We start from the raw sequence: 72,089 nt of genomic DNA, 5'->3' as shown, positions 1-72,089 counted from the left end.
AAGTCCCCAACAGTGCACGCCCCTACGCCCGTCACCTAGCATGTGCGTCACTAAAAATAGTAGAATGATACAAAATTCGGGGTTTCGTACCCTCAGGACTAGATTTACAATCGTTACTTACCTCAAACCGGTCAAATATCTAACCTGCAATGATCTTGCCTCTGGACTCGACCTCCAAATACTCCGAATCTATTCACAATCAGTACAATACCATCAATACGCGCTAATGGAATGAATTCCACAAGAAAAACTACAAAATTAGACCAAAACCCAAAATTGGCTCAAACCCGGCCCCCGGGCCCACATCTCGAAATCCGACAAAATTCACAAAACTAGAAAGCTCATTCACTCACGAGTCTAACCATACCAAATTCATCAAAATCCGACATCGTTTGGCCCTTCAAATCCTTAAATTACTCTCCAAATATTCCAAGCCCTAACCCCTCATTTTCACTAATTACCATGATTAAACAATGAAAAATCACTATATATACAAGTATTAGGGCTCAAGTAACTTACCTCAATGAAATACCATTGATTCCCTCTTCAAATCTCTCCCAAAAGCTCCAAAAACCGAATAGAAATGGTGGAAATGAACCAAATTCGCGAAAGGTTCTATTTATGGTTTCTGCCCAGGTTTTTCGCACCTGCGGCCATTTTTTCGCACCCGCGCGACCACACTTGCGGTCAAAGAAGCCGCACCTATGCAACTCACTTAATCACCCAGCTTACGTACCTGCGGACACCTTCCTCGCACCTGCGGACTCGCATCTGCGGTCCGAGGTGTGCATCTGCGAAACCAAACTCCTCATCTCCGCATCTGCGCTCAAGGCCTCGCACCTGCAGGTTCGCAGATGCAGCCAATTCTTCGCACCTACATTCCCAGCCTTGGCCCAGCGTCGCCCGCACCTGCGCACTCCCCAAGCACACCAGCGGCCTCGCACCTGCGACCCTTTCTTCCGCAGGTGTGGAAATAGCAGAAGCAGCAACCCCATCTGCAAAGTCCAACTTCTACAAATCCGTTAACCACCCTGAATCACCCCGAGGCCCTCGGGACCTCAACCAAAAATACCAACAAGTCATATATCAGCATACAAACTTAGTCGAACCTTCGAATCACTCAAAACAACATCCAAACACCAAATTACCCTCAGATTCAAGCCTAAGAACTTCTAAATTTTCAAATTCGGCAACCGATGCCGAAACCAACCAAACCACGTCCGAATGACCTCAAATTTTGCAAACACGTCACAAATGACACTACGAACCTACTCCAACTTTTGGAATTCCATTCCGACCCCTATATTAAATTTTCCACTGCCGACTGAAATTGCCAAATTTCAAATTTTGCCAATTCAAGGCTAATTCAACCACGGACTTCCAAATCACATTCCGGACGCACTCCTAATTCCAAAATCACCTAACGGAGCTAACGAAACCATCAAAATTCCAATCCGAGGTCAAATGCTAAAGAGTCAAATTTTGGTCAACTCTCCCAATTCAAAGCTTCAACAATGAATATCCTTCTTCCAATTCGATTCCGAAATACCTGCGACCCAAAACCAACGATTTACACAAGTCAAAGCATATCATACGAAGCTACTCATGCCCTCAAACAACCGAACGAAGTGCAAATGTTCAAAATGACCGGTCGGGTCGTTACATGAGGTGTCGGAGAAAAATATGATGATTTTATTATTGACACGTGAGTTGTCGGTGTGATGGTGATAGAAATATGGGCATGAGGTGCCGTATAAAATATGAAAGTGGGTTGAGACCCATAATTTTTATGATTATGAAATGAGGTGTCACATGGTGACTTTTACTTAAAAATATATTTATTGAAAAGAATTATATTTAAAAGATAATTATTCAAAAGAAGTATATTCGAAAGATATTTATCTTAAAGAATAATATGTGAAGGATTTATATTTGAAGGACTTGACTTGTTGATTGTACTGACTTGTTGATTGTACTTGTGTTCCTTATTCGCCTTAGTAATAATTATGATGTTCTTATTGCCTTGTTGATATATCACTGGTTGAGTTTGTTGTTATCATTGCTAGTTGTTTTTCAGTACTATTGTATACTGCTATATTGTACAGGTTATTTGACTAGTGAGTGTCTTGACTGTACCTCGTCTCTACTCTACTGAGGTTAGTCTTGATACTTACTGGGTACCGACCGTGGTGTACTCATACTACACTTCTGCACATTTTTGTGCAGAGCCAGGTATTGGAGGTATCGGACCTGGATAGAGTTAGAGTGTGATCGCAAGGATTCAAGGTAGAGTTGCTTGGTCATCGCAGTCCCTTGGAGTCAGTTCATTTCATTGTACTGTTAATTTTTAATCAAACAATATTGAGTATTCGATCATTGAGATCATTTCATGTATTATGTTAGAGTTCATGATTCAGTACTACCATTCTTGGGAGGTTGTTATAATTATTTCCGTTGTTGGTTTCGTTTATAAAAAAAAAATGGCTTCGAAATGTAATGGAAATCGGCTTACCTAGTCTTAGAGACAAGGTGCCATCACGACGCTTGTGGTGGGATTTTTGGTCGTGACAATGGTATTTCAGGATTATTCAATACCAGCAAATATAAATTCTACACACTTATGCCTAATACTTAAGCTAACCAACGCATGCTCCACAGTGCAATATAGGCCAATAAGCTTGTGTAATACTATTTATAAACTAATTACAATTTTTTTTGCAAATCGGATAAAGCCTCTCCTAACTAATCTTATTAGCCCAACTCAATCTAGTTTTCAAAAAGGGAAATTAGCCTCAGATAATGTCATCATTGTCCAAGAAATTTTACACAAATTCTCAAGCCAAAAAGGAAAAAACAATAGCAATATGATACTTAAAATATATCTAGAGAAAGCTATTGACCGACTTGAATGGTCCTTCATAAGACATACTTTGCAGTATTTTTCCTTTCCACATTCTTCAACCTGATCATGTCATGTATCAGAGTTTATCGATATTTGTAGTTGTAACGACCCGACCGGTCGTTTTGAGATCTAGTGCGTCGTTCGGCAGTTTGAGGCTATGAGCAGCTTTACTTCAGGCATTATGACTTGTACGCGTGGTCGAAATTGAAATTTCAGAAGTTCAGAGTTGATTTGGAAAGAAAATTCTCATTTCGAAAGCTTTAAGTTGGAAGAATTATCTAAGATTGGATTTTAGAGTAAACGACCTCGGAATCGGGATCTGAAGGCTTCAGCAGGTTCGTATGATGATTTCGGACTTGGATGTATGTTCGGATCGGGTTTTGGATGCCCCGGGAGCGTTTCGGCACCTATTGTGAAAGTTAGCATTTTGGAAGAATTCCATAAATTTGGGTTTAAGTACATTTCGATGTTATCGATGTACGTTTGTGTGATGACCCAAAATGTCATCTTTAAATTTAATAATTAATTCTGTGTTCTAAGACCTCGAAAAACACTATTTATTATTACTCGATTTGCGTGCGCAGTCCGTAAAATTTTTTGGAAAGTTTTAATGCAAAAAATGAATTAAAATGTGAATTAGAGCTTTAAAACTCAACTAAGTTGACCTTGGTCAACATTTTTAGCAAACGGACTCGGATCAGTGTTTTGATGGTTTCGGTAGGTCCGTATCGTGATTTGGGACTTGGACGCATGCCCGGAATCAAATTCCGAGGTCCCTAGCCTGAGATATGGAATTTTAAAGAAAAATTAAAAGTTTAAATTCAAATAGTGACCGGATGTCGAATTATGTGCAAACGACCTCAGAATAGAATTTTGATGATTCCAACAACTCCGTATGGTGATTTCGGACTTAGGAGCGTGATCGTAATTTTATTTGGAAGTCCGTAGTGAAATTAGGCTTGAAATGGCTAAAATAGGAATGTAAGTTTGGAAGTTTGACCGGGGAGTTGACTTTTTGATATCGGGGTTGGAATCTAGTTTTGAAAATTTTAACAGCTCCATTATGTCATTTATGACTTGTGTACAAAATTTGAGGTCAATCGGAGTTGATTTGATAGGTTTCGCATCGAATGTAGAAGTTGGAAATTCTTAAAATTTATTAAGCTTGAATCTATGTGTGATTCATGTTTTTAGTGTTGTTGGATGTGATTTGAAGACTCGACTAAGTTCGTATGATGATTTAGGACTTGTTGGTATTTTCGGACGGGGTCCCGAGTACCCCGAGTGCGATCCGGATAGAAATCGGATCAAATTTTGGACTTAGGCAAATTCTGAAATTTGCAGCTTCTGGTGTCATCGCACCTGCGGAGGGACTGACTGCAGGTGCGAACTCGCACAAGCGAGCTGTGGCTCGCAGAAGCAGACGAAGGGCTGCCAAGTTGGAGCCGCAGATGCGGCTCATGTTGCGCAAAAGCGCTTGCGCAGAAGCGAGAGGAAGGGCACATTTTCAACACGGTTCTGTGCGATTTTTCAGAGAGAATTCACGGGAGAACTTGAGATAAGTCACATGTGATCATTGTTAGTCAATTATATTGAATTATCATTGAATATTTCGAATAGATTACATGTTTCTGAGGTGGAATTAGAGGATTTGGGCCCAGGGATTTCAAAATGAGAATTTGAGATTTGGAGGTCAAGTTTATGTTGGATTTTTGTAAAAAATGTATGGTTGGACTCGTAGTTGAACGAGCGTTCATATTTTGTAACTTTCACTATATTCTGAGACGTGGGCCCCACGGGCTATTTTTGAGTTAATTTCGGATTTTATTGAAAAATATAGTATTTTCTTATGGAATTGATTCTATAATTTTTGTTGACTGTATTGAATTAATTATGACTAGATACGAGTCGATCGGAATCGGAAAATCGAGGAAAAAGCATGCTACTTGGTTAAATTGGAGCAAGTCGAGGTAAGTGACTTGTCTAACCTTGTGTGGGGGAAATTTCCCCTAGAATTGATATTAATGTGATTATTGAAATGTGTTGAAAGTCATGTACATGAGGTGACGAGTGTATACACGAACTAAACGTGAAAGATTATATTTTTAAATTGTGTAAATCATTGTTGCGCATTTATTAAATTATTTTATCTTGTTATATTCTTTATCATTGATCTGAGATATATACCTTAAATTTGTTTGACCTTTTCCTGCTAATTGTTATACCTGTTTAGTTGAAACTTGGTTTTTTTTATTCTGTGCATTATTTGAAGGGTGATTTTCTTTAAATTAAACATTATGAATATGAAGTATTTGACATTTTAAATTTGATATTGAAACAACGTATTAAAGATTTTGAAATATTAATTCCCTGAATTATTTATTCTTGAATATTTTGTAAGATTTTTATACTCATTGTGATAGAGCCGTGGGATATTTATTGTGGAAAAATATTGTTGTTGAATTATTTTGGCAAGTTACATTATTTGAGCACTTGAGGTGCAAATTGTGATATATTGTGATATTGATATGCATGCGGTGGTATAAGGTCTGGGTATTGAAATGCATGCGGAGAGATAAGGGTGGCTTGATACGCGTGGCTAGTAGGGGGAACTACTAGAAGTCATGCGGTGTGATAAGGATGGCTAAAACACGGGATGCTATTTCGGAAAAAATATTTTCTTTCAAATAAATTCTGAAGGCTCCCGCAGTGAAATAAGGAAATGAGATATTGTGAATTTGTTTATGATTTGGGACTACGAGGCGGTACCTCGAGAGTGCCCTTGTTGATATCGATTTATGGCCGCAGTTGCCTTGATTATTTGTTGTGATTTTCTTAAAGTTGAAAGGAAATTCAGTTTTATTTCCATGAGATATTATTTGAAATTCTGTTTTGTTTCCACGAGATATTATTTGCCATTATTTTGCTTAATTAAATGGTGACACACTACTTGATTCATTTCCAATGTCATTTTATTTTACTATATTGTTAAACATTTTATCATGCCATTATTATATTCTAGTAGGGCCTCACCCGACCTCGTCACTACTCTACCGAGGTTAGGCTTGGCACTTACCGGGTACCGCTGTGGTGTACTCATACTATGCTTCTGCACATCTTTTTGTGCAGATCCAGGTACATCTTACCAGTCTAGACGTCAGTGAGTTACATGCGCACGGAGACTTCGAGGTATATCTGTTAGCATCCGCAGACTCCGGAGTTCCCTTCTATCATTTTTATATTGCTTCCTTATTTTTCTTTAGACCTTGATATATAGAGACATTGAGAATAAATTTTTAGAAGCTTGTAACTTATTTCTACCTGGTTTTGGGAGTTGTAATTATTTGAATTGTAGTTTATTTATTTAAGATATATATGATTATTCCGCATTGATAGGCTTACCTAATCTTAGAAACTAGGTGCCATCACGACCTCCTATGGAGGGAATTTGGGGTCGTGACAAGTTGGTATCAGAGCACTAGGTTCATAGGTGTTATGAGTCACAAGCATGTTTAGTAGAGTCTTGCAGATCGCTACGGAGACGTCTGTACTTATCTTCGAGAGGCTATGGAACTGTTAGGAAATATTCACTTCTTTGATTCCTTATCGTGCGCCTTTGTTGATTTCAAAGTTCTAAACAATTGTCTTTGTATTCTCTCATAGATGGTGAGGACACGCACAACTGGATCTGATGATCAGACACCCGCGCCCCTTGTTGGAGCCGCAAGAGGCCGGGGACGGGGCAGAGGCCGAGGAAGACGACGTGGTGTAGCCAAAGCACCTGCACGAGCTGTTGCACCAGAGCCACCAGTAGCTCCAGTTGGAGAGTAGGCACCTAAGACACCTATTACTACTCCTGCATTTCAGGAGACTCTAGCCCAGGTTTTGAGCATGTTTGGCACTTTAGCTCATGCAGGATTAATTCCACTTGCTCCTGCCACATCTCAGGCTGGGGGAGGAGCGCAGACTCCCACCGCCCGTACTCCAGAGCCACGGGCCCAATTTGATTATGCCCCAGAGGTTATACCAGTGCAGCCAGTTGTCCCAGTTCGGCCTGAGATTAGGACAGTAGTTTCAGAGGGGGAGCACCTCAGGCTCGAGAGGTATAAGAAGTACCACCCTCCCACTTTCAGCGGTTTAGCTTCAGAGGATGCTCATGGTTTTCTGGAAGAATGTCACTGTATCCTTCGTACTATGGGTATTGTGGATTCCAGTGGGGTTTCTTTCACGACATTTTAATTTAGAGAAGCAGCCTACCAGTGGTGCGGGCATTGGATAGTCCGGCTGAGGCAACTTTAGTTACTTGGACTCAATTTTCAGATATGTTCTTAAGGGAGTATGTTCCTCAGAGTCTAAGAGATGCATGGCACGCAGAGTTTAAGCAGCTGCGCCAGGGTTCTATGACCGTGTCAGAATATGCGGTCCGATTCAGTGATTTGGCTAGGCATGTACCAGCCTTAGTTGCCACTGTTCGAGAGCGGGTTTGCAGATTTATTAAGGGTCTTCACCCTAGTATCAGATATAGTATGGCCCGAGAGCTAGAGATGGACATCATATACCAATAGGTGGTGTCAATTGCTAGGACATTGGAAGGTATGCGGACTCGGGAGAGGGAAGAAAGGGAAGCTAAGAGACCCCGAGATTCTGGCACATATAATAATTCTCGTGCCCCAGTTGCAGCCCGTCATGGTAGAGGTTATGTGAGCCATCCTATTCATTCAGCACTTCCAGCTTCCAGTGGTATTCCGACTACTCCCACACCTCAGGCTCCATATTATGCACCACCAGTGTCTTATGTACCTCCTGTACGGGGTGCTTTCAGTGGGCAGTCTAGTCGATCAGGCGCAAGCCAGTCCCAATAGCCACATCCTCCGAGGGCTTGTTTTGAGTGTGGTGACACTCGTCATATTATGAGAGATTGCCCCAGATTTAGGAGGGGTGCACCTCCACAGATTTCTCAGGCCCCACCTATTCCACAGGGTCTTCAAGTTACTCAGGCCATGATTACTGCACCAGTTGCCACTCCACCTGCATAGCCAGCTAGAGGTGGAGGTCGGGCAGGTAGAGGTCGCCCTAGAGGGGGAGACCAGGCCAGATATTCTGCCCTTCCTGCTAGGATAGATGCCATTGTATCCGATTCTGTTATCACAGGTATTATTCTGGTCTGTCATAGAGATGCATCCGTCTTATTTGATCCAAGCTCCACTTACTCTTATGTGTCATCTTATTTTGCCTTGTATTTGGGCATATCACGTGATTCCTTGAGTTCTTCTGTTTATGTATCTACACCCCTGGGTGAATATATTATTGTGGACCGTGTATATCGGTCGTGTTTAATTATTATTAGTGGTTTTGAGACCAGAGCTGATTTATTATTGCTCAGTATGGTGGATTTCGATATTATTTTGGGCATGGACTGGTTGTCGCCATATCACGCTATTCTTGATTGTTACGCTAAGATGGTGACGTTGGCTATGCCAGGTCTACCATGGCTAGAGTTGAGAGGTACCTCGGATCACGTTCCTAGCAGTGTTGTTTCATTTCTTAAAACTCAACGAATGGTTAAGAAGGGGTGTGATGCGTATCTGGCCTATGTAAGAGATGTTAGTATTGATACTCCTACCGTGGATTCAGTTCCTATAGTAAGGGATTTTCCCGATGTATTTCCAGCGGATCTTCCGGGTATGCCACCCGACAGGGATATTGATTTTGGCATTGATTTGTTACCGGGCACTCAGCCCATTTCTATTCCACCATACCGTATGGCCCCAACAGAGTTGAAAGAATTAAAAGAACAGTTACAGGAATTTCTTGATAAGGGTTTCATTCGGCCTAGTGTATCGCCTTGGGGTGCTCCTGTCTTATTTGTGAAGAAGAAGGATGGTTCTATGCGGATGCGTATTGATTACCGCCAGCTGAACAAGGTTACCGTGAAGAACAGGTATTCATTGCCACATATTGATGACCTATTTGATCAGCTTCAGGGTGCTAGAGTATTCTCTAAGATCGACTTACGTTCAAGCTATCATCAATTGAAGATTCGGGATATCCGAAGACTGCTTTCAGGGCTTGGTATGGTCATTATGAGTTCCTTGTGATGTCCTTTGGGCTGACCAACGCCCCAACAATATTTATGCACTTAATGAATAGTATATTTCAGCCCTATCTTGATTCTTTCACCATTGTGTTTATTGACGACATTTTGGTGTATTCTTGGAGTCGGGAAGATCATGAACAACACCTGAGGACTGTGCTTCAGATTTTGAGAGAAAATAAGTTATATGCAAAATTCTCAAAGTGTGAATTCTGGATTGATTCGGTGGGATTTTTGGGTCATATAGTTTCATGCGAGGGGATCAAGGTAGATCCGAAGAAGATTGAAGCAGTGCAGAATTGGTCCAGACCGTCCTCAGTTATGGAAATCCAGAGTTTTCTTGGTTTGGCAGGGTATTATCGCCGATTTGTAAAGGGTTTCTCTTCTATTGCTGCATCTATGACCAAATTAACCCAGAAGGGTGCTCTGTTTAGGTGGACCGAGGAATGTGAGGAGAGCTTTCAAAAGCTCAAGACAGTTTTGACTAAAGCCCCCAGTATTGGTATTACCTACAGGTACAGTGTCTTATACTGTGTATTATGACGCGTCGCGTATTGGTCTCGGCGCAATGTTGATGCAAGATAGTAGGGTGATTGCCTACGTGTCCAGACAGTTAAAAGGTGCATGAGAAGAATTATCCTGTACATGACCTGGAGTTAGCAGCTATTGTTCATGCCTTAAAACATTGGCGGCATTATTTGTACGGTATTCATTGTGAGGTCTACACCGATCACCGGAGTCTACAACATCTGTTTAAATAGAAGGATCTTAATTTGTGGCAGCGGAGATGGTTGGAGTTGCTTAAGGATTATGATATCACCATTCTCTATCATCCTGGGAAGGCCAATGTAGTGGCCGATGCCTTGAGTCGTAAGGCGGAGAGTTTGGGCAGCTTAGCATATTTACCGGTAGCAGAGAGGCCTTTAGCCTTGGATGTTCAGGCCTTGGCCAACCAGTTTGTTAGACTGGATGTTTCCGAGCTGAGTTTTGGTTTGTGTGGTTTCTCAATCTTCTCTTTATGATCGTATCAGGGAGCGTCAGTATAATGACCCTCATTTGCTTGTCCTTAAGGATACAGTTCAGCACGGTGATGCCAAGGAAGTCACTATTGGAGATGATGGTGTACTACGGATGTAGGGCATGCTATGTGTACCCAATGTAGATGGCTTGCGTGAGTTGATTCTCCAGGAGGCTCATAGTTCGCGGTACTCCATTCATCTGGGTGCTGCAAAGATGTATCAGGACTTGAGACAGCACTATTGGTGGAGTCGGATGAAGAAAGACATAGTGGGATATGTATCTCGGTGTCTAAATTGTCAACAGGTGAAATATGAGCATCATCGACCGGGTGGATTACTTCAGAAGTTAGATATTCCAGGATGGAAATGGGAGCGGATCACTATGGATTTCGTTGTTGGACTCCTACGAACTCAGCGGAAGTTTGATGCAGTTTGGGTGATTGTGGATAGGCTGACCAAATCAGCTCATTTCATTCAGGTGATTACTACTTGCTCTTCAGAGCAGCTGGCTCAGGTATATATTCGCAAGATTGTCAGACTTCATGGTGTACCGGTATCTATCATTTATGACCGGGGTACACAGTTTACCTCACGGTTTTGGAGGGCAGTACAGCGTGAGTTGGGTACTCGGGTAGAGTTGAGTACAACATTTCACCCTCAGACGGACGGGCAGTCCGAACGCACTATTCAGATACTGGAGGATATGCTTCGTGCGTGTGTGATAGATTTTGGAGGTGCTTGGGATCAATTCTTACCACTTGCGGAGTTTGATTACAACAACAGTTATCAGTCAAGCATTCAGATGGCTCCGTATGAGGCCTTGTATGGTAGGCAGTGCCGATCTCCAGTGGGTTGGTTCGAACCGGGCGAGGCTAGACTATTGGGTACAGACTTGGTTCAGGATGCCTTGGAAAAGGTTACGTTGATTCAGTATCGACTTCGTACAGCCCAATCTAGACAGAAGAGTTATGCAGATCGGAGGTTCGTGATGTTGCATTCATGGTTGGTGAGCGGGTATTGCTCTGGGTTTCGCCTATGAAGGGTGTAATGAGGTTCGGGAAGAAGGGCAAGTTGAGCCCTAGGTATATTGGTCCTTTTGAGATTCTTGAGAGAGTTGGAGAGGTGACTTACAAACTTGCACTACCACCTACTCTCTCTGCGGTTCATCCGGTATTCCATGTTTCCATGCTTCGGAAATATCTCGACGATCCGTCTCAAGTGTTAGACTTCAGTTCGGTTCAGTTGGACAAGGATCTATCTTATGTTGAGGAACCAGTGGCTATTTTGGATAGGGAGGTTCGAATGCTGAGGTCAAAGAATATTGCTTCCGTGAAGGTTCCGTGGAGGGGGGTCATCCGGACGAAGAGGCGACTTGGGAGACCGAGCATGATATGTGCAGCTGTTATCCACACTTATTCACCAGCTCAGGTATTTCTTCTAACTCCATTCGAGGATGAACTTTTGTTTTAGAGGTGGAGAATGTGATGACCCAAAATGGCATCTTTAAATTTAATAATTAATTCTGTGTTCTAAGACCTCGAAAAGCACTATTTATCATTACTTGACTTGCGTGCGCAGTCCGTAAAATTTTTCAGAAAGTTTTTATGCGAAAAATGAATTAAAATGTGAATTAGAGCTTTAAAATACAACCGAGTTGACCTTGGTCAACATTTTTAGCAAACAGACTCGAATCAGTATTTTGACAGTTTTGGTAGGTCCGTATCGTGATTTGGGACTTGGACGCATGCGCGAAATCAAATTCCGAGGTCCCTAGCCCGAGATATGAAATTTTGAAGAAAAATTAAAAGTTGACCAGATGTCGAATTATGTGCAAACGACCCCGGAATAGAATTTTGATGATTCCAACAGCTCCGTATGGTGATTTCGGACTTAGGAACATGATCGGAATTTTATTTGAAATTCCGTAGTGAAATTAGGCTTGAAATGGCTAAAATAGGAATGTAAGTTTGGAAGTTTGACCGGGGAGTTGACTTTTTGATATCGGGGTCGGAATCTAGTTTTGAAAATTTTATATTTTTAAATTGTGTAGATCATTGTTGCGCATTTATTAAATTATTTTATTTTGTTATATTCTTCATCATTGATCTGAGATATATACCTTAAATTTGTTTGACCTTTTCCTGCTAATTGTTATACCTGTTTAGTTGAAACTTGGTTTCTTTTATTCTGTGAATTATTTGAAGGGTGATTTTCTTTAAATTAAACATTATGAATATGAAGTATTTGACATTTTAAATTTGATATTGAAACAACGTATTAAAGATTTTAAAATATTAATTTTCTGAATTATTTATTCTTGAATATTTTGTAAGATTTTTATACTCATTGTGATGGAGCTGTGGGCTCTTTATTGTGGAAAAATATTGTTGTTGAATTATTTTGGCAAGTTACATTATTTGAGCACTTGAGGTGCAAATTGTGATATATTGTGATATTGATACGCATGCGGTGGTATAAGGTCTGGGTATTGAAACGCATGCAGTGAGATAAGGGTGGCTTGATACGCGTGGCTAGTAGGGAGAACTACTATAAGTCATGTGGTGTGATAAGGATGGCTAAAATGCGGGATGCTATTTCGAAAAAAATATTTTCCTTCAAATAAATTGTGAAGGCTCCCGCGGTGAGATAAAGAAATGAGATATTGTGAATTTGTTTATGATTTGGGACTACGAGGCGGTACCTCGAGAGTGCCCTTGTTGATATTGATTTTTGGCCGCAGTTGCCTTGATTATTTGTTGTGATTTTCTTAAAGTTGAAAGGAAATTCGGTTTTGTTTTCACGAGATATTATTTGAAATTTTGTTTTGTTTCCACGAGATATTATTTGCTATTATTTTGCTTAATTAAATGGTGACACACTACTTGATTCATTTCCAATGTCATTTTATTTTACTATATTGTTAAATATTTTACCATGCCATTATTATATTCCAGTAGGGCCTCACCTGACCTCGTCACTACTCTACCGAGGTTAGGCTTGGCACTTACTGGGTACCGCTGTGGTGTACTCATACTACGCTTCTGCACATCTTTTTGTGCAGATCCAGGTACATTTTACCAGCCTAGACGTCAGTGAGTTACCTGCGCACGGAGACTTCGAGGTATATCTGCCAGCGTCCGCAGACTCTGGAGTCCCCTTCTATCATTTTTATGTTGCTTCCTTATTTTTATTTAGACCTTGATACATAGAGACATTGAGAATAAATTTTTAGAAGCTTGTGACTTATTTCTACCTGATTTTTGGAGTTGTAATTATTTGAATTGCAGTTTATTTATTTCAGATATATATGATTATTCCGCATTGATAGGCTTACCTAATCTTAGAGACTAGGTGCCATCATGACCTCCTACAGAGGGAATTTGGGGTCGTGACAGTTTGGAATTTCGAGTCTGGAAATAGCTTTGTATGGTGATTTCGGTATTGGGAGCGCGTCCGTAAGTGGATTTGGAGGTCCGTAGGTCATTTTGGAGTCATTTAGCTAAAGTTAGAAATTTGAAGGTTTTTGAGAAGTTTGACCGGGAGTGGACTTTTTGATATCGGGGTCGGATTCCGATTTCGGAAGTTGGAGTATGTCCGTAATGTCAATTATGACTTGTGTGCAAAATTTGGGGTCAATCGGACATGATTTGATAGGTTTCGGCATCGAATGTAGAAGTTAAAATTCTAAATTTCATTAAGCTTGGAATGGGGTACGATTCATGAATTCGACGTTTTTTGATGTGATTTGAAGGCCCGACTAAGTTCATAACGTGTTTTGGGACGTGTTGGTATATTTGGTTGAGGTCCCGAGGGCCTCGGGTGGATTCCGGAAGGTTAACAGATCAATTTTTGGACTTAAGAATTTTTGAAGCTTAATGCTTCTGGTGTAATCGCACCTGCGTGACTTTGGCCGCAGGTGCGAGATCGCGGGTGTGGCGAATTGCTCACAGAAGCGAGAAGGGACTGGAGCTGGGGGAGCTGCAGAAGCGGAATGGAGAAGCGCACCTGCGTGTGCGCATGCGCGAGGCAGCCACCGCTGGTGCGTAATATTTGCGCAGATGCGCATAGCAGGTCGCACCTGCGAAGCTCGCAGAAGCGAAGAACTTCCACAGGCGCGAGATTTGGCTGGGCATTGAGGACCGCAAGAGCGTAACTTGGACCGCACCTGCAGAGCCGCAGGAGCGCCTATTGGACCGCATGTGCGAAGGTCGGGCTGGGCAGAATGCTTTTAAGCGGGGTTTTGGCCATTTTTCTCCCATTTTCATTTGGTTTGGGCGATTTTAAAGAGCTTCAAGGGGAGAGTTTTAGCAAGAAACTGAAGGTAAGTGATCCCCCCTTGTTATTAAGTTAAATACTTGGTTTATATATGGAGTTAAACATGGAAATTAATATAAATTGTGGGGTTTTGGTAGAAGACGTAGAATTCGGTATTTTTTGATTTTGACTACGAAATTGGGCATGGAATTGAGAATAAACTATATATTTGAGTTCTTGAGGTTATGGGTAAAGTTATCTTCGAATTTGTTTTGAATCCGGGCACGTGGGCCCGATGGTGATTCTTATCGACTTTTTGATCGGGGTTAGAAATTGCTTTAAATTGGATTATAATGAGTATTCGAGTGTATATTAATGGGTTTGCATAATTATTGGCTAGTTTTGTAGCGTTGTGCATCGATTCAAGTGGTTTGTAGGGCTCGGAAGCCGGTTATGAAACTAAGGAGCGAGGTAAGTCTCCTTTCTAACCTTATAAGAGGGAGTTAACCCCATATGTGAAATAAAATAATATATGCTTCTAATTGTGGGGTGGGGGTGGGGGTGGGGGTGGGGTGGGGGCTACGTACGCACGAGGTGACGAGAGTCCATACGTAGCTACTAGTTATGCTTATGTCCGGGTAGTCTAGGTTTACATCATGCCTTGTTAACGTTGCTGTCGATTTATGTTATTGTTTGCCTTGAGAAGAAACAAGATTGAGGTTGAGTAATGATTGTCTTGAAAGAATGAAAATTTGAAGAAATTAAGATTTAAAAGGTTTCATTTGAACTTCATAATTTCGAAAAGAATTGAGGAATATTATAATAGCTTAAGAAATCTATGTGTAACCGCATCGCATGTATGATTCGCGAGCAGGGTAATTTCTTTAAAAAGCTTCAAAGTTGAATTTCGCTTATTTTGAAAAGAATCAAGAAAGAAATATGATTTAACTGTTAAACTTATATTTGTCCGCGTCGCAGGTATGATTCGCGAGCGGGGTATTAACTTAAATTTATATTTGACCACGTCGCATGTATGATTCGCGAGCGGGGACCGCGTCGTATGTATGATTCGCGAGCGAGGAAATTTATAGATGTATCTATGGTTCACGCTATTCGACCCTCTGGCAGTGCATAGTTAGATATTATGTTGTATCGGGCCGTACGACCTCGGCATGATTTGTGCATGACTTAATTGATTGTTTGGAATTATTGATAATTGATATGGCCTCATTGGCTGGAGATATAAATTGTTAAAAGATGAAGATAAATTTGAAAATCCCCTATTAACAAGAGAATTATTTACCTGTCTCATGTTATTGTGTTTACCGTTGCCTCATAAAAATCAATAATTTATCATATCACTGGTATATTGAATATAGCCCATAGTAAGTGTCTGAGTCGACCCCTCGTCACTACTTCTTCGAGGTTAGGCGGGATACTTACTAGGTACGCGTTGATTTACGTACTCATGCTACACTTGCTGCACACTTTTGTGCAGGTACACATATGTTTAGCGGCTTTATGGGTGTAGAGGCGCGATTATGGTAGGGACTTAGGTGAGCTGCATTATTTACGACGATTCGCAGCCAACAGAGTCTCCCTTAGAGTATTGTATTGTCTTTTCCTGTCCAATTTGTATTCCGGACAGCTGTTGTATTTTTACATTCCTAGTTAATGCTCATGCACTTGTGACACCGGATTTTGGGAGGATTTTGGGTTGTGCTGTATTGGAAAATTTTAAAGATATTATTATTTATTTTTGTAAACTTCATCTTTTACGATTTAAATTGAAGGAAAAATATGATTTCAAAAGTAACAAAATGAGAACCCAATTAAGTATTTATCGTTGGCTTGCCTGATAGTGGAATCCGGTGCCATCACGACCTTTATGGATTTTGGGTCGTGACAACATGGTATCAGAGCACTAGGTTCGCTTAGGTCTCACAAGTCATGAGCGAGTCTAGTAGAGTCTTGCGGATCGGTACGGAGACGTCTGTACTTATCTTCGAGATGCTAAAGGGTTGTTAGGAGCACTTCCCTTCTTGATTCTCATCGTGCGATTTGATTCCTTTGAGGCTTATGCCTTCATTTCTTTCCCATTTAATCTTATGCGACGTGAAGCGCTGGTTATAAATTGGGAATTGAGGAATTGTAATGGTACCACAGATGTGGTGCGGGATGTTTCTCCCTGCGTAGTTGATTGGGCTATTGTCGTCGCCTTGTGGAAGGATATTCTGTCATTTGAGCTCAATAGCTGTACTTCTAAGAGCTTTGAGGCTATGTATAGGTTGCTATGATGCTCATGAGTTGTTATCACACAATATTGATGTGATGGTAGGATGCTTGCCTATGTCTCGGAGCAGTGAATGACTTAAAAGGAGGTTTACTCAGTGCATGATTTAGAGATTTAGTATTTTACTTCCGACGAAGGAGAGGCAATCGAACTAAGGATGTTCAGACTTGGGTTGATGGAGTAGCGGGGCTCGATATTTTCGAGCGTGGTGGAATCTTCGCCTGTGATGTGACGTCATCGTCCTTGATTGGTTATAATGTGTTAAGTTTGCCGGTGTTATGGTTTCCTTCAATTTGCCTTGGGGTAGAGTATTATAAATGGTGCCTGGAAAGCGGCTGTCTGAGGTCGCATTGTGCAGTGGTTCAGGATCAAATCGGCATTTTCTGGTATTGATGGCTCGAGAAAGGTGATTTTCGGAAAGGTTTAAAGTTGGTAGCGATCTATCGATTCAAGTGCAACAGAGGTATATTTTGATTTAAGGAAACAACTGGGCAACGAAGGATGAGGAAGGACATGTGGGATGTGTCTTGTGGTGGTTAAATTCCTAGAAGGCCAAGTGCGAGAAACATAAGTCGAGTAGTTGCTTAAAGGAGAGGGTTTGACCAAAGTGGGAGAGTGGCAGAGTAGCATGTGGGTTCTCTGATAGGATAGCTACACACCTTGAGGAATGTTTAGAGTGATTTGGGAATTATGGTGGATGGTGATTGGGTCTACAGACTTAATTTGAAATATTGGCTATTATACGGCGGGAGATTGGATATAACCGAAAGAAGTTGCTTGATATGAAGAAGGTTACAACATGACTTAAGATTGGAATGTATTGTCGCACCTTTAGTTGACATCCATGGGGAGTGAACGGACTGGTGCAGCTGGTGGACGAGCTCGGACTCAGGATGGTCTACTGATTTTCGTAGTAATTATAACCAGTGCAGCGATGTTGGAATATGTCGGCATGTAATTTCCATAGGTGGGTTATCTCATGTGAGCAGGTTAGCGGTCGCGTGGTGTTGACGAAGCTTCTGCGGAGGATTCTACTGGCTACCCGGTAAGAGATTGAATATGTAATTGTGGCTAGTGGTTCGGAGTGTTCATTAAAGGTTAATAGAAGGATTTCGAGGAATTTGGCGGGTCGATTGTGCAAGATCATGTCAATAGGAGATAAGGAACCTAGGTGGGTTCCAGGGTCATGCGATGGTAGCTTCAGGCTAAGTGGGAGAGCCCCAGCATCTATGATTGGATTGTGTAATTATCAACTAGTGCGATTTTTGGTTATCAGTGTATTAATGGGTCATTATGACTAAGGGAAGAGAACATCAGCAGTAATTTGAGCAAAGGATTTGAGGAATATGTGCTATATTTGGCCTTATCGATTCGTGTTCAGGTTTGGGGAAGACTCAGAGTTTATGTTTCGTGTAGATGTGATGTACAAGGAAGATGATTCAGCCAGGTGCTTCTTTGAGAGGGTGCTCATGTGCTAGCGGAGCCTTGGAGTTGATTATATTCGGGACCAAGTCATAATGGGTGACTCTCAATAACGGTCCTAGTAGATTCAAAGTTAAGGTATGGTGTCTAAGGATTTCGAGTCCATGGTATGGTTAAATATCTAGCTTTTGCAGCGGATATTGATAAATGAGCTGTTGTTATTTCTAAGGAAGATCCAGAGTAAATTAGGAGAAGTCAGGTTTTGGTTAGCAATGGTTGAATTGGCATGATGATGGCAATGATCAACTCCTTCAGTGTGTTGAGTTGTGCATGTGATTTGTAGTGGTACATGCGAGGTTTGACGGCCGCCGTAATTGATTTTCTTTGGGGGCATTCGAGCTTTCTGGCATGTTAGGTGTAGACAGATCCCTGAAGGATTGTGGTGGTTTAGACCACTACTTGAGGTTGGTATTTTCTGCAGATATGAGGATTCAGTCGCGAGTTGAGATGGTTCTCTTGGAACGAGTTAAGTAAAAGGTTTCTATGTGGTGAAGTGTTTACCCTATTGGTAGTTCGGGAGCTAAGATGAAATTCTTGTACTCTTGTGCATTGGCATGACTAAGTGCAGGGATCGGCATGGGATTTGGAAGTTGAGGATCAAGGTTGCAGTTTGGTGTCGACAAGAATGTCAAGAGCTCGAATGAGCGGGAAAGGATTTAGATGGTTAGAGTAAGCTGGTATTGTCTTTGGTGTCACCTGAGATCGGTGCCTAGTGTGAAGAGGCTTTGCATACTGAATGCAGATTCTTAAGTTTGCTTTACAGCGCTTGGTGTGGCCGGTAGTATGAATGTACTGACTTGTTACCTGGTACGGAAGGTCATAGGAGCATATCCCACGGGAATATTGTATAAGTGTGACATGTAGTCACTTGATTGATTAAAGAATGGAAACCAAGTATGAAGATTTTGGTAATATCTCTAATTGGGAATCTATGCCTGGAGGGCGCTCGGTTCACTTGGTGGTAGACTGTGGAAGTTTGTTCCGGTTATGATGGCTGTCCTTATGTGTTATGGGAAGGAGGGGTTATTATGGACCCTTGAAAGGTTATTGGCCTAGTACGGTGCGATCAGAATCGTCTTGAGGTCTGTGGATGGATTTAAAAGTGAATATGGGCTCTATATCAGGTCAGATGTGTTCATTTCGGCATAACGCTCCTTATGGAGGAGTATTCAGACGTTGGATGTTGTTTCGTTGTCGGCTATTTCATGTAGTACTATATTGTGCCATGTAAGTTGTGAAACATCTTGGTAAATTTCCTATGTGTTGAGGTTCCGCGTAGCGATGGTATTATGTGAGCGGGATGGCTCTCGAGATTCAGATCATATATCACACCTTAGTTGTGCTTGAGTTGTGTAGCGTATGGCGATGTCTGTCCTCCCAGGGATGGTATTATGCACTTAGCGTGCCTGTGACCTATATTCTGGTATTTTGTAGGTATGAGCATTTTAGCTCGGTAACTAATTCCTTACAGGTTATTATGTGTGAATCAGGTGGCATGCCGCCACAGGTATGTTGTTTGGATCGGGTTGCATACCGCAATAGTGTGATGTTGAGTACAGTCCCCTGTATTCTATTTTGTGTGTTTTGTTTCCCATTTTCTGAGGAAGGTTCGTAATACCTTTTCGGTTGTCTAGTTAGTTACATGGGTTGAGTAGTTCTTTCCAGAGTTCGTTTTCCTTATGTATCACATTCAAGTTTGTAGCTTATTTGCATATTGTGGCATCACATGAGACTTTTGGCAGTGACTGAGGTGGCTTATTCTGAACAGCTTATAATGGGAGAGACGATATTATTGGACCTGGCTCAGTGTGATCAGATCGGTATGAGGCATAGTTAAAGAGTAAGTATCGGTATTCAGTCCAGAATGAGGTAATGGTTCTTGTCAAAGGGAGAAACTCAATGAATGGTTGACTCGGCAGTTGGTTGTAAATTTCTATGCACCTTTTTCCCTGCGACAGCATTTCAAGAGTTGGAACCAGACTTATATATGTCATGAGGTGCATGGTGAGCATGAGGTTCGTGGAATTTCGGCTATTGTTATCAGAGGATGTTATTATGGTCATGTGAATGTTGCGGTGCATGGTGTGAATTCGGCAAAGGTATGCAGTCGTGTTCTAGTACGGTGTTGGAATTTGGCTCTAAGGCTAGTTTGACTAAACACAAGGGGAATCTTCAGATTTGCTCGAGCCAGTGTGCTCAACTGAGTTGTGGTAGCACAGGTAGGTGCATGAGGTGTTAAGCAGTGATTTCAGACAACTCCAGAACAGTTCTTAGCACGTTCAAGGACGAACGTATGTTTAAGTGGGAGAGAATGTAACGACCCAATCGGTCATTTTGAGCTCTAGCGCGTCGTTCAGCGGTTTGAGGCCATGAGTAGCTTCACTTCAGGTATTATGACTTGTACGCGTGGTCAGAATTGAAATTTCGGAAGTTCAAAGTTGATTTGGAAAGAAAATTCTTATTTCGAAAGCTTTAAGTTGGAAGAGTTTTCTTCACTTTTAATAAAATCAATTTGAAAATCAAAACTAGATAATAATGCTTGCCATCTGGCAAAAATCTGTTTTGAAATGAGGTTTTTAACATCTTTTTGTAAAATCTCTTTAGCTGATCTGCAATCAACTCTTAATAAAAATTCTTTATTTATTAAATCGTCTTGAAACTTTATAATACATAGTACTATATACAAAATATCTTTTTTGACTGTACTATAATTTTTCTGAGCCGAATTCCAGATTTCGGAAGTGAAACGAACTAATTGTTCTGAAGAGTTTGAAGAGATTCATTGTTTGAGAATACCAACGTACCCTTCATCAGAAGCGTCGGTTTCAACTATCATGATTGCCTCAGGATCAGGAATACCTAGACAAGGAAGTTTTTGAACAATAGATTTGACTCTTTTGATAGTGTCAGTTTGTTCTTGACTCCATGGGACTGGATTCTTTCTGAGACGACTGTATAGTGGTTCACAGATTTTCCTAATATCAGGAATGAAGTCTGCTACATAATTAAGGCTTCCTAAGAACCTTTATAATTGTGTTTTATCTAAGATTTCATCAGGGAATTTAGATGAGAACTCAATGGCTCTACAGATTGGTTTATAGGTGCCTTGGTATAGGTCATATCCTAAGAATCTAATAGTTGTTTGGAACAACTTAATCTTCTTAGCACTCACCACTAATCCATTATGTTTTACGACTTTAAAGAACGTATTTAAATGTTTAAAGTGAGAGTCTATATCTTCAGAAAATATTAAAACGTCATCAATGTAAACAATTGACATATTACTATATGGATTGAATATGTTGTTCATAATGTTTTGAAATTCTGATGGGGCATTTTTTAACCCGAAAGGCATAATATTCCATTCATATTGTCCAAATGGGACATTGAAAGTAGTTTTATATTTATCTTTTTCGCTAATTTGGATTTGCCAGAATCCTGACTTCATATCAAATTTGCTGTAGATATTGGCTTTATAAGTTCTTTTTAATAAATCTATTTTATTAGGTATCGGGTACCTAATCCATTGTAGGACCTTGTTTAATGGTTTATAATTAATAACAAGTCTGGGAGTTCCTCTTTCTTTTTCTGCGCTTTTGTTAACGTAGAAAGCTGCACAACTCCAAGGTGATTTAGATGGTCTTATTATCTTCTTTTTAAGGAGATCTTTAATTTAATTTTTACAAACTTCCATGAGTTCATGATACAATAAAGAAAAGCTATTCGCTATTCTTGAACAAAATGAAAACAACACATCATCGTCATCATCATATGAAAGCTATTCTGACAGTGACGATGAAATGATAAACATGGCATATAGCTCAGACAGTAGCAGTAGTTCTAAAGTAGACAACTGTAACTGCACTGGTGCAATATGTGTGTGCGGACAAAATTCTATTAAAGTCCTTACTAACGACTCTAAAGAAGTCTTATTTGATATCATTAATCACATAGATGATGAAGATATTAAAACAAAATACTTAAAAGAATTAAAAAAATATCATCATTAATCAGAAAGAAAATCATCATAAAATAGAACCCTTTAATATGAAAGAGGTCATGAATAGATTTTCAATCAAAGACGATAAACCCACTATTCAACATCTCCAAACAGAATTGAAATCTGTAAAAAATGAAATAAAAATAGTTAAGCTTAGACTTGAGAAAATAGAAATGGAAAATCTTACAAGAGAAGTATTACAAGCAGCCAATAAGAAAGAAACAATTGGTGAATATTTCACAGAAGATGATAATTCAAAGAATAATGAAGAATCAATTAGTGGAACAGCTGTGGAAAAAATTACTAAAGTACGAGCCCATAGTTATCATATTCTTATTACCTTAAAGGTAAAAGATATTACGATAAATAAATTAGCATTATTAGACTCAGGTGCAGATAGAAACTACATAATGGAAGGAATAATACCAACCAAGTATTTTGAGAATACTGGGCTTGATGTATCAATGTTTGCTAAGACTTCCAAGAGTCTCTTTTTTAATTCTGCTTGTGAACTGGTAGATCCACTTCTGCTGGCTGGTTTGGGTTTCTTTATTTCTCTTGATTCAGGAACCCATCCTTTGATTTTTGGTAATTTAACTAAATATTGAATCCGTTCGATCTGTTCAATTTCGAACGTCTAACTAATTATAAATGAAATTCTTTTTGCAAAATAATATTTGTAGATTTTAATATGATCTGGTAAAATAGAGATTTTCTGTTCTTTCTGGAATCTCTCAAAATGAATATGGAAGCTCCGAGGCACTGATTGCTCTGTTCCTCCAAATGTTTTTCACCAGTCATAGAACCATCTTGGTATGACTGATTTTGCTGCTTGTTCGCTATATTTTATGAACCATGTGTGTAAACCAGGGCGTAGGTAAATAAAGTTATACCAAGCGTCCATGTAATCTTTAAAATTATATGTTTGGGGTCTGAATTGTACAGAGAGCACTATCGGGGTGTGCAAATGATCCATTCCCCATTCAAAAGGGCTTATAATTTTGTTAATGGTAAATTTAGAATACCTAGTACTATCAGGGTCTTTGTCATCTCTAAGGGTATGCTCAAAAGTGATTGATCATGTATCTGTAAGAATAAATTCGTAATACCTCCTTGATTTTAGGGGGTCACTGGTTTCAACATAGTTTCTGTTGGTGTAATAGGGTCTTATTAAATCTTGGTTATCAAAGTTTTCGTAACCTTTGTCTAGTGCTAACACTTTAATTGGTGCCTTGGAGATTATTTCAAATGTTTCTTTTTCTTGAGAAACTGGTTTTTTACCTTCCTTTTTGGATGGTGTCTCTGGCTTGACTGCTTGTGCGAATGACTCTGGGATCTTCATTGCGTAATCTGAACTGGTCAGTATCTTACCAGTTTGGCTTATCGAAGCTTTCGAAGAAGCTTATTGGAACGGTCCTTCTATCTTTGGGATAGTACCAAGGACTGTCATTGTTGCTGGTTTATTTGTGGTGGGAACTCTCGTAGGGGTTACCATTATATTTATAGGTGGTCTCACGGGTAAAGGTGGGTAGTAATCTGCAAGTGTAGAGTACCTATTCTCTCTTTTTGGTGAGGCCCTGAAGGGACCCTTCTGATTTGGTCTCATTTTTCCCTGTAGGAATTCTCTGGTTAGAAAGTCGGGTAAAGAGTTTTCTTCACCTTTAATAAAATCAATTTGAAAATCAAAACTAGATAATAATGCTTGCCATCTGACAAAAATCTGTTTTGAAATGAGGTTTTTAACATCTTTTTGTAAAATCTCTTTAGCTGATTTGTAATCAACTCTTAATAAAAATTCTTTATTTATTAAATCGTCTTGAAACTTTGTAATACATAGTACTATAGACAATCTTTTTTTGACTGTACTATAATTTTTCTGAGCCGAATTCCAGATTCCGGAAGTGAAACGAACTAATTATTCTGAAGAGTTTGAAGAGGTTCGTTGTTTGAGAATACCATCGTAGCCTTCATCAGAAGCGTCAGTTTCAACTATCATGAATGCCTCAGGATTAGGAATACCTAGACAAGGAAGTTTTTGAACAATAGATTTAACTCTTTTGACAGTGTCAGTTTGTTCTTGACTCCATGGGACTGGATTCTTTCTGAGACGTCTGTATAGTGGTTCACAGATTTTCCTAATATCAGGAATGAAGTCTGCTACATAATTAAGGCTTCCTAAGAACCTTTGTAATTGTGTTTTATCTAAGATTTCATCAGGGAATTTAGATGAGAACTCAATGGCTCTACAGATTGGTTTATAGGTGCCTTGATATAGGTCATGTCCTAAGAATCTAATAGTTGTTTGGAACAACTTAATCTTCTTAGCACTCACCACTAATCCATTATGTTTTATGACTTTAAAGAGCGTATTTAAATGTTTAAAGTGAGAGTCTATATCTTCAGAAAATATTAAAACGTCATCAATGTAAATAATTGACATAATACTATATGGATTGAATATGTTGTTCATAATGTTTTGAAATTCTGATGGGGCATTTTTTAACCCGAAAAGCATAACATTCCATTCATATTGTCCAAATGGGATATTGAAAGCAGTTTTATATTTATCTTTTTTGCTAATTTGGATTTGCTAGAATCCTGACTTCATATCAAATTTGCTGTAGATATTGGCTTTATAAGTTCTTTTTAATAAATCTCTTTTATTAGGTATCGGGTACCTAATCCATTGTAGGACCTTGTTTAATAGTTTATAATTAATAACAAGTCTGGGAGCTCCTCTTTCTTTTTCTGCGCTTTTGTTAACGTAGAAAGCTGCACAGCTCCAAGATGATTTAGATGGTCTTATTATCTTCTTTTTAAGGAGATCATTAATTTCATTTTTACAAACTTTCATGAGTTCATGATTCATTTGAATAGGCCTAACCTTAGTGGGTATGGCTTGTTCAGTGAATTCATTTATATAAGGAAGTTCGACTACATGCCTTTTTCTTTCCCAGAAGGCATTGGGTAATTCTGAACAAACTTTATGTTCGAGTTTTTCTTGGAAATTTTTAATATTTTCCTCCATTCCCGGGGTTTTTAAAGTTTGTTCAATTTTGTGAACTTTTATATCATTTTTTAAATAGTTTACCTGATTTGAAAGCAGGTTTATTTTAAAAATAGTTTTTGATTTGAGGAAATAACTTTCCTCTTTGGAGATGGAATTAAGATAAGGGAATTTTATTTCCTTTTCTAGTATTGTGGTGCAAATAGCTTCTAAATTATCGTGATAAGGTTTAATCTGTGTTATAAAGGGTATTCCTAGGATAATTTCTTCATTAATATCCCTGGTTACCGCAAAATCATTTATAAAGCAGATTCCATCATTACAAATGTGGGCTTTTGATAATTTATAATCTATTTTTAATTTTTCTCCTGTGGCGGAATATAATTTTGTAGTACTTTTTTCAAAATACTTGGTTGATATTATTCCTTCCATTATGCAGTTTCTATCTGCACCTGAGTCTAATAATGCTAATTTATTTATCGTAATATCTTTTACCTTTAAGGTAATAGGAATATGGTAACTATGGGCTCTTACTTTAGTAATTTTTGCCACAGCTGTTCCACTAATTGATTCTTCATCATTCTTTGAATTATCATCTTCTGTGAAATATTCACTAATTGTTTCTTTCTTATTGGCTGCTTGTAATACTTCTCTTGTAAGATTTTTCATTTCTATTTTGTCAAGTCTAAGCTTAACTATTTTTATTTCATCTTTTACAAATTTCAATTCTGTTTGGAAATGTTGAATAGTGGGTTTATCGTCTTTGATTGAAAATCTATTCATGACCTCTTTCATATTAAAGGGTTCTATTTTATGATGATTTCCTTTCTGATTAATGATGATATTTTTTAATTCTTTTAAGTATTTTGTTTTAATATCTTCATCATCTATGTGATTAATGATGTCAAATAAGACTTCTTTAGAGTCTTTAGTAAGGACTTTAATAGAATTTTGTCCGCACACACATATTGCACAGTGCAGTTACAGTTGTCTTCTTTGGAACTACTGCTACTGTCTGAGCTATATGCCATGTTTATCATTTCATCGTCACTGTCAGAATAGCTTTCATCTGATGATGACGATGATGTGCTGTTTTTATTTTGTTCAAGAATAGCGAATAGCTTTTCTTTAATGTTTTCATCAATTTCTAAGGTATTAACCTTTTTCTTTTTCTTGTTGGTGACTGGGCATTCATTTGCTCTATGTCCTGTCTTTCCACATGACCAACATTTGTCACCATGTTCTTTTTTAGAATGTCTTCTGAATCTTCTCTTTTAAGGAGTTCCTTCTTTCTTTTCTTTACGCTTATGGCTTCTTTTGGATTTTTTAAAAGATTTTTTATGTTGTTTTGCTCTTTTAGATGGAGCAGCAATTGTTTTAAATCCGAAGTCTTGACAGAAGCTTCCTAATTCTGTTTTGGATTGGAGTCTGTCTTTTTTAATAAGACTTTTAAGTTTTAGCTCTGTACATAAGTCAAGACCTGTTACATTAATAAAACTGATTAAATCTCCATATGTAAGATTGTCATAAGGGATTTGACCGTTAAATCTATCTTTGATTTTTGTTCTTACCTTTTCGACAAATAATCTTGGTAAACAGCTGATAAATCTTTCTTTCCAGAAAGCTCTACCGCATTCTTCTCTAATCATTATATTTTCTATAAACTTATCTTTATACCATCTAAAATCTGTTAATTTTGGACAGTTAACATTATTGAGAAGTTCTAAACTCCTGTCTTGGAAAAGTTTTGGTTCTCCAATGAAGTGTTTAGCAATACAGTAGATTAAAGTTGCAGAAACATCTTCTCTAGCTTCTTGTTCTGCAACTTGCATTCCTGATTCAGTTTTTATTACAGTTGCAATTGTAGTGGCTCCTAGAATTTGATTTCTATTTTCTTCTGTAAGATAATTATCCCACCAATTTTTTAACATTCCAGTAAATCCTAAAATTATTAATGTTGCGACATATTTATCTGAAGCTCTTTTCATTTTATAAGTAGTTACTGCAATACCTACTTCATGTAATTTTATATTTTTAAAAGAAGAATGATTTTTCATTTTTAGAAAACTTTTCAAAGTTTTATCAGTATTTGAGAGATATACTATCTTTAAGGTGTAAGTCTACTTTCTCTGTTATCCTATCATGTAATATTAATCTTAATAGTTCTATAATGTTCCTAACTATATAGTGTCTACTATTTATCTTCTTCTTCACTAATGATCTTTTTCTTAAGTTATCTTGGTAGTGTTCTTAGTTCTAAGTTATCTTGGAGGTTGGGGATTAAACGTGTTAACTGTGTCCTGTCTCTCGCGGCACTCCCTAGCCTATGGACGACGGCAACTGACGACAGTTTAATAAGGTTTAATCAACATCCTACAAGGATCCCTCACACTATGAACATAGAACAGTGACCTCACACTTAGAGAATAAGGTATGAAGTTTTAAAGAAGATGAACAGTAAACCTATGCAGAAATGAACAGTATAGAAGTACTCAAGATTTATAACATGAACATGATAACAAGATTTCGACAAACCCTAAAGACAATATAAGAGGTTTAACCTCTCATACTCAACATGGCTCTGATACAATTAAGAGGATCATAAGTTTTATCTTTAAAACAGATAAAATAAGTGCGGAATTAAAATAGTAAGACAGAAATACTTTCTATTTAAAAGCTTTATTCAAACATAAGCGAACATTTTTATAGAGGGGAGAGAAAAGATAGGGAAAAATCTTAGGAAATATTTCGGATGGATTCTATTACAATTTTGGAAGTCTTATATGGACTTCAGATTTCTGTTGAGTTAATCTCAACCGTCTAAGTGGACGATCTCAGTTAGGCTGTCTGCTGCTTTTTTGAAGAGACAGGTACTGTTTTTGTCTTCTTGTGGTTGTCGTTGTCAGGTGACTCCTTCTTTTTTGAAGAGTCGTTTGTCTTTGTCTGGAGAGTCATTGTCTTCAGATGCTATTCTTCTTCTGCATAGGCACGGTAGGCTTGGGCTATAACGTGTGGGTCCTCCATGTCCCCATTGTCTTGGTTCTCCGTTGAGGAGGATGCTTGTAACGACCCGGCCGGTCGTTTCGAGAGTTATAACCCTATTTTCCCCATTTCTACTTCTATTTGTGTTATTCAGCTATATTATGTTATATCGGGTTAGTTGGTTTGGGTCCGGAAGGAACTCGGAGTGAATTGAGACACTTAGTCTCTTAAGTAGAAACTTAAGTTGGAAAAGTCAACCGGATGTTGACCTATGTGTAAACAATCTCGGATTTGAATTCTGATGATTCCGTTAGCTCGGTTAGGTGATTTTGGACGTAGGAGTGCATCCGAAATGTGATTTGGAGGTCCGTGGTAGAATTAGGCTTGAATTGGCAAAATTGGAAATTTGACGATTTCAGTCGGTAGTGAAAAATTTGATATCGGGGTCGGAATGAAATTTCAGAAGTTGGAGTAGGTTCGTAGTGTCATTTGTGACGTGTGCAAAATTTGAGGTTATTCGTACGTGGTTTGGTTGGTTTCGGCATCGGTTGCCGAATTTGGAAATTAGAAGTTCTTAGGCTTGAATCCGAGGGTAATTTGGTATTTGGATGTTGTTTTGAGTGATTCGAAGGTTCGACTAAGTTAGTATGCTGGTATATGACTTGTTGGTATTTTTGGTTGAGGTCCCGAGGGCGTCGGGGTGATTTCGGGTGGTTAACAGATTTGTTGAAGTTGGACTTTGCAGCTGGAGCTGCTGCTTCTGCTATTTCCACACCTGCGGAAGAAAGGGTCGCAGGTGCGAGGCCGCTGGTGCGCGTGGGTAGTGCGCAGGTCCGGGAGATGCTGGGCCAAGGCTGGGAAAACAGGTGTGAAGAATTGGCCACATCTGCGAGCCCGCAGGTGCGAGGCTTTGAGCGCAGATGCGGAGATGAGAAGTTTGGACTGGTTTCGCAGATGCGCACCTGGGACCGCAGATGCGAGTCCGCAGGTGCGAGGAAGGGGTTCGCTGGTGCGGAATCTGGGTGATTAAGTGAGTTGCGCAGGTGAGGCTTCTTGGACCGCAGGTGCGGTCGTGCGGGTGCGAGAAAATGGCCGCAGGTGCGAAAAACCTGGGCAGAAATCATAAATAGAACCCTTCGCGAATTTTGGTCATTCTTCACAATTTCAACTCTGTTTTTGGAGTTTTTGGGAGAGGTTTGAAGAGGGAATGAAGGGGATTTCGTTGAGGTAATTTACTTGAGCCCTAATACTTATATATATGGTGATTTCCTGTTGTTTTAATCATGGTAATTTGTGAAAATGAGGGGTTATGGCTTGGAATATTTGGAGAGTAATTTAAGGATTTGAAGGACCAAACGATGTCGGATTTTGATGAATTTGGTATGGTTAGACTCGTGAGTGAATGAGCTTTCTAGTTTTGGGAATTTTGTTGGATTTTGAGACGTGGGCTCGAGGGCCGGGTTTGAGCCAATTTCGGGTTTTGGTCTAATTTTGTAGTTTTTTTCTTGTGGAATTCATTCCATTAGTGCGTATTGATGGTATTGTACTGATTGTGAATAGATTCGGAGCATTTGGAGGCCGAGTGCAGAGACAAGATCATTACGGGTTAGAGATTTGACCGGTTTGAGGTAAGTAACGATTGTAAATCTGGTCCTGAGGGTATGAAACCCCGGATTTTGTATCATTCTACCATTTTTAGTGACGCACATGCTAGGTGACGAGCGTGTGGGCATGCACTGTTAGGGAATTGTGACTTGGTCCGTCCCGTAGCAACTGTAAAGTTGCGTACTTTGTTGAAACCATTTGATACTTATATGTTTTAGAAAGAATTTCTGTAAATTGGGCTGAATGCCATGTATGGGCCTTGCACCAATGCTGTTTGGACCCTTAGGGGCTGTTTCTTACCATCCTCTCATTGTTTTCGATTGAAAATCTATACTCAATCATGTTTATACTTGTTTACCGCATAATTCAGTTTTATGAATCTATTTTGATGCATATAAATGTTTTGGGCCGAATGCCCTATTTTACTAAAATGCCCGAGTGGCTTGAGATACTTATGACTGAGTAAGGCCGAGGGCCTGATTTGTGAGGATGAGTGTGGATCGGGGCTGCCCGCCTGCAGCATACTTATGACTGAGTGAGGCAGAGGGCCTGATTGGTGAGGATGAGTGTGGTTCCCGCCTGCAACATACTTTATTATTATCGCACGTGAGTTGTCTGTGCAGATTATAGCGCTTGGGCTGAAGGAGCCCCTCTGGAGTCTGTACACACCCCCAGTAAGCGCAGGTACCTACTGAGTGCGAGTGCCAAGTGCCGAGTGTTGAGTGACTGGGAGGCATGAGTGATTGTGAGGTATGCCCGAGTGGCAAGAGTGATTGTGAGGTATGCCCGAGTGGCACGAGTGACTGTGAGGTTTGCCCGAGGGGCTGTATATGAGTGATGTGTTGCCCGAGGGGCTGTTTTTGATTTCATCATTTTTGCTCACTTTTTCATTGAGCCTTCGTTTGAAAAAATTGTTGGAAAAATATCTTTAAATGATTTTTACTGGAACTGGGTTTAAACGAGATGTTTGATTCAAATCCTAATTTTAAAAGCATGTGGTATTTTACTGAGATTTCCTGATATGAACGTTATATGATTTATTGCTCGTCACTACTGCTTAGTCTTTATTTATTGTTGTTACTTACTGAGTTGGCGTACTCACATTACTCCCTGCACCTTGTGTGCAGATTCAGGTATAGCTGGATACGGTAGCGGTTATTGAGTGTTCTGATTGCAGATTTTCTTGGAGATAGCAAGGTAGCTGTTTGGCGATCATAGCCCTTGATCTTCTCCCTCTTATCTTCCTCTAGTTGTATTTAGCTATTTTTCAGGCTGAGTTAGCCTTGATATTGTTAGACAGATTGTAGCAGATGCTCATGACTAGTGACACCCCGATGTCGGGCTTTTCTTTTCCGCACTTCTATTTTTTTCTTTGATTTGAACTCTTTTAATGGAGGTTTTATGTCAAATAACCTTGAAATTATCTTTAAAATGAAAATATCGGTTTGTTTTGGAAATGCGTCGGCTTGCCTAGTTCCACGATAGGCGCCATCACGACAGGGGTTAGTTTTGGGTCGTGACATTACTAATAGCTTCAGAAATTTCTTTGGAATTTTGTAATAGATTCTCGAGTTTTTCCTTTTTACCAGGGAAATCTTCTTTTGCTCTTAAAGCAGTGTATTTTTTTTCAATAGAACTTAATTTTTTTTATTAAATTATGAAGTTCTATAGTTTTATTATTTTTACTAGTACTAGCCTGATTAAAAGTAGTCTCCGGTTTAGAGATTGTTAACTTTGTTTTAAGTTTTTCTTCGATTTGTTCCAGAAGCTTATCTGTAATATCAAATTTTTTTTCTAATTCGGAAAACTTCTCTTTAGAATATTCTGGAAGTTTTATTATTGGATGTGTTTCGATTTTAGAGGTTGTTATGGATCTTGTGGGGATTCCTAATTTATTAGTATCCTTTAATTGATTTGAAACTACATGTAATAAGTTATTAGTATAATTATTTTGCACAATAATTTTATTAATATCTTTGTTAGTTGGTCCACTATCTGTGTGAACACTTTCTCTTTTAAAAGGGGAAGCTGTGATTACTTCACTTTGAACTTGTATTAGAATTTCTTCTAAGGGTGGATTAATGGCTTTTATTATACCTTTGTTTTTGGTATACCATTTATTAACTAACATTTGAAGAGATTCTTTTTGATTTGGAATCTGTCCTGTTATTTCAAACCATTTAAAAAATTTAATATCACATTTGATTCTTTTTAAATCCTTAATCCATTTATCTTTAAAAGATAATATTTGTTTTAAAGAATAGGTATTTACGTACCATTTTTTATTAATGATGTTGTTGGGATGTAACTACTGAGCATCTAGACTTTTTCAATCAATTTCAAAGTCATCGGCTCGGATTACTGTTAATTGATCAACTGTCTCTGTAGCTGAGCTTTTTGGAGTAGCTACAAAGGGTCTATTTTGATAAATAACTTTGGGAACAGTTTTATTAAAGTCTACTCCCTTAAGTTTTGTATTAATTTCTTCAATTAATTCTTCATCACTTTTATTATCCTTAGAGGAAGTAGGTCTAGTGAAGGACATTCTTCTGCTGGAAGAAGTTTCACTAGCTAAACCTGGACTTAAAAACTTTAAGTCTATGGCTCCAGAACGATATTGAATGACTTGTTCAATGTATGAACTTTCAGGTTCATATTTTGGTTGGGTGATGGCGTTAAAACTCCATTCATCTTTTGAAAGAATTTCATCCCACTGAATCATTCCAGGGACGAAGGTATTACTATGTTCTTGGTTTGCTTCCATGAGCATAGTAACTCCTTTATTACTTTCGATTTTAGCTTTTGGGGCTAAAGTTGTTCTCATTAGTCTGTAATATACTCTATATATTACAGCTATTTCTCTTGTATTAACTTTGCTATTCATGTTTTTAGTTTTTATATTAAGAGTTAATGTATCCAAAACATTCTGGTCATTTATGTCAACTGAAAAGTTTGAATAACAATTAAAGTATACCGGGCCTTGGGCTAGGTTACTTTGCAGAACTCCTAATAATGAATCATCAAAGTCAAGAAGTCTGTCATCTCTTAGTAAGAGACAGAGGGGGGGTGTCCTAATCTATATAACGGTTTGATTGCCACTTGTACTAATCCGATTTGAAGGAAATTGAATTTCTTTTTGTATTGTTGAATATCTTGTGCAACTAATAACTTAATTGTTTCTATCGAGTTATTGATGGCAATAGTTGATTCACAAGTTTTGATGTTATAATTTTTTTATAAAATCAAACTTACCAATATGATATATAGTACTATAGGATTCTCTCGGAATACTCCAATTTTGTAAATCATTTTCAATTTTGGCAATATTTGTTACTGCGAGAGATTGGTTTATATCATTTAAAATATTACTTTTATTCATCTTAATAATGGGTTGTGCACCTTTTGATGCAAATTTTTACTGCTTTTTAAATTAACTAAAATATTTTTTCTTCGAGTTTTATAACTACTCAAAATTTGTTGATAATATTTTATTTTTTCAGAAATTTCTAATGTAGTTTATTTTCTAGGTTTAATAAAAATAAGTTCTTTATAAACCTAAATATTATAATCAGCACAGAATATCTTTCAGTCAAGTTTTCTTAAACATTTTAAAAGCAACCACTTTCCTTTATTAAGTAATTTTATATTTTTAAAAGAAGGATGATTTTTCATTTTTAGAAAACTTTTCAAAGTTTTATCAGTATTTGAGAGATATACTATCTTTAAGGTGTAAGTCTACTTTCTCTGTTATCCTATCATGTAATATTAATCTTAATAGTTCTATAATGTTCCTTAACTGTATAGTGTCTACTATTTATCTTCTTCTTCACTAATGATCTTTTTCTTAAGTTATCTTGGTAGTGTTCTCAGTTCTAAGTTATCTTGGGGGTTGGGGATTAAACGTGTTAACTGTGTCCTGTCTCTCGCGGCGCTCCCTAGCCTATGGACGATGGCAACTGACGGCAGTTTAATAAGGTTTAATCGACATCGTACAAGGATCCCTCTCACTATGAACATGGAACAGTGACCTCACACTCAGAGAATAAAATCTGAAGCTTTAAAGAAGATGAACAGTAAACCTATGCAAAATTGAACAGTATAGAAGTACTCAAGAATTATAACATGAATATGATAACAAGATTTCGACGAACCCTAAAGACAATATAAGAGGTTTAGCCTCTCATACTCAACATGGCTCTGATACCATTAAGAGGATCATAAGTTTTATCAGTAAAACAGATAAAATAAGTGCGGAATTAAAATAGTAAGACAGAAAAACTTACTTGTTAAAAGCTTTATTCAAACATAAGAGAACATTTTTACAGAGGGGAGAGAAAAGATAGGGAAAAATCTTAGGAAGTTTTTCGGATTGATTCTATTACAATTTTGGAAGTCTTATATAGACTTCAAATTTCTGTTGAGTTAATCTCAACCGTCTAAATGGACGATCTCAGTTTGCTGTCTGTTGCTTTACTGAAAGGTCGTCTGCTGCTTTTTTGAAGAGACATGTACTGTTTTTGTCTTCTTGTGGTTGTCGTTGTCAGGCGACTCCTTCTTTTTTGAAGAGTCGTTTGTCTTTCTCTGGAGAGTCATTGTCTTTGGATGCTATTCTTCTTCTTCATAGGCACGGTAGGCTTGGGCTATACCGTGTGGGTCCTCCATGTCCCCATTGTCTTGGTTCTCTGTTGAGGAGGATGTAGATATTGTGTCTAAAATAGCTGTAACGACCCTGCCGGTCGTTTTGAGAACTTAAGTCTTGTTCGGCAGCATAAGACCTTGAGCAGCTTCATAATATGTGTATTTACTTGCGTACGTTGTTGAATTCAGTTACCGGATTATTCCGGGTGATTTGGGACACTTAGTCCCTAAAACATAAGCTTAAGTCTTAGGATTTTGACCGTAGTCAGAACTATGGGAAGACGACTCCAGAATAGAGTTCCGTCGGTTACATTAGCTTTGTTGGGTGATTTTGGACTTAGGAGCATATACGGACTGTAAATTCGAGGTTTGTAGCTGATTTAGGCTTGAAATGGCGAAAGTTAAATTTTTGGAGATTTGGACCGGAAGTGGACTTTTTGATATTGGGGTGGGAATGCGATTCCGAGAGTTAGAACAACTCCGTTATGTTATTTGGGGCTTTCTTGCAAAATTTGACGTCATTCCGGGTTGATTTGATAGGTTTCGGCACGAGTTTTAGAAGTTAAAAGATTTGAAATTTATAAGTTTGATTCATGGTGCGATTCGTGGTTTCGACGTTGTTTGATGTGACTTTAAGGCTCGACTAAGTTTGTATGGTGTATTAGGATTGGTTGGTATGTTTGGTTGAGGTCCCGAGGGCCTCGGGTGAGTTTTGGGTGCTTAACAGATTAAAAGTTTGATTTGTGTTACTGCTAAGTCTTCAGGCTTCTGGTATTTTCACACCTGCGAAGAAAAAACCGCAGGTGCGAGAGCACATGTGCGGAGAGGCAAGCACAGAAGAGGAAAAATGGAGGAGTTCCAGGGGCCGCAGGTGCGAGGAAAATTCCGCATCTGCGATGCCCACATATGCGAAGATTGAGACGCAGGTGCGAGAAGAGCTGGACTTGACAGTCTCCGCAGGTGCGAGAAGAGCTGGACTTGACAGTCTCCGCAGGTGCGGAGAAATTGTGCGCATCCGCGGCTCCGCATAAGCGGATTTTTGGCGCGCAGAAGCGAGAGGAAGCGCAAGTGCGGTTGGACATGCGCACTTGTGGTCGCGCAGATGCGGCTATTTATGCGCAGGTGCGGTCACGCCTGGGCAAAAAAGAGAAATCCGAGGGTTTGGTTTCATTCTTCGTTTTTGGACTTGAGAGCTCGGAATTTGGCAATTTTTTGAGGGTTTTTCAGAGGAAACTTTGGGGTAATGATTCCTAACTCGTTTTTGTTGTTTTCCATTAATCCATAGTTATTTTCTCCTTTTAGTTTCGGGTTTGGATTGAAAATTTAGGAAAAATGGGAAGAAGTTCTTCAACTAAGAGTTTTGAGTTTTGATTGGGATTTAGACATCGGATTTGGATAATTTTGGTACGAGTGAACTCGCGAGTGAACTCGCGAGTGAACTCGCGAGTGAATGGGTGTTCGTATTTTGTGACTTTTACCCGATTCCTAGACGTGGGCCCGGGTCGACTTTTTAGGGCGAATTTCAAAATTTTTATTAAATATTGATTTCATTGATTAGATAAGTTTATTATTGTTGTATTCATGTTATGCAATTGTGTTTGGCTAGATTTGGGCCATTCAGAGTCGGATAATTGAGGAAAGGACATTCTTACGGACTGTTTGAGCTTGGTTCGAGGTAAGTATCTAGCCTAACCTTGTGTGGGGGATTTTCCCCTTAGGATTTGAGTCTTCTATGTTGATTTGTAGTCCATGCCCGCGAGGTGACGAGTGCGTGCTCGGACTTATTTGTGAAAAGTTGGCCTTTTATTAAGTTCCTATTTACTAGTTTCACCTCTACATGCTTTAATTAGAATTAATTCCTTTCAGGATTCACTCTTATTGCCTATTGGACTCTTATTTGACTTACTGAAGATTCTTTTTACCTCCTCTATTGTCATGCTATCTTTTCATAACTGCTTATCTTTATTTGAAATTATTATTATATCATCTTATAATTTGTTTAGTCTTAATTGAGGTTATGATTATTTTTCTGCTGTTATCCTTAATTGAATTGTTGAATATCTTTCGTACTTTTCTCAACCTTAAAAGAAGTTTAGATATCCTATATCTTAGTCGACTTGTTTTATTTGGCATTATTGGATTCGTGTTAGCTTCCCTGTTGTTGAAGTGTATATTGTGGGATTCGTTGCTATACCTTAGTTTTCCCTTTGTTGAGTTATTCGCTTTACGCCTAGCATTTCAGACTGTGGTTATTCCTTGTGATTTTGTAACGACCCAAAACTAATCCCTGTCGTGATGGCGCCTATCGTGGAACTAGGCAAGCCGACTCATTTCCAAAACAAACCGATATTTTCATTTTAAAGATAATTTCAATGTTATTTGACATAAAACCTCCATTAGAAGAGTTCATATCAAAGAAAAAAAAATAGAAGTGCGGAAAAGAAAAGCCCGACATCGGGGTGTCACTAGTCATGAGTATCTGCTACAATCTGTCTAATGATATCAAGGCTAACTCAGCCTGGAAAAATAGTTAAATACAACTAGAGGAAGATAAGATGGAGAAGAGCAGGGGCTGCGATCACCAAACAGCTACCTTGCTATCTCCAAGAAAATCTATAACCAGAACACTCAATAAGCGTTACCGTATCCAGCTACACCTGAATCTGCACACAAGGTGTAGGGATTAACGTGAGTATGCCAACTCAGTAAGTAACAACAATAAATAAAGACTGAGCAGTAGTGACGAGCAATAAAGCATATACCGTTCATATCAGGAAATCTCAGTAAAATACCGCATGCTTTTAAAAATCAGGATTTGAATCAAATTATCTAGTTTAAACCCAGTTCCAGTAAAAATCATTTAAAGACATTTTTTTTCCAACAGTTTTTCAAACAAAGGCTCAATGCAAATGTGAGCAAAAATGATGAAATCATAAACAACCCCTCAGGCAAAACATCACTCATATACAGCCCCTCGGGCATTGGCGCAGGGCCCAAACATGGCATTCAACCTAATTTACAGAAATGCTTTCTAAAACATATAAGTATCAAATGGTTTCAATAAAGTATGCAACTTTACAATTGCTACGGGACGGACCAAGTCACAATTCCCGAAAAGTGCACGCCCACACGCCTGTCACCTAGCATGTGCATCACTAAAAATAGTAGAATGATACAAAATCCGGGGTTTCATACCCTCAGGACCAGATTTACAAACGTTACTTACCTCAAAACGTGAAACTTTTTACTCTGCTATGCCTTTGCCTCGCAAATCGGCCTCTGAATGCCTCGAATCTAGTCACAAATAATTCGTTTCAGTCAATAAAATTTATTGGAAGTAATTCCATAAGAAAATATTAATTTTTCATGAAAATCTGAAATTTAGCTCAAAATTTGCCAGTGAGGCCCACATCTCGGAACCCGACGAAAGTTACAAAATCCGAAAGCCCATTCAACCACGAGTCTACCCATACCAATTTTACCAAAATCCGACCTCAACTCGACCCTCAAATCTACAAATCTTATTTCCAAATTTCTAAGTTTCAATCTTCGATTTACACCTCAAAATCATATAATCTAGTCGGATTATTCGATGATAATTCAATATTATGTAGTAGAAATGATCACAAGGGACTTACCTCAAGCTTTCCTTGAAAATATATCAAAAATCGCCTCTCCTCAAGCTCTAATTTGTCAAAAATGATAAATGGGACGAAATCCTTGTTTTTATAATTCTGCCCAGACAACCTCGGTTCTGCCTCGATCTTGGCCTTCGATCGAGGTCCTCGATCCTGGTCCTTGATCCTGGCCCTCGATCATGGTTCTCGATCCTAGGCCTTCGATCATGTCTTCGACCCGGCCTTCGACCGTGACCCTCGACCCTGGGCTCGATCATGGCTTCGATCGTGGCCCTCGACTCTGGGCTCGATCATGGCTTCGATCGTGGCCCTCGACTCTGGGCTCGATCATGGCTTCGATCGTGGCCCTCGACCCTGGGCTCGATTCTGAGAGATTTCTGGGCTCGAATCTAGCAGAAGAAATTTCCAACAGAAGGAAAGTGCAGCAACTGTTGTAGTTCAATTTTTGATCCGTTAACCATCCGAAACTCACCCGAGGCCCTCGGGACCTCAGCCAAATATACCAACAAGTCCTAAAACATCATACGAACTTAGTTGAATCCTCAAATCACCTCAAACAACGCTAAAACCATGAATTATGCCCTAATTCAAGCCTAATGAACTTTGAAATTTCTAATTTCTACAATCAACTCCGGAACCTATCAAATCACGTCCGATTGACCTCAAATTTTGCACACAAGTCCTAAATGACATAAAAGAGGTATTCCAATTTTCAGAATCGGATTCCGACCCCGATATCAAAAAGTCAACCCCCCGATCAAACTTCTCAAAAATAAAACTTCCGGCATTTCAAGCCTAATTCCTCTACGGACTTCCAAATAATATTCCGGACACGCTCCTAAGCCCAAAATCACCATACGGAGCTATTGGAATCATCAAAATTCAAATCCGAGGTCGTTTACACATAGGTCCATATCCGGTCCACTTTTCTAACTTAAAAATTTCAATTATGAGACTAAGTGTCTCATTTCACTCCGAGTTCCTTCCGGACTCAAACCAACTAACCCGATATAACATAATATAGCTGAATAACACAAAAAGAAGTAGGAATGGGGAAAACGGGGTTATAACTCTCGAAACGACCGGCCAGGTCGTTACATCCTCCCCCTCTTAAACATCCGTTCGTCCTCGAACGGGTCTAGAAACATACCTGGAGTCTCGAATAGGCGTGGATATCTGCTCCGCATCTCCCGCTCGGTCTCCCAGGTGGCCTCCTCCACAGGCTGACCTCTCCATTGCACCTTCACTGAAGCTATATCCTTTGACCTCAACCTTCGAACCTGCCGATCCAAAATAGCCAGCGGCTCCACATCATAAGTCATATCACCCTCCAACTGAACTGTGCTGAAATCCAAAACATGGGACGGATCTCCAATATACTTTCGGAGCATGGAAACATGAAACACTGGATGCACACTTGACAAGCTGGGTGGCAAGGTAAGCTTATAAGCCACCTCCCTTATTCTCTGAAGCACCTCAAAAGGCCCAATGAACCGGGGGCTCAACTTGCCCCTCTTCCCAAACCTCATAACACCCTTCATGGGTGATACCTTCAGCAAAACCTTCTCCCCAACCATAAAATACACATCACGGACCTTCCTATCCACATAGCTCTTTTGCATAGATTGCGCTGTGCGAAGCCGCTTCCGAATCAATTTCACCTTATCTAATGCGTCCTCAACCAAGTCTGCACCTAAGAGCCTAGCCTCACCCGGCTCAAACTATCCAACTGGAGATCTACATCTCCTCCCATACAAAGCCTCGTACGGAGCCATCTGAATGCTCGACTGATAACTGTTGTTATATGCAAACTCCGCGAGTGGCAGAAACTGGTCCCATGAACCCCCAAAGTCAATGACACAAGCACGCAACATGTCCTCCAATATCTAAATAGTGCGCTTGGACTGCCCATCCATCTGAGGGTGAAAAGTTGTGCTCAACTCAACCTGAGTACCCAACTCTCTCTGCATGGCCCTCCAAAACTACGATGTGAACTGAGTACCCCTATCTGAAATGATGGAAATTGGGACACCATGCAGGCGAACGATCTCTTGGATGTAAACCTCAGCCAACCGCTCTGAAGAGTAAGTAGTACCAACTGGAATGAAGTGCGCGGACTTGGTCAGCAGATCCACAATAACCCAAATAGCATCGAACTTCCTCGAAGTCTGTGGGAGCCCAACTACAAAGTCCATAGTGATCCGCTCCCACTTCCATTCTGGGATCTCTAATATCTGAAGCAAGCCACCCGGTCTCTGATGCTCATACTTAACCTGCTAACAGTTTAGACACCGAGCCACAAACCCAACTATATCCTTCTTCATCCGCCTCCACCAATAGTGCTGCCGCAAATCCTGGTACATCTTCGCGGCACCCAGATGGATGGAATACCGCGAGCTGTGGGCCTCCTCAAGAATCAGCTCTCGAAGCCCATCTACATTAGGCACACATATCCGTCCCTGCATTCTCAGCACACCGTCATCACCTCTCCGAACCCTGTCCCAAAGAACAAGCAAGTGAGGGTCATCATACTGACGCTCCCTGATACGGTCATAAAAAGAAGACCTAGAGACCACACAAGCCAATACCCGACTAGGCTCCGAAATATCCAATCTGACAAGCTGTCCTGCTAAGGTCTGAACATCTAATGCCAAAGGTCTCTCTGCTGCTGGAAGATATGCTAAACTCCTCAAACTCTCTGCCCGGCGACTCAAAGCATCGGCCACCACATTGACCTTCCCCGAATGGTACAAAATAGTGATATCATAGTCCTTAAGAAGCTCCAACCATCTCCGCTGACGCAAATTAAGATCCTTCTGCTTTAACAGATACTGCAGACTCCGGTGATCAGTATAGATCTCACAATGAACCCCATACAAATAATGATGCCAAATCTTTAAGGCGTGAACAATGGCTGCTAACTCAAGATCATGGATAGGATAGTTCTTCTCATGGGTCTTCAAATGGCGCGAGGCATAGGCAATCACCCTAGCCTCCTGCATCAAAACACAACCAATGCCTATCCTCGAGGCATCACAATACACGGTGTAAGAACCTGAAGTTGATGGCAGAACTAACACTGGAGCTGTGGGAAAAGCAGTCTTGAGCTTCTGAAAGCTCTCCTCACATTCATCCGAACACCTGAATGGAGCACCCTTTTGGGTCAATTTGGTCAAGGGCGATGCAATAGATGAAAATCCCTCCACAAAGCGACTATAGTAACCTGCCAAACCAAGAAAGCTCCTAATCTCCGTGGCTAAGGACGGTCTAGGCCAACTCTGCACCGCCTCTATCTTCTTTGGATCCACCTGAATACCCTCACTGGACACCACGTGCCCCAAGAATGCTACTGAACTGAGCCAAAACTCGTATTTGGAGAACTTTGCATAAAGCTTCTCCTCCCTCAATCTCTGTAATACAATCTTCAAATGCTGAGCGTGCTCCTCCTCGCTACGAGAGTACACTAGGATGTCATCAATGGACACAACAATGAATGAGTCCAAATAGGGATGGAATACACTGTTCATCAAATGCATGAACGCTGCTGGGGCATTGGTCAGCCCAAAAGATATCATCAAGAACTCATAATGGCCATATCGGGTCGTGAAAGCTGTCTTGAGAATATCTGAATCCTGAATCTTCAGCTGGTGATAACCGGACCTCAAATCAATATTGGAGAACACCCTCGCTCCCTGAAGCTGGTTGAATAAATCATCAATGCGAGGTAAAGGATACTTGTTATTGACTGTGACCTTGTTCAACTGCCTGTAATCAATACACATTCTCATGGAACCATCCTTCTTCTTCACAAATAGAACCGGTGCACCCCAAGTTGACATACTAGGCCGAATAAACCCCTTATCAAGGAGTTCCTGAAGCTGTTCTTTCAATTCCTTCAACTCCGCCAGTGCCATACAATACGGTGGAATAGAAATGGGCTGAGTGCCCGGCACCAAATCAATACCAAAGTCAATATCCCTGTCAGGAGGCATGTCCGGTAGGTTTGCAGGAAATATATCCGGAAAATCACGTACCACCGGAACAGAATCAATGACAGGAGTATCTGCACTAACATCCCTCACAAAAGCCAAATAAGATAGCAACCCTTCTCAACCATGCGCTGAGCCTTCAAATATGAAATCACCCTACTTGGTACATAATCTACAGAACCGCTCCACTCAACCCTCAGAATTCCCGACATAGCCAACGTCACCATCTTAGCGATACAATCTAGAACATCATGACATGGAGATAACCAATCCATACCCAATATCACATCAAAGTCAACCATACTGAGAAATAATAGATCTATTCGGGTCTCCAGACCCCCAATAGTCACCACACATGACCGATATACGCGGTCCACAATAATATTGCCCACATGAGTAGATACATGTACGGATGAAACTAAGGACTCACGGGGCATATCCAGAAAATAGGCGAAATACGAGGAAACATATGAATACATGGAACTAGGGTCAAATAATACTGAGGCATATCTGTGGTAAACTGAGACAATACCTGTAATCACAGCATCTGAAGCAATAACATCTGGTTTGGCAGGGAGAGCATAGAAACGGGCCTGACCACCCCTGATCTGCCTCCTCCTCTAGGGCGACCCCTAGCTGACTGACCTCCACCCTGAGCTGACTGGGCGGGTGGTGAGGTAACTGGTGCTGTAGTCAGAGGCTGACTCCTCTGCTTAGATAGACCTCCGTGATGACGAGGACACTGCCTCCACATATGCCCCAGCTCCCCACACTCAAAATAACTCCCTGATGCTGGCGGCGGAAACTGAAGGGAACCCCTAGCACCGTGATGACTGGTAGAAGAACCTGGCATGGAAGAGCCCTGAACAGGTGGAGCACGGGACAAACTCTGAACTGGAAGGGAACTAAGTAATGAGTGGCCCTGATGAGAAGTGTGAGAACCATGGCCAGATGATGTACCCCGATGAAATGGCCGAGCTGACTGAGCCTGTCTGAAATGACGACCTCTACCGTGCTGGAACTGACCCCCAAAAGGAGCACCGCTAAATCCACCCTGACCACGAGGCCTCTTGGCCTCCCGCTCAACCCTCTCCTGATCGCGAACCATCTCAATCTGCCGAGCAATGTCGACAACCTCATCAAAGGTAGCACTTGAAACCCGCTCCCTGGTCATGAGCAACTGTAGCTGATAAGTGAGGCCACCAATAAACCTCATGATCCTCTCTCTGTCCGTGGGAACCAACCAGATAGCATGACGGGCCAACTCGGAGAACCGCATCTCATACTGCATCACAAACATATTACCCTGGCGGAGCCACTCAAACTATCTACACAGCTCCTCTCTGCGAGATCGAGGCACGAACTTCTCCAAAAAGACCACAGAGAACTACTGCCAGTAAGGGGTGCTACGCCAACAGGCCTACGCCTCTCGTAAGTCTCCCACCTTCTGAGTGTAGCCCCAGAAAACTGAAAGATAGTGAATGAGACCCCACAAGTCTCCAAAATACCAGTAGTACAGAGTATCCTCTGACACCTGTCCAAAAAGTCCTGAGCATCCTCTCTCTCTGTGCCACTGAAAAGTGGTGGCTGAAGTCTCCCAAACCAGGCATAACAGGAACCACATAATCCTGAGCGACAGCAATCGGCTGGGCTGGTGGTAGCTCTAGTGTCTGAAGTCCCTGAATAACCTGCTCGGGTGTGCGAGCAACGGGAGTCTGAGTGCCTCCCCTGGCCTGAGAAGTGGTTGCGGCCGTCGAAATAGAGACCGCCTGAGCAAGGCCAGTACACGCTGTCAGAATCTGAGCTAGGGCCTCCTGAAGGCCTGGAACCACAATAGGCACAGGTGGTGCCTGAGCTGGTGCATCAACAACTGGAACTTGGTCCTCATCTGGGACAACCGGTGGATCTGTAGGTACTGCCCCAACTGCTGTACGGGCTGCACCTCTGCCTCTACCACGGCCTCTACCGCGGCCTCGGTCTCTCGCAGCCCTGGTTGGCGGTACTGGTAGCTGGCCCTCCTGACCGGTAGCACGAGTCCTCACCATCTGTGAGAGAAGGGAACAACAAATGTTTAGTTACTAGAATCAACAGATTCGCATGACAAGAATTCAAGAATGTGGAGTTTTCTAAAGGTTCTGCAGCCTCTCGAAGATAAGTACAGACGTCTCCATACCGATCCGCAAGACTCTACTAAACTCGCTCATGAATCGTGAGACCTATGTAGCCTAGGCTCTGATACTAATCTGTCACGACCCAAAACTAACCCCTGTCGTGATGGCGCCTATTGGGGAACTAGGCAAGCTGACTCATTTCCAAAACAAATCGATATTTTCATTTTAAAGATAATTTCAAGGTTATTTTACATAAAACCTCCATTAAAAGAGTTCATATCAAAGAAAAAAAATAGAAGTGCGGAAAAGAAAAGCCCGACATCGGGGTGTCACTAGTCATGAGCATCTGCTACAATCTGTCTAACAATATCAAGGCTAACTCATCCTGGAAAAATAGCTAAATACAACTAGAGGAAGATAAGATGGAGAAGAGCACGGGCTGCGATCGCCAAATAGCTACCTTGCTATCTCCAAGAAAATCGGCAACCAGAACACTCAATAACCGCTACCGTATCCAGCTACACCTAAATCTGCACACAAGGTGCAGGGAGTAATGTGAGTATGCCAACTCAGTAATTAACAACAATAAATAAAGACTGAGCATTAGTGATGAGCAATAAAGCATATAACGTTCATATCAGGAAATATCAGTAAAATACCACAGGCTTATAAAAATCAGGATTTGAATCAAATTATCTAGTTTAAACCCAATTCCAGTAAAAATCATTTAAAGACATTTTTTTCCCAACAGTTTTTCAAATAAAGGCTCAATGCAAAGGTGAGAAAAATGATGAAATTATAAACAGCCCCTCGGGCAAAACATCACTCATATACAGCCCCTCGGGCAAACCTCACAGTCACACGTGCCACTCGGGCATACCTCACAATCACTCATGCCTCCCAGTCACCAAGCACTCGGCACTCGCACTCAGTAGGTATCTGCGCTTACTGGGGGTGTGTACAGACTCCGGAGGGACTCCTTCAGCCCAAGCGCTATAATCTGCACGGACAACTTACGTGCTATAATAATAAAGTATGCTGCAGACGGGCAGCCCCGATCCACACTCACGTGCTGCACTGACAACTCACGTGCTATAATAATAAAGTATGCTGCAGGCGGGCAGCCCCGATCCACACTTATCCTCACAAATCAGGCCCTCGGCCTCACTCAGTCATAAACCTCTCAAGCCATTCGGGCATTTTAGTAAAATAGGGCATTCTGCCCTAAACATTTATATGCATCAAAATAAAGTCAGGAAATTGAGTTATGCGGTAAACAAGTATAAACATGACTAAGTATAGATTTTCAATCGAAAACAATGAGAGGATGGTAAGAAACAGCCCCTAAGGCAAGAAACAGCCCCTAAGGGTCCAAACAGCATTGGCATAAGGCCCAAACATGACATTCAACCCAATTTACAGAAATTCTTTCTAAAACATATAAGTATCAAATGGTTTCAACAAACTATGCAACTTTACAGTTGCTACGGGACGAACCAAGTCACAATTCCCCAACAGTGCACGCCCATACGCCCGTGACCTAGCATGTGCGTCACTAAAAATAGTAGAATGATACAAAATCTGGGGTTTCATACCCTCAGGACCAGATTTACAATCGTTACTTACCTCAAAACGTGAAACTTTTTACTCTGCTATGCCTTTGCCTCACAAATCGGCCTTTGAATGTCTCGAATCTAGTCACAAATAATTCGTTTCAGTCAATAAAATTTATTGGAAGTAATTCCATAAGAAAATACTAATTTTCATGAAAATATGAAATTTAGCTAAAAAATCGCCTGTGGGGCCCACGCCTCGGAACCCGACGAAAGTTACAAAATCCAAAAGCCCATTAACCATGAGTCTACCCATACCCATTTTACCAAAATCTGACCTCAACTCGACCCTCAAATCTACAAATCTTATTTCCAAATGTCTAAGTTCCAATCTCCGATTTACACCTCAAAATCTTATAATCTAGTCAGATTATTCGATGATAATTCAATATTATGGAGTAGAAATGATCACAAGGGACTTACCTCAAGTTTTCCTTAAAAATATATCAAAAATAGCCTCTCCTCAAGCTCCAATTTGTCAAAAATGGCAAATGGGACGAAGTCCCTGTTTTTATAATTCTGCCCAGACAACCTCGGTTCTGCCTCGATCTTGGCCTTCGATCGAGGTCCTCGATCCTGGCCCTTGATATTGGTTCTCGATCCTAGGTCTTCGATCATGTCTTCGACCCGGCCTTCGACCGTGACCCTCGACCCTAGGCTCGATCATGGCTACGAACGTGGCCCTCGACTCTGGGCTCGATCATGGCTTCGATTGTGGCCCTCGACTCTGGGCTCAATCATGGCTTCGATCGTGGCCCTCAACCCTGTGCTCGATCTGGGCTCGATTCTGAGAGATTTCTGGGCTCGAATCTGGCAGAAGAAATTTCCAATAGAAGGAAATTGCAGCAGTTGTTGTAGTTTAATTTTTGATCCGTTAACCATCTGAAACTCACTCGAGGCCCTCGGGACCTCAGTCAAATATACCAACAAGTCCTAAAACATCATACAAACTTAGTTGAATCCTCAAATCACCTCAAACAACGCTAAAATCATGAATTATGCCCCAATTCAAGCCTAATGAACTTTGAAATTTCTAATTTCTACAAACAACTCCGGAACCTATCAAATCACGTCCGATTGACCTCAAATTTTGCACACAAGTGCTAAATAACATAACAAAGGTATTCCAATTTTCAGAATTGGATTCCGACCCCGATATCAAAAAGTCAACCCCCGGTTAAACTTCTCAAAAATAAAACTTTCGGCATTTCAAGCCTAATTCCTCTACGGACTTCCAAATAATATTTCGGACACGCTCCTAAGCCCAAAATCACCATACGGAGCTATTGAAACCATCAAAATTCAAATCTGAGGTCGTTTACACATAGGTCCATATCCGGTCCACTTTTCTAACTTAAAATTTTCAATTATGAGACTAAGTGTCTCATTTCACTCCGAGTTCCTTCCGGACTCGAACCAACTAAACCAATATAACATAAAATAGCTGAATAAAACAAAAAGAAGTAGGAATGGGGAAAACGGGGTTATAACTCTCGAAACGACCGGCCGAGTCGTTGCAGATTTGGTCCCATATTTTCCTGTGATTTAAAAGTTCTTGAGTTGATTTACTTGTTGTACTTTGTATTATTGCCATTTTTGTTGTATTTGTTGTGGTTATGTAGGAGGTTTCTGCCGTGCGGTTGTTATTATTGTGATGCACGAGGTTTTTGCCGTGCGGTTGTTATTTTGGGATGGCATGAGGTTTCTGCCGTGCTATTATTGCTATTGATATTTGCACATGCGGCATGAAAAGGTGGGATATATATATGTGTGGGTTGCGCATGTGGCGAGAGAAGGTGGGAGCATTATTATGCATGTGCGGCGAGACAAGGCAGGCATTTATGTTACTATTGCATACGTGGCGAGACAAGGTGGGCTGTGTCAGGGATTGATTTGTGACGATTTGTGTCCTGGGGGCATTCTTGTTGTTGATATTTGTGAAGTGGTATACATACCTATGTGAGCTTTATCTTGTGAAAGCTGTGAGAAAATATTTTACGTGTTGTCCGTTCTTTTTCCTTATACTTATTTGCTTATATGGACTATGGTAGGACACTTGCACAAGCATACACGTAGTTAAGCACTTTTATCGGATAAGAGGTGTTCTTGATATTGTTGAGTATAGATGCTCACCCTTGTTTACTTGCCTTTGGCATGTGAGTCGTCCGTGCGGTTATGAGATGTTATGAGGGCACAGGATGCTAAGTGTTAGAGTTCAGGTATTGAGACCCGTGAGTTGTGATTTGTCTGGGGTTCGGTACCTCGTGGAGTTGTTGACTAAAACTTGGTGTAAAAGTGATTGTAATTACTGAGTTATTACTTGTCCTTGCTGTATTCGTGATTCCGGATTTAGGTTGTGTTCCATTCACTTTGTCTGCGTCATTTTCATGATATTCCGTTGATACTTGTTGTTTCTTGCTTTAATGCCATTACTGTATTGCGAGCCATATTGCATAGTCTTTATGTAGACATCATACTTCTGTTATTAATGTACTTATATCTGTTTAGTTTATTAGACCAGTGGGTGTCTTGACTGTTCCTCGTCACTACTCCTCTGAGGTTAGTCTTGATACTTACTGGGCACCGCTGTGGTGTGATCATGCTACTCTTCTGTACATTTTTGTGCAGATCCAGGTACTTGTTCGTTAGCTAGCTGTGTGGACTGTTGCTGTGGAGACTCAAGGTAAACCTGCTGCTGTGTTCGCAGGCTTCGGAGTCACCTTCCAATTTTCGTTTTGCACTGTTTATTCTTATTTCTGGACAGTTGTATTTAGAAGTTTTCTAGCAAACACTCTGTAGAGCTTATGACTTGTACTGCCGGTTTTGGAAATTTTAAGAGATTCTATTTAAATAATGTTGTTGTTTTAATTATTGTTAGGCTTACCTAGTCCATAAGACTAGGTGCCATCACGATACCCAACGAAGGGAAAATTAGGTTGTGACAAGTTGGTATCAGAGCTCTAGGTTCATAGGTGCTACGAGTCATAAGCGAGTTCAGTAGAGTCTTGCGGATCGGTACGGAGACGTCTGTACTTATCTTCGAGAGGCTACGGAACAATAATTGCACTTCTTTCATTCCTATCGTGCGAGCTTATTGATCTCGGAGTTTGAACTTTTATCATTCCATTCTCTCACAGATGGTGAGGACACGAGCTGCAGTTATCGACGACGCTGCTCCCGGAGCAGGTATCGCTAGGGGTAGAGGCAGAGGTTGACGAGGAGTACGTGCCGCAGCCAGAGCACCTACCAGAGTAGCAGTTGAGGAGCCGCCAGTAGTTCCAGTTGGGGAGCAAGTGCCGGAGGCGCCTGTTGTTACCCCAGGACTTCAGGAGACCTTAGCACAGTTTCTGAGTATGTTTGGTGCATTGGTTTAGGCGGGGTTGATTTCGGTTGTACCAGCTACTTCACATACCGGGGAGGAACCCAGACTCCCGCAGCCCACACCCCAGAGCAGCGAGTTCATGTTGGGCAGGTTCCAAGTGTCGTGGCGACACAACCTGTGGTTCTAGTTCAGCCCGTGGTCAGGGCAGCAACATCTGAGGAAGAGCATCTTAAACTTGCAAGGTTTAAGAAATATGACCCTCCTACATTTAGTGGTTTGGCTTCAGAGAGTGCATAGGGTTTTCTGGAGGAGTGTCACCGCATTCTCCGTACTCTGGGCATTGTGGAGACGAGCGAGGTTGCTTTTACTACGTTCCATCTTAGGTGAGTGGCCTACCGGTGGTGGCGGGCATATGAGTTGGGTAGCCCAGCCGAGTTAGCTTCACTTACATGGGTTCAGTTTTCAGAGATGTTCCTGAGAGAGTTTGTACCTCAGTCCCTTCGAGATGCATGGCGCGCAGAGTTTGAGAAGCTGCGCCAGGGCACTATGTCAGTGTCAGAGTATGCCGTGAGATTCAGTGATTTGGCCAGGCATGCACCTGCTTTGGTCGCCACAGTTAGAGAGCGTGTCCGTAGATTCATTGAGGGACTCAGACTTGATATTCGGTTCAGCATGGCTCGGGAGTTAGAGTTAGATGTTTCGTTTCAACAGGTGGTAGGGATCGCTCGCCGAGTTGAAGGCATGTGGGACCAGGAGAGAGAAGATAGTCGAGGCCATGAGAGAGTGTACATGAGAGATTAGGAGAGAGAGGATAGGGAGGTGAGGAGGCCTCATAGACCGGAGAGATCTACTGGTCCTTATTTTGGAGGCAGGGTACGACATGGTAGAGGTTTTGTGGGTCAGCTAGTTCAGTTTGCACTTTAGGCTTCGCACAGTGCTTCAGGTGCTCATGGGTCTCAGAGTACCCGTACCACACAGTTCCCACAGCCACATCAGCAGAGAGGTTGCTTCGAGTGTGGAGATACCAGCTACAAGGTGAGAGATTGTCCTAGACTCCGGACAGGTGTGTCACAACAGAGTATTCAGTCGAGTAGAGGGTGCCCAAGAGGGGAAGGCCCGACCCGTTGATGTGTTTCATATAGTAGGCTTGAGGCCACTACGCCAGATGATGTCATACAGGTATGCTTTTGATTTGTTATAGAGGGGCACCATTCATATTTTGATTCGGTTCTGCTTATCGGGGCGGGTTCCCGTATTTATTGTCCCACCTATGGGTGAGTTCATGACTTAGTATTATGTTTAGATGTTTACCCCGTTGGGAGTTTCTATGAGTGATAGCCGTGTCTATCATTTATTTCTATTAATTATTGAAAGTTACGAGACTATAAGTGAATTCAAGTTGTCCATTATGGTAGGTTTGATGTGATTCCTGAGTAAATTTGGTTATAATTTGTGATTTGATACTCTATCGGGGTGAGAATTTAGCAAGTGTTTAGATTTTATTGGCAGAATTGAGGTAGTGGAAGATTTCTATTGCTATGATGTGTATTCGATTTTTGATTCAGAGTTGAGGGCAAAACCCTCGCGATTCCATGTGATTTGATATGTTTGAGTCGGGCTGTGTGCTGCAGTGGAAGGCTATACCAGGATGAGATCCTTATGATTTGTTCATGTACTTTGATTTTTCCTTTTGAATTGATTCATAGTATGATACTGTTAGAGAGTTGTGTATGTCGGGCATGTTTGATATTTCCCTTATGTGTTTCTCTTTACATATTCAGTCATTTTCATTCTGTGCTTCTCGAGTTTTAACTTGCAGGGTGTGTGCCCGGTGGTGTTAGTTGTGACTTGTTGATTCGGGTGTATAGTTAAGAGGTCTTCGTGTTTTCTTGCATCGTTGTCAGTGTTGTGGAGGTTTGAACAAGGTTCTAACGGATATGAGGCTAATTGCCGGTGATGGTTTTTGATTACGGGCAGCTATTGTGATCAGAAATGTTATTATGGGCCTATGTGTGGTGTGTCTTGTTGTGTGGTCATACCTTGTGGGTGTAGGCATGAGTTGTTACAGCTGGTTGAGACTGATACCGGTTATGGATTTAGAATCAGGTCTTTTGAAGATAAATGAAAGGTGAGAGTTTTGACTCTAAGGCTTATCGGTGTTGGCAAAAAGGATGAATTACAGTTGGGATGGTGTCATCAGGCTTATGTAGATTGGGGTGACGTGGAGTCGCCCGCGGGTGTATGTTGGATATGTACTTTCAGTGAATTTGAAAACTTCGAGGCGATTCTTAGCACGTTTGAGGACGAACGTTTGTTTAAGAGGGGAAGGATGTAACGATCCGGCCGGTCGTTTTGAGAACTTAAGTCTCGTTCGGTGGCATAAGACCCTGAGCAGCTTCATATTATGTGTGTTGACTTGCGTGGATGGCTAAATTCAGTTACCGGATGATTCAGAGCGATTTAGGACACTTAGTCCCTAAAACGGAAGCTTAAGTCTTAGGATTTTGACCGTAGTCGGATCTATGTGAAGACGACTCCAGAATGGAGTTCCGTTGGTTCCATTAGCTCCGTTGGGTGATTTTAGATTTAGGAGCGTGTCCGTACTATAAATCCGAGGTCTGTAGCTGATTTAGGTTTGAAATGGCGAAAGTTAATTTTTTGGAGATTTGGACAAGAAGTGGACTTTTTGATATTGGGGTGGGAATGCGATTCTGAGAGTTAGAACAACTCCGTTATGTTATTTGGGGCTTTCTTGCAAAATTTGACGTCATTCCGGGTTGATTTGATAGGTTTCGGCACGAGTTTTAGAAGTTGAAAGATTTGAAATTTATAAGTTTGATTCATGGTGTGATTCGTGGTTTCGACATTGTTTGATGTGACTTTAAGGCTCGACTAAGTTTGTATGGTGTATTAGGATTGGTTGGTATGTTTGGTTGAGGTCCCGAGGGCCTCGGGTGAGTTTTGGGTGCTTAACGGATTAAAAGTTTGATTTGTGTTACTGCTAAGTCTTCAGGCTTCTGGTATTTTCACACCTACGAAGAAGAGACCGCGGGTGCGAGAGCGCACTTGCGGAGAGGCAAGCGCAAAAGCGAAAAAATGGAGGAGTACCAGGGGCTGCAGGTGCGAGGAAAATTCTGCATCTGCGATGCCCGCAGATGCGAAGATTGAGGCGCAGGTACGAAAAGAGCTGGACTTGACAATCTCCGCAGGTGCGGAGAAATTGTGCGCATCAGTGGCTCCGCGAAAGCGGATTTTTGGCGCGTAGAAGCGAGAGGAAGCGCAGGTGCGATTGGATATGCACACTTGCGGTCGCGCAAATGCGGCTATTTATGCGCAGGTGCGGTCAGGCCTGGGCAGAAAAGAGAAATCCGAGGGTTTGGTTTCATTCTTCATTTTTGGACTTGAGAGCTCGGAATTTGGAGATTTGTCGAGGGTTTTTCAGAGGAAACTTTGGGGTAATGATTCCTAACTCGTTTTTTGTTGTTTTCCATTAATCCATAGTTGTTTTCTCCATTTAGTTTCGGGTTTGGATTGAAAATTTAGGAAAAATGGGAAGAAGTTCTTCAACTAAGAGTTTTGAGTTTTGATTGGGATTTAGACATCGGATTTGGATAATTTTGGTACGAGTGAACTCGTGAGTGAATGGGTGTTCGTATTTTGTGACTTTTACCCGATTCCGAGACGTGGGCCCGGGTCGACTTTTTAGGGCGAATTTCAGAATTTTTATTAAATATTGATTTCATTGATTAGATAAGTTTATTATTGTGTATTCATGTTATGCAATTGTGTTTGGCTAGATTTGGGCCATTCGGAGTCGGATAATTGAGGAAATGACATTCTTACGGACTGTTTGAGCTTGGTTCGAGGTAAGTATCTAGCCTAACCTTGTGTGGGGGATTTTCCCCTTAGGATTTGAGTCTTCTATGTTGATTTGTAGTCCATGCACGCGAGGTGACGAGTGCGTGCTCGGACTTATTTGTAAAAAGTTGGCCTTTTATTAAGTTCCTATTTACTAGTTTCACCTCTACATGCTTTAATTAGAATTAATTTCTTTCAGGATTCACTCTTATTTCCTATTGGACTCTTATTTGACCTAACTGAAGATTCTTTTTACCTCCTCTATTGTCATGCTATCTTTTCATAACTGCTTATCTTTATTTGAAATTATTATTATATCATCTTATAATTTGTTTAGTCTTAATTGAGGTTATGATTATTTTTCCGCTGTTATCCTTAATTGAATTGTTGAATATCTTTCGTAATTTTCTCAACCTTAAAAGAAGTTTAGATATCCTATATCTTAGTCGACTTGTTTTATTTGGCATTACTGGATTCGTGTTAGCTTCCCTGTTGTTGAAGTGTATATTATGGGATCCGTTGCTACACCTTAGTTTTCCCTTTGTTGAGTTATTCGCTTTACGCCTAAAATTTCAGACTGTGGTTATTCCTTGTGATTTTGTCACACATTTTCCTGTGATTTAAAAGTTCTTGAGTTGATTTACTTGTCGTACTTTGTATTATTGCCATTGTTGTTTTATTTGTTGTGGTGATGCACGAGGTTTCTTCCGTGCGGTTGTTATTATTGTGATGCACGAGGTTTCTGCCGTGCGGTTGTTGTTATGGGGTGGCACGAGGTTTCTGCCGTGCTATTGTTACTATTGATATTTGCACATGCGGCGTGACAAGGTGGGATATATATATGTGTGGGTTGCGCATGTAGCGAGACAAGGTGGGAACATTATTATACACATGTGGCAAGATAAGGCGAGCATTTATGTTACTATTGCACACGTGGTGAGACAAGGTGGGCTGTGTCAGGGATTGATTTGTGATGATTTGTGGCCTGGGGGCATTCTTTTTGTTGATATTTGTGAAGTGGTATACATACCTATGTGAGCTTTATGTTGTGAAAGCTGTGAGAAAATATTCTACGTGTTGTCCATTCTTTTTCCTTATGCTTATTTGCTGATATGGACTATGGTAGGACACTTGCACAAGTATACACGTAATTAAGCACTCTTATCGGATAAGAGGTGTTCTTGATATTGTTGAGTATAGATGCTCACCCTTGTTTACTTGCCTTCTATGTGAGAATTGCTCTATTGGCACGACATCCTACGGAGGGAATTTTAGGTCGTGACAACTGGTTTCAGAGCTCTAGGTTCATAGGTGTCATGAGTCACAAACAGGTTTAGTAGAGTCTTGCGGATCGGTACGGAGACGTCTGTACTTATCTTCGAGAGGCTATGGAACTGTTAGGAAATATTCACTTTTTTGACTCTCTATCGTGCGACATTGATTTAGCTTGAAACATATATCTTATATTCCTTTGTATCCACTCGTGTATGACATTGCACACTCGGTATCAGTTATGCGTCGACGGTTCCTGATGCCGTAGATGGACTATGAGGGAGCCAGAGATGCTCAAACATTGCCTCAACGTGTGGTTCCGACTGAAGATACGGGCGTATTGAGAGATCACCTAGTGAATCATGCGGGGGTGCAACGGACGTTGGCGTCTGGTTGATTTATACAAGCTGTGAAGGTTATTATTGTTGATCATATGATGTTATGACCTATGACTTCGTGTCGTGTGGGGGGAGTCCACTACCAATGGGTGGATTGCGGGGTCATGTGTTATATCAGTTTTTGCCTGAAATGTATATATGTGGTACTGAAAGGTTCCCTAAAATTTACACATGTTTAAGACTTGAGATTTTGTAGAGGATAAGGTTGGGACTTGCGGTATGTCCGCTTCCTTAATAATCCTATACTTTAATACCAAAAGAGTTATAGAAACAACTCTAAATTTGTAGAAGGTCTACTCAGCGTGGACGTCACTGTTGCGGATTTTGGGGTGCTTCGGAGGAAGTACACTTGTTGAAGAGAGTCTGGACTATGTGGTTCGTGATAAGATTTGTCTGTATGGAGCTCTACTTTTGTGATCGTTGTGTATAAATAGGGGTAAGGGTTACCCTAAAGAAGAATCGAAGAGTATGTTAAGAAATTTGTCAGCTCAATAGTGTTGAGTCAGCATAACAAAAGAAGAAATTTGCCTTTGGAGAGATAATTCTCCACCAGTGTTCGTGGCAAGCCTATGAAGAGGGCAGACCAACCAATGCAACACCGCCCACTTGGCTCAGTTCTCAGAAACGCTTTTGAAAGAGTTTATTTCCCGGACTCTCCGTAATGCGTGGCGCATAGGGTTTGAACGGTTGCGTCAGGTCACCATTGATGGTGTCAGAATATGCCATCAAGTTCAATAAGTTAGCCCCTCATACTCCTACTTTGCTTCCTACAGCCAGAGGGCGAGTCCACAGACTCATTAAAGGACTCAATTATGATTGTAAAATTTTGTACGACTCGGGAGCTACAAGCTGATACTTCATTTCTGCTAATTATACAAATTACAAAGATATTAGAATGTGTTCGGGGTGAGGAAAAAGGAAACTAAGGAGACCAAGACGTCTCGAGGTTCTGGGGGATTCAGTGGATTCTACTCTGCAAGTATAAATCATTATGGCGGGGGCTCGAGCAATCGACCAGCCTAGTCCGCGCATCGGATTACTCGGGGTGCTCTAGTAAGTTCTTTTAATGCACCACCGACATGAGTTCCTACAATGGTTATTCCAGTTATCTGGCACAGACTCAATATGAGCATACTAACCCGCAAAGGGGTTGTTATGAATACGGTGATACTAGGCACATCATGAGAAAATTGTCCCAAATTTGGGAGAGACTTATTTCATCAAAGCACTCAGGCTACGTGCCCCATTGCAGTTACTACACCACGCAAACGACCAGTTAGGGGTGGAGGGCAGACGGGTAGAAGGCATCCTAGAGGTGGAGACCCAGCCGTTGTTATATTTGTTTTATGGTATGGCGGAGGTCGCTACATTAGTTGATGTCATTACACGTACGACCTTGATATAATTTAAAGGAATAATTTCCTTAACTTGATTTCGTTTCTGAGTATCGAGACGAGTCCTCCTATTATGCTCCACTTATGAGTGAGTTTCATAATTCTATAATCTACTTATGTGTTTACTCCTGTTGGGAGATTCCATGGAGATAACTACGCCTATCATTCCATGTTGGTCACTAATAAGACCTGTGAGGCTAAATGTGGTTTTCTGTTACTCATTTTGGTAAGTTTTGATGTAATTTATGGATAATTAATTACAAATTGTGAATTATATGCCCTATCGGTGTGGGGTTCATTATGTGTTGTGATTTTCTTTTTTAACGGAAATTATTTAGAAGGAGCAAATGAAAAGTTTCGATTGGCACGATGTGCATATTACTTGTGATTCAGAACCGAGGACGAGATCCTCACATTTTAATATAAACTGATATGTTTAAACGAGGGCTACGAGCTGTGGTGGAAGTTATATAAGGACGAGATCCTTGTGAGGAAAATTCTTGTGTTTAAGTTCTCCCTTGTGAATTTTAATTTATACTATAGTACTAATAGGGAGTCATGCCTGTTAGGCTTATTTGAAAATTCTATATGAAATTCTCTATGCATACTTGCCAATTTTGTGTTGTAATTATTGAGTTTTAACCTACGAGGTAGGTTCCCACCCAGTTGACGTTAAATGTGACTCATTAATTCGGGTAAATAATTATGAGGTCTTCATGCCTTTTATCTCGTTATCAGTATTGTGAAGGTTTAAAATGAGATTTTTGTTAACATGAAGTTAATTGACAATTTTATAATTGATTATGAACAACTATTAAGACCAGATTGACCCAGAAGGGTGCTCCGTTCATATGGGCCGAGGAATGTGAGGAGAGCTTCAAAAAGCTCAAGACAACTGTGACTACAACCCCAATGTTGGTATTACCTATAGGTTCAGGGTCTTATATTGTGTATTGTGATGCGTCGCATATTGACCTCGGTGCAGTGTTGATGCAAGATGGTAGGGTGATTGCCTACGCGTCCAGACAATTAAAGGTGCATGAGAAGAATTATCCTGTACACAACCTTGAGTTAGCAGCTATTGTTCATTCCTTAAAGATTTGGCGGCATTATTTGTACGGTGTCCATTGCGAGGTCTACACCGATCAGCGAAGTCTACAACATCTATTTAAATAGAAGGATCTTAATTTGCGGCAGCGGAGATGGTTGGAGTTGCTTAAGGATTATGATATCACCATTCTCTATCATTTTGGGAAGGCTAATGTAGTGGCCGATGCCTTGAGTCGTAAGGCAGAGAGTTTGAGCAGCGTAACATATTTACCGGTAGCAGAGAGGCATTTAGCCTTGGATGTTCAGTCCTTGGCCAACCAGTTTATTAGAATGGATGTTTACGAGTCGAGCCGAGTTTTGGCTTGTGTGGTTTCTCAGTCTTCTCTTTATGACCGTATCAGGGAACGTCAGTATGATGACCCCCATCTTCTTGTCCTTAAGGACACAGTTCAGCATGGCGATGTCAAGGAAGTCACTATTGGAGATGAAGATGTATTACGGATGCAAGGCAGGCTATGTGTGCCAAATATAGATGGTTTGTGCGACTTGATTTTCCAGGAGGCTCACAGTTCGCGGTACTCCATTCATCCGGGTACTGCAAAGATGTATCAAGACTTGATACAACACTATTGGTGGAGGCAGATGAAGAAAGACATAGTGGAATATGTAGCTCGGTACCTAAATTGACAGCAGGTGAAATATAAGCATCAACGACCGGGTGGATTGCTTCAGAAGTTGGAAATTCCAGAATGAAAATGGGAGCGAATAACTATGGATTTCATTGTTGGGCTCCCACGAACTCGGAGAAAGTTCGATGCAGTTTGGGTGATTGTGGATAGATTGACCAAGTCAGCTCATTTCATTCCTGTGATTACTACTTACTCTTCAGAGCAGCTGGCTTAGGTATATATTTGCGAGATTGTCAGACTTTACGGTGTACCGATATCTATCATCTCTGACCGGGGTACACAGTTTACCTTACGGTTTTGGAGGGCTGTACATCGAGAGTTAGGTACTCGTGTAGAGTTGAGTACAACATTTCACCCTCAGACGGACGGGAAGTTCGAATGCACTATTCAGATACTAGAGGATATGCTTTATGCGTGTGTGATAGATTTGGGGGGTGCTTGGGATCGGTTCTTACCACTTGCGGAGTTTGCTTATAACAACAGTTGCCAGTCAAGCATTCAGATGGCTCCGTATGAGGCCTTGTATGGTAGGCGGTGCCGGTCCCCAGTGGATTGGTTCAAACCGGGCGAGGCTAGGCTATTGGGTACAGACTTGGTTCAGGATGCCTTGGAAAAGGTTAAGTTGATTCAGGATTGACTTAGTACAACCCAATCTAGACAGAAGAGTTATGCAAATCGGAAGGTTCGTGATATTGCATTCATGGTTGGTGAGCGAGTATTGCTCTGGGTTTCGCCTATGAAGGGTGTGATGAGGTTTGGGAAGAAGGGCAAGTTGAGCCCTAGGTATATTGAGCCTTTTGAGATTCTTGAGAGAGTTGGAGAGGTGGCTTACAAACTTGCACTATCACCTAGTCTCTCTACGGTTCATCCGGTATTCCATGTTTCCATGCTTTGGAAATATCACGGCGATCCGTATCATGTGTTAGACTTCAGTTCGGTTCAGTTGGACAAGGATCTATCTTATGTTGAGGAACCGATGGCTATTTTGGATAGGCAGGTTCGAAAGCTGAGGTCAGAACATTGCTTCCGTGAAGGTTCAGTGGAGGGGTCATCCGGTCGAAGAGGCGACTTGGGAGACCGAGCATGATATGTGCAGCTGTTATCCACACTTATTCACCAGCTTAGGTACTTTTTCTAACTCCGTTCGAGGACGAACGTTTATTTTAGAGGTGGAGAATGTGATGACCCAAAATATCATCTTTAAATTTAATAATTAATTTTGTATTCTAAGACCTCGAAAAGCACTATTTATCATTCCTCGACTTGTGTGCGTAGTCCGTAAAATTTTCCGAAAAGTTTTCAGGTAAAAATGAATTAAAATGTGAATTAGAGCTTTAAAACTCAACTAAGTTGATTTTGGTCAATATTTTGAGCAAACGGACTCGGATCAGTGTTTTTATAGTTCCAGTAGGTCCGTATCGTGATTTGGGACTTAGGCGTATGCCCGGAATTAAATTCTGAGGTCCCTAGCCCGAGATATGGAATTTTGATGAAAAATTAAAAGTTTAAGTTCAAATAGTGACCAGATGTCAAATTATGTGCAAACCACCCCGGAATAGAATTTTGATAATTTCAACAGCTCCGTATGGTGATTTTGGACTTAGGAGCGTGATCGGAATTTTATTTGGAAGTCCGTAGTAGAATTAGGCTTGAAATGCCAAAAGTTGAATTTTTGAGAAGTTTGACCGGGGGTTGACTTTTTGATATCGAGGTCGGAATCTGATTCTGGAAATTGGAATAGGGCTGTTATTTCATTTATAACATGTGTTCAAAATTTGAAATCATTCCGAATTGATTTGATGTGTTTCGGCACAAGATATAGAATTTGAAAGTTCAAAGTTCATAGATTTTGATTTGAGGTGCGATTCGTCGTTTTGATGTTGCTTGATGTGGTTTGAAGCCTCGAATAAGTTCGTATTGTATTTTGGGACATGTTGGTATAATTGGTTAAGGTCCCGAGGGTTTCTGGTGGATTTCGGAAGGTAAACGGAATGTATTTCGGACAAAGAAGGCTGCTGGAAATTTCTGTTGCAGAAATTTTGCCAGAAATTTCTGGTGCGTGGAGCCACATTTGGAAGCTTATATCTCGCAATCTATAAGGAACAGAAAATTTTCAAAACATGAAAGTTGTAGCAATTGTATTCTAGTTCCCATAAAGTTAAACCATTCATTATTTGGACATTTGTACAGAAAGTTATGATGGATAGAATGAAGGCTGGTAGAGCAGTTTTGCCAGAAATTTCTGATGTGTGGAGCGACTTTGGAAGCTTATATCTCGATATTCATAAAGAATCGGAAAAGTTTCAAAACATGAAAGTTGTAGTCGTTTGATTCTAGTTTCCAGAAAGTTAAACCATTCATCATTTGGACATTTGTACATAAAGTTATGATTAATTGAAGGAAGGCTAGTAGAGCAGTTTCTGGTGGACTTTTAGTGACGAAAAATGGACTTTTAGTGACGGAAAATGAACGTTTAGTGACGGATTGACAGAAACTTAAGGACCAAAAATGGTCATTTCATTCATTTCGTTTTTGATTTTTGGAGCACGGTTCTTGGGCGATTTTCATGGGAAAATATTGGGGTAAGTGTTCCTTATCCTATATTGATTATATTTCATGATTCCATACTCATTTACATCATGAATCCGTAAATTTATAGAAGAAAAATCAAGCTTTTTGCAAAATCTTCCAAAAACAAAAATTTAAGATTTGGAGGTCGAGTTGTTATCGGATTTTGGTAAAATTGATATGGGTGGACTCGTAATTGAATGAGTTATCAGATTTTGTAAGTTTCGTCGGATTCCGAGATGTGGGCCCCACAGGCAAATTTTTAGCTAATTTCGGATTTTATTGAAAAAATATAATATTTTCTTATGAAATTGATTACTATAATTTTTATTGATTGTATCAAATTAATTATGACTAGATATGAGTCGATCGGAGTCGGAAAAATCGAGGAAAAAGCATAATACTTGGTTAAATTGGAGCAAGTCGAGGTGAGTGATTTGTCTAACTTTGTGTGGGGGAAATTTCCCTAGGATTGATAATTGTAATGTGTGAAAAGTCATGTACACGAGGTGACGAGTGTGTACACGGGCTAAATGTGAAAGATTATGTTTTAAATTGTGTAGATCATTGTTGCATTAATTAAATTATTTTATTTTTGTTATATTCTTCATTATTGATTTAATGTTTACATTTTTAAATTTGCTTGACCTTTTCCTGCTAATTGTTTTATCTGTTTAGTTGGAACTTGGTTTCTTTTATTCTGTGCATTATTTGAAGGTTGATTTTCTTTAAATTAAATATTATTAATATAAAGTATTTGACATTTTTAAACTTGATATTGAAGCAACGTATTAAAGATTTTGAAATATTATTTTCCTGCATTATTTACTCCTGAATATTTTTGTAAGATTTTCGTACTCATTGAGATGGAGCAGTGAGCTCTTTATTATGGAAAAATATTATTGTTGAATTATTTTGATATGAGCCGTGAGCTCTTTATTGTGGAAAAATATTATTGTTGCATTATTTTGACATGAGCCGTGAGCTCTTTATTGTGGAAAAATATTATTGTTGAGTTATTTTGACATGAGTCGTGAGCTCTTTATTGTGGAACAATATTGTTGATGAATTATTTTGGCAAGTTAAATTATTTGAGCACCTGAGGTGCAAATTGTGATATTGATACGCATGCGGTGGTATAAGGTCTGGGTATTGAAATGCATGCGGTGAGATAAGGGTGGCTTGATACGCGTGGCTAGTAGGGGGAACTACTAGAAGTCATGCGGTGTGATAAGGATAGCTAAAACGCGGGATGCTATTTCGGAAAAATTATTTTCTTTAAAATAAATTGTGAAGGCTCCCGCGGTGAGATAAGGAAATGAGATATTGTGAATTTGTTTATGATTTAGGACTACGAGGCGGTACCTCGGGAGTGCCCTTGTTGATTTATGGCCGCAGTTGCCTTTGACTATTGTTGTGATTTTCTTAAAGTTGAAAAGAATTCTGTTTTGTTTCCACGAGGTATTTATTTGCCATTATTTGATGTAACTAAATGTGACATACTACTTGATTCATTTCCATTGTCATTTTATCTTATAAAATTGTTTAAACATTTTACCATGCCATTATTTATTCTCCGGTAGGGCCTGACCTGACCTCATCACTACTCTACCGAGGTTAGGCTTGGCACTTACTGGGTACCGCTGTGGTGTACTCATACTACGCTTCTGCACATCCTTTTGTGCAGGTCCAGGTACATCTTATCAGACCACGCACCAGTAAACTAGCTATACGAGGAGACTTCGAGGTATATCTGCCAGCGTCCGCAGACTCTGGAGTCCCCTTCTATCTTACTATGTTGTCTTCCTGTCACGACCCAATTTTCCCTCCGTCTGGGTATCGTGATGGCACCTAGTCTTAGGGACTAGGTAAGACTAACAATAATTAAAACAACATTGTTTAAATAGAATCTCTTAAAACTCCCAAAACCGGTAGTACAAGTCATAAGCTCTACAGAGTGTTTGCTAGAAAACTTCTAAATACAATTGTCTAGAAATAAGAATAAACAGTGCAAAACGAAAAGTTGAAGGTGACTCTGAAGCCTGCGAACGCAACAGCAGGTTTACCTTGAGTCTCCACAGTAACAGTCCACACAGATAGTTAACGAACAAGTACCTGGATCTGCACAAAAAAATGTGCAAAAGAGTAGCATGAGCACACCACAACGGTTCCCAGTAAGTATCAAGACTAACCTCTGTGAAGTAGTGACGAGGACTAGTCAAGACACCCACTGGTCTAATAAACTGAACAAGTATAAGTATAGGGATGACAGAACATGACATCTATCTAAGGACCCTGAGATATGGCTAACGACATAGCAACTGCAATAAGGAAGGAAAACAGCAAGTAATAGCGGAACACCAGAATAAGACACAGAAGAATGAATGAAAACACAACCCAAATCCAGAAATCACAATACAGTAAAGGCAAGTAGTAACTCAGCAGCAGCAATAGTTTTCACATCAAGTCTCAGCCAACAACTCCAATAAATTAGTCAAAATCCTTCAAGTGTAAACTTTCACCCGTAAGTTTTTTTTTTTTTTTTTTAAATTGAGGTCTTTAAAATACAATCCTTTCCAATAAGAAATTATTTTTGAAATATACTTCCTTCAAACATAGTTCTTTCAAGATAAAACCTTTCAAATATAAACTTTTCAAATAATTCTTTCAAGATAAATACTTTTCAAGTATAACCCTTTCAAATAAATATTTTCAAATATAGTTCCTTCGAGATAAATACTTTTCAAATATAAACTTTACAAATAATTAGCCTTCAAACATAGTTCTTTCAAGATAAATACTTTTCAAGTATAACCCTTCCAAATAACTTCAAATATAGTTCCTTCGAGATAAATACTTTTCAAATATAAACTTTTCAAATCATATCCTTCGAGTATAAGTCACCCTGTGACACCTGAGCATGGAAGATTTGCAGCCCCGAACACAGATATAACCACAGTGGGGAATCTACCGGAATACCGTCCCGTAATCCCAAAATAAATATGCAGTGCTGGGGGATCTCCCGAAATACGTCCGTAGTCCCAAAGTAAATATGCAAGACAGGGGGGTCTCCCGAAATACGTTCGTAGTCCCAATTTAAATATGCAGTGCTGGGGGATCTCCCGGAATACGTCCGTAGTCCCAATTTAAATATGCAGTGCAGGGGGATCTCCCGGAATACGTCCGTAGTCCCAAAGTAATTATACAAAATAGGGGGATCTCCCGGAATACGTCCGTAGTCCCAAAGTAAATATGCAGTACACGGAGATCTCCCGGAATACGTCCGTAGTCCCAAAGTAAATATGCAGCACAAACAACAGAGATAACAACTATAACACAACAGAAACCTCGTAAATCACCACAGCGAGTACAAAAGCAACAATGACAGAAATGCAAAGTACGGCGAGCAAATCAACTCAAGAATTTAAATCACAAGAATGGTATAACTCATTCACAAGAAATAACCACAGTAAAGAATGTTAGGCACAAGGAGAACAGCTTAACAAGGGAAAATAAAACAAAAATGTAGCAACGATTCCACAATATTCAAGTCAACAATAAGAAGCCAACACGAGTCAAATAGTTCCAAATAATGGCAAGTCAACTAAGATATAGGTTATCTAAACTCCTTTTGAGGTTGAGCAATTACGAAGAAAATTCAACAATTCAAATAAGGATAAGCAGCGGAAGATAATCATAACTCCAATTAAGACTAAACAATTATAGGGTGAGAAAGTAATGATTTCAATTAAAGATAAGTAGTTATGAAAAAATATATAGCACGACGATAGAAGAGGTAAAATCTTTGATTAAGTCGAATAAGGGTCAAATAGACAGTAAGAGTGAATCCTAAAACAATTATCTCTAGTCAAAGCATGTAGAGGTGAAACTAGCAAATAGGAATTCAAAAAGATCAAAAACAACATCATACACAGTGAATATAAGGACATAAGAACCCTAAAAGGCCAACTTTTCACAAATAGGTCCGATCACGCACTCGTCACCTCGCGTACACAGACTACAATCAACATAGATAACTCAAATCCTAAGGGGTAGTTCCCCCACACAAGGTTAGGCAAGATACTTACTTCGAGTCAAGCTCAATAAATCCGTAAGAATGCCCTTTCCACAAATATCCGGCTCTGGATGGCCCAAATTTAGCCAAAAGAAATTACATATCATAATGACAACAATAATAGACTTATCTAATTAATGAAATCAACATTTTAACAAAAATTCCGAAATTAACTCAACATCGCCCGTTGGGCCCACTTCTCGGAATCGGGTAAAAATCACAAAATATGAACACCCATTCATTCACGAGTCCAATCATATAAGAATTACTCAAATCCGACCACAAATCCCCTTTCAAAACTCGAAATCTTCATTGAAGAAGTTCTTCCAAGTTTTCCCAATTTCAACCCCAAAAATCCGAACTAAATGGAGAAAACAACTATAGATTAATGGAATACAACCAAAAACGAGCTAGGAATCATTACCCCAAAGTTTTCTCTGAAAACCCCTCGAAAAATCGCCAAATTCCAAGCTCTCAAGTCCAAAAACGAAGAATGAAACCAAACCCTCGGATTTCTCTTTTCTGCCCAGGCGTGACTGCACCTGTGCATAATTAGCCGCATCTGCGCGACCGCAGGTGTGCACTCCAAGCCGCACCTGTGCTTCCTCTCGCTTCTGTGCGCCAACATCCGCATCTGCGGGCATCGCAGATGCGGAATTTTCCTCGCACCTGCGACCCCTGGCGCTCCTCTACCTTTCCGCTTCTGCGCTTGCCTCTCTGCATGTGCGCTCTCGCACCTGCGTCCTCTTCACCGCAGGTGCGAAAATACCAGAAGCCTGAAGACTTAGTAGCAACACAAATCAAACTTTTAATCCGTTAAGCACCCGAAACTCACCCGATGCCGGCGTAACCTCAACCAAACATACCAACCAATCCTAAAACACCATACGAACTTAGTCGAGCCCTCAAATCACATCAACTAACGATGAAACTACGCATCGCACCATGAATCAAACTTAAAAAATTTCAAATCTTTCAACTTCTAAAACCTATGCCAAAACCTATCAAATCAACCCGGAATGAAGTCAAATTTTGCAGGCAAGTCCCAAATAACATAACGGAGCTGTTCCAACTCTCGGAATCGCATTCTGACTCCAATATCAAAAAGTCCACTTCCGGTCCAAATCTCCAAAAATTCAACTTTCGCCATTTCTAACCTAAATCCGCTACAGACCTCGGATTTTCAGTCCGGACACGCTCCTAAGTCCAAAATCACCCAACGGAGCTAATAGAACAGACAGAACTCTATTCCGGAGTCGTATTCACATAGTTCCGACTACGGTCAAAATCCTAAGACTTAAGCTCCCGTTTTAGGGACTAAGTGTCCCAAGTCACTCCGAAACAACCTGTAACTGAATTCAACCACGCACACAAGTCAATACACATAATATGAAGCTGCTCACAGCCTTATGCCGCCGAACGAGACTTAAATTCCCAAAATGACCGGCCGGGTCGTTACATCCTTCCTCTCTTAAACAAACGTTCATCCTCGAACGTGCTAAGCATCGCCTCGAAGTCTTGAAATCACTAAAAGCACATGTTCAACATACACCCGTGGGTGACCCTACATCACCCCAATCCACATAAGCCTGACAACATCATCTCAACTATAATTTACCCTTTCTGCCAACACCGATAAGCCTTAGAGTCAAAAATTCTCACCTTCCATTTATCTTCAAAAGACCCGATTCTAAATCCATAACCGACATCAGTCTCAACCAGCTGTAATAACTCATGCCTACACCCACAAGGTACGACCACACAATAAGACACACCACACATAGGCCCATTATAACATTTTTGATCATAATAGTTTCCCGTAATCAAAACCATCACCGGCAATTAGCCTCATATCCATTAGAACCCTGTTCAAGCCTCCACAACACAGACAACGATGCAAGAAACATGAAGACCCCTTAACTATACACCCAAATCAACAAGTCACAACTAACACCACCGGGCACACACCCCGCAAACTAAAACTCAAGGAGCACCGAACGAAATTGACTGAATATGAAAAGAGAAACATATAAGGAAACTACCAAACAAGCCCGACAGGCACAACTCTCTATTAATACTAACTTACAAAACAATATAACAAGGAAAGAATTAGTGCATATGAACAATCATAAGGGTCCCATCCTGATATAACTTCCACCGTGGTACTCAGCCCGATTCAAACATATCAAATCACATGGAATCGTGAGGGTCTCACCCTCAACTCTGAATCACAAGTCGAATACACATCATACCAATGGAAATCTTCCACTAATTCAACTGTGCCAATAAAATCACAACACTTACTAAACCCTCACCCTAGTAGAGTATCAATTCATAAATCGTAACCAATTTACTCAGGAATTGAATCAAACCTGTCATAATGAACAACATGAATTCACTTCTAGTATTGAAACTTTCGATAATGAATATAAACAAATGATAGACATGGGCTACCACTCATAGAGTCTCCCAATAGGGGTAAACACTTAAACATAATACTAAGTCATGAACTCACCCATAGGTGGGACAACAAATAGGGGAACTCGCCCCGATAAGCATAATTGAATCAAAATATGAATAGTGCCCCTCTGTAACAAATCAAAAGCATACCTGTATGACATCATCTGGCGTAGTGGCCTCAAGCCTACTATATGAAACACATCAACGGGTCGGGCCTTCCCTCTTGGGCACCCTCTACTCGCCTGAATACTCAGCTGTGACACACCTGTCCGGAGTCTAGGACAATCTCTCACCCTATGGCTGGTATTTCCACACTCGAAGCAACCTCTCTGCTGACGTGGCTGTGGGAATTGTGCGGTACGGGTACTCTGAGACCCATGAGCACCTAAAACACGGTGCAAAGCCTGAAGTGCAAACTGAACTGGCTGACCCATAAAACCTCTACCATGTCGTACCCTGCCTCCAAAATAAGGACCAGTAGATTTCTCCAGTCTACGAGGCCTTCTCACCTCCCTATCCTCTCTCTCCTGATATCACTTGTACTCTCTCTCGTGGCCTCACCCATCTTCTCTCTCCTGGTCCCACATGCCCTCTACTCGGCGGGCGATCCCTACAACCTACTAAAATGAAACATCTGACTCTAACTCACGAGCCATGCTGAACCGAATATCATGTCTGAGTCCCTCAATGAATCTACGGACATGCTCTCTAACTGGGGCAACCAAAGCAGGTGCATGCCTTGAATCACTGAATCTCACGGCATACTCTGACACTGACATAGTGCCCTGGCGCAGCTGCTCAAACTCCGCGCGCCATGCATCTCAGAGGGACTGAGGTACAAACTCTCCCAGGAACATCTCTGAAAACCGAACCCATGTAAGTGAAGCTAACTTGGCCGGGCTACCTAACTCATATGCCCGCCACCACTGGTAAGCCGCTCCCCTGAGCTGGAATGTAGTAAAAGCAACCCCGCTCGTCTCCACAATACTCGTAGTACGGAGAATGCGGTGACACTCCTCCAGAAAACCTTGTGCACTCTCTGAAGCCAAACCACTAAATGTAGGAGGGTCATATTTCTTGAACCTTGCAAGTCTAAGCTGCTCTTCCTCAAATGCTGCTACCCTGGTAGATGTTTTGGCTGTGGCACTTACTCCCCGTTGGCCTCTGTCTCTGCCTCTAGCGATACCTGCTCCGGGAGCAGCATCGTCGATAACTGCAGCTCGTGTCCTCACCATCTGTGAGAGAATGGAATGATAATAGTTCAAACTTCGAGATCAATAAGCTCGCACGATAGGAATGAAAGAAGTGAATTTGTCCTAATAGTTTCGTAGCCTCTCGAAGATAAGTACAGACGTCTCCGTACCGATCCGCAAGACTCTACTAAACTTGCTTATGACTCATAGCACCCATGAACCTAGAGCTCTGGTACCAACTTGTCACGACCCAATTTTCCCTCCGTCTGGGTATCGTGATGGCACCTAGTCTTAGAGACTAGGTAAGCCTAACAATAACTAAAACAACATTGTTGAAAAAGAATATCTTAAAACTCCCAAAACCGGTAGTACAAGTCATAAGCTCTACAGAGTGTTTTCTAGAAAACTTCTAAATACAACTGTCTAGAAATAAGAATAAACAGTGCAAAATGAAAAGTTAAAGATGACTCTGAAGCCCGCGAACGCAGCAACAGGTTTACCTTGAGTCTCCACAGTAACAGTCCACACAGATAGTTAACGAACAAGTACCTGGATCTGCACAAAATAATGTGCAAAAGAGTAGCATGAGCTCACCACAGCGGTGCCTAGTAAGTATCAAGACTAACCTCGGTGAAGTAGTGACGAGGACTAGTCAAGACACCCACTGGTCCAATAAACTGAACAAGTATAAGTATAGGGATGACAGAACATGACATCTATCTAAGGACCCCGAGGTATGGCTAACGACATAGCAACTGCAATAAGGAAGGAAAACAACAAGTAACAGCGGAACACCAGAATAAGACACAGAAGAATGAACGAAAACACAACCCAAATCCAGAAATCACAATACAGTAAAGGCAAGTAGTAACTCAGCAGCAGCAATAGTTTTCACATCAGGTCTCTGCCAACAACTCCAATAAATTAGTCAAAATCCTTCAAGTGTAAACTTTCACCCGTAAGTTTTTTTTTTAAATTGAGGTCTTTAGAATATAATCCTTTCCAATAAGAAATTATTTTTGAAATATATTTCCTTCAAACATAGTTCTTTCAAGATAAAACCTTTCAAATATAAACTTTTCAAATAATTAGCCTTCAAACATAGTTCTTTCAAGATAAATACTTTTCAACTATAACCCTTTCAAATAAATATCTTCAAATATAGTTCCTTTGAGATAAATACTTTTCAAATATAAACTTTTCAAATAATTAGCCTTCAAACATAGTTCTTTCAAGATAAATACTTTTCAAGTATAACCCTTTCAAATAAATATCTTCAAATATAGTTCCTTCGAGATAAATACTTTTCAAATATAAACTTTTCAAATAATTATCCTTCAAATATAGTTCTTTCAAGATAAATACTTTTCAAGTATAACCCTTTCAAATAAATATCTTCAAATATAGTTCTTTCGAGATAAATACTTTTCAAATATAAATTTTCAAATCATATCCTTCGAATATAAGTCACCCTGTGACACCTGAGCATGGAAGATTTGCAGCCCCGAACACAGATATAACCACAGTGGGGAATCTACCGGAATACCGTCCCGTAATCCCAAAATAAATATGCAGTGCTGGGGGATCTCCTGGAATACGTCCGTATTCCCAAAGTAAATATGCAAGACAGGGGGATCTCCCGGAATACGTCCGTAGTCCTAATTTAAATATGCAGTGCTGGGGGATCTCCCGGAATACATCTGTAGTCCCAATTTAAATATGCAGTGCAGGGGGATCTCCCGGAATACGTCCGTAGACCCAAAGTAAATATGTAAGACAGGGGGATCTCCCGGAATACGTCTGTTGTCCCAATGTAAATATGCAGTGCTGGGGGATATCCCAAAATACATCCGTATTCCCAATTTAAATATGCAGCGCAAACAACAGAGATAACAACTATAACACAACAGAAACCTCGTAAATCACCACAACGAGTACAAAAGCAACAATGACAGAAATGCAAAGTACGGCGAGCAAATCAACTCAAGAATTTAAATCACAAGAACGGTATAACTCATTCACAAGAAATAACCACAGTAAAGAATGTTAGGCACAAGGAGAACAGCTTAACAAGGAAAAACAAAACAAAAATGTAGCAACAATTCCACAATATTCAAGTCAACAATAAGAAGCCAACACGAGTCAAATAGTTCCAAATAATGGCAAGTCAACTAAGATATAGGTTATCTAAACTCCTTTTGAGGTTTAGCAATTACCGGGAAAATTCAACAATTCAAATAAGGATAAGCAACGAAAGATAATCATAACTCCAATTAAGACTAAACAATTATAGGGTGAGAAAGTAATGATTTCAATTAAAGATAAGCAGTTATGAAAACAAATATAGCACGACGATAGAAGAGGTAAAATCTTTGGTTAACTCGAATAAGGGTCAAATAGACAGTAAGAGTGAATCCTAAAGCAATTATCTCTAGTCAAAGCATGTAGAGGTGAAACTAGCAAATAGGAATTCAAAAAGATCAAAAACAACATCATACACAGTGAATATAAGGACACAAGAACCCTAAAAGGCCAACTTTTCACAAATAGGTCCGAGCACGCACTCGTCACCTCGCGTACACAGACTACAATCAACATAGATAACTCAAATCCTAAGGGGTAGTTCCCTCTCCCCCCCCCAAGGTTAGGCCAGATACTTACTTCGAGTCAAGCTCAATAAATCTATAAGAATACCCATTCCATGAATATCCGGCTCTGGATGGCCCAAATCTAGCCAAACGAAATTACATATCATAATTACAACAATAATAGACTCATCTAATTAACGAAATCAATATTTTAACGAAAATTCCGAAATTAACTCAACATCGCCCGTGGGGCCCACTTCTCGGAATCGGGTAAAAATCATAAAATATGAACACCCATTCACTCACGAGTCCAACCATTTAAGAATTACTCAAATCCGACCACAAATCCCCTTTTCAAAACTCGAAATTTTCATTGAAGAAGTTCTTCCATTTTTTCCCAATTTCAACCCCAAAAATCCAAACTAAATGGAGAAAACAACTCTAGATTAATGGAATACAATCAAAAATGAGTTAAGAATCATTACCCCAAAGTTTCCTCTGAAAATCCCTCGAAAAATCGCCAAATTCCGAGCTCTCAAGTCCAAAAATGAAGAATGAAACCAAACCCTCGGATTTCTCTTTTCTACCCAGGCGTGACCGCACCTGCGCATAATTAGCCGCATTTGCGCGACCGCAGGTGAGGACGTACAAGCCTCACTTGCGCTTCCTCTCGCTTCTACGTGCCAACATCCGCAACTGCGGGCATCGCAGATGCGGAATTTTCCTCGCACCTGCGACCCCTGGCGCTTCTCCACCTTTCCGCTTCTGCGCTTGCCTCTCCGCATGTGCGCTCTCGCACCTGCGGCCTCTTCACCGCAAGTGCGAAAATACCAGAAGCCTGAAGAGTTAGCAGTAACACAAATCAAACTTTTAATTCGTTAAGCACCCGAAACTCACCCGAGGCCCTCGGGACCTCAACCAAACATACCAACCAATCCTAAAACACCATACGAAATTAGTCGAGCCCTCAAATCACATCAACTAACGATGAAACTATGCATCGCACCATGAATCGAACTTATAAATTTCAAATCTTTCAACTTCTAAAACCTGTGCCGAAACCTATCAAATCAACCCGGAATGATGTCAAATTTTGCAGGCAAGTCCCAAATAACATAACGGAGTTGTTCCAACTCTTGGAATCGCATTCCGACCCCGATATCAAAAAGTCCACTTCCGGTCCAAATCTCCAAAAATTCGACTTTCGCCATTTCTAGCCTAAATCTGCTACAGACCTCGGATTTTCAGTCCGGACACGCTCCTAAGTTCAAAATCACCCAATGGAGCTAATGGAATAGACAAAACTCTATTCCGGAGTCGTCTTCACATAGTTCCGACTATGGTCAAAATCCTAAGACGTAAGCTCCCGTTTTAGGGACTAAGTGTCCCAAGTCACTTCGAAACAACCGGTAACGGAATTCAATCATACACGTAAGTCAATACATATAATATAAAGCTGCTCAGGGCCTTATGCCACTGAACGAGACTTAAATTCCCAAAACGACCAGCCGGGTCGTTACACTTCCTTATTTGCTTTAGACTTTGATGCATAGAGACAAAGAGAATAAATTCTTAGAAGCTTGTGACTTATTTCT

This window comes from Nicotiana tabacum, chromosome 4 (assembly GCF_000715075.1).
Source record: "Nicotiana tabacum cultivar K326 chromosome 4, ASM71507v2, whole genome shotgun sequence".
Lineage (NCBI taxonomy): Eukaryota > Viridiplantae > Streptophyta > Magnoliopsida > Solanales > Solanaceae > Nicotiana > Nicotiana tabacum.
This window is presented reverse-complemented; position numbering follows the sequence as displayed.